Source organism: Nicotiana tabacum, chromosome 17 (genome assembly GCF_000715075.1).
Source record: "Nicotiana tabacum cultivar K326 chromosome 17, ASM71507v2, whole genome shotgun sequence".
NCBI lineage: Eukaryota > Viridiplantae > Streptophyta > Magnoliopsida > Solanales > Solanaceae > Nicotiana > Nicotiana tabacum.
The window spans coordinates 22,230,001-22,302,089 of NC_134096.1; the positions used below are offsets into that span (position 1 = coordinate 22,230,001).

General features: G+C 36.9%; 1 protein-coding gene across 5 annotated transcripts; it reads right to left on the reverse strand.

Moving 5' to 3' along the window:
• Positions 1–14,386: 14,386 nt before the first annotated feature.
• LOC107816341 (uncharacterized) lies at positions 14,387–49,581 on the reverse strand. 5 transcript variants are annotated; one of them, XM_016642040.2, is made up of 21 exons: positions 49,477–49,576; positions 49,334–49,363; positions 47,837–48,367; positions 46,782–47,349; positions 41,500–41,584; positions 40,702–40,841; positions 40,216–40,409; positions 39,921–40,051; positions 39,488–39,748; positions 39,009–39,149; positions 33,213–33,464; positions 30,820–30,960; positions 30,427–30,735; positions 29,641–29,811; positions 23,287–24,208; positions 23,003–23,175; positions 19,935–20,039; positions 17,123–19,021; positions 16,092–16,742; positions 15,783–16,008; positions 14,387–15,553 (listed from the first exon to the last, which is right to left on the reverse strand). In XM_016642040.2, the coding sequence occupies exons 3-21, from the start codon at positions 48,357–48,359 to the stop codon at positions 14,661–14,663; spliced, it is 7,785 nt and encodes a 2,594-aa protein (XP_016497526.2). In that variant the 5' UTR covers positions 48,360–48,367; positions 49,334–49,363; positions 49,477–49,576; the 3' UTR covers positions 14,387–14,660. The 5 variants fall into 5 exon arrangements, with proteins under 5 accessions (XP_016497526.2, XP_075090202.1, XP_016497528.2 ...); XM_075234101.1 differs by lacking the exon at positions 49,334–49,363 and having other exon boundaries at positions 40,225–40,409; positions 47,837–48,398; positions 49,477–49,581; XM_016642042.2 differs by having other exon boundaries at positions 14,387–15,540; positions 49,334–49,576.
• Positions 49,582–72,089: the final 22,508 nt, after the last annotated feature.

The following is a 72,089-nucleotide window of genomic DNA, read 5'->3' on the forward strand; positions in this document are numbered from 1 at the left end:
TAATATCCATACAAAAGTATAAGCCCGGAAAGGGCACAAGTTAAGCATCAATATACAAATAAAGTATTCTCCCTAAAGCATTGTTTCAAGACGTTTTTGTAATTTGTTTTTAGAATAGTTTATTATCTTATTTTTGACTAATCAGCAAAGTTTCAAAATTTTAGGAGTTCATTTGAGTAGGTTGAGGCGTTGAATACAAGCAAAAACAGTGGCTGCCCAATTTTTCCTATTTGAGATCCGGTGAAACCGCATCTGCGGAACATGTCACGCAGATGCAGACACGTAGAATCGAGAAAAGGGGCGCAGATGTGCATTAATTCACAGAAGCGATTCTTAGATAGCAGAAACGCATTAATACGCAGAAGCGGTTCTCAGGCCGCAGAAGCGCTTAAATTCTCGCATAAGTGACCCGTTGGGTATGTTTAAAAAATAGGCCTCTCTTCAATAGGTAACACTCTAACCCCTCGTCCCCCAAACTCTAACTCCTCTATCTCTCACATAACTACTACTCTACATCTCCATTGCTCTCGATTTTTATTGCTCTCACACAAGAAAATCAAGTAATTGTCTCCGTCCCTCTCTCAACTGCTCTCTTTTCGATCTTCTTCTTCTTCTTCTCTTATCCCCCATAGTTATTTTGTCACGATCCAAAATCCACTAAAGGTTGTGATGACGCCTAACAACGCTGTCAGGCAAGCCAATGGTGATTGATCAACTTAATTACTCATTTTAGTATTTTGAAATAAGAATTTTCATTAATTAAATAATATGAAATAGAATTTACAGGTTAAATGATAATATTTACATGAGCTACAATAATGAACAACTTGTAAGTACCTCCAAAACCCGGTGTCACAAGTGCACGAGCATCAACTAGGAAATATAATAAAATACAACATCTGTCTGAAATACAAATTAGACATGAGAATATAAATAACTCTGATACAGACTCTGCAGGCTGCGGATCGTGACATGAAATGCATCTCACTGTAAAGTCCCTGCAATAGCCGCGCTGTTGAGCCCAAAAGACCACCAGACATATATGTACCTGTACAATAAGTGCATCAAGTGTAGCATGAGTACGTAAATCAACACGTACCCAGTATGTATCTAGCCTAACCCCAGAGAAGTAGTGACGAAGGGTCGACATCGACACTCATTAGTGGTCCAATAAGACAGATACAGTAGAAGTAAATAGATGTAAGTCAAAGTAAATAAACGAAACAACAAATACAAATACATAGTAAAATTCTCCTCTCAGCAATAACTCAAGCTGTCAGCTAGTAGTTACCTCCTCAATCGGAGTATATTTATAATGGTCCTCACGATATAGGTCGTCACAGTAGAAATCAGGAAAACTCGCAGATACACTGGCTTCTTGTCAATTATTACGCAGAATTTCATAATAGTACTTTTTTTGAAATGTCGAGGCGTACGGCCTGATCCCATCATAATATGTGAACTACCGAGGGTCGAACGACACGAAACATAGATACATCTATTTTATTTCTGAGTAGAACGGCTCGCTCCCATGAGAGTGTGATATATAATCCTGCCGAGGCGAACGACCCGATCCCATCATAATATATGCACTGCCGAGGGTCGAATGACACGAACCATAGATGTATATATTATACTGTCGAGGAGAACGGCCCGATCCCTTTAGAATAAGAAGCTTTAACGGGTCCTTGACCCCACTCATGAATAGACGTGTGAATTATGAATTTTTAGGAAAACCTTTCGATGAAAATGTATAACGCAGGAGAAATTCGTAAGAGGGGTACAATTATTCCGAGGCTAATCATGAAGCCCGTCGAATCTCTAAAATAGAAAGTCTATCACTCTACACAAGTCTAGTTTCAAGTCGCAACGTAAAATAAAGAAATTTAATAGGCAAGAGACAACTCAAATAGTACAGTTATAGCATGGCAGGAACCTAAGTCTACCCGGACATAACATGAATCTAGCTACATACAGACTCTCATCATCTCGTACGTACGTAGCCCCCGCAACAAGTAACACATATCAAATACATCACCTAGGGGTAGTTCCCCCCTCACAGAGTTAGACAAGAGACTTACCTCGCTCCGAAGTTTCATAGTCGGCTCCAACGCCACTCTAACACCACAAACTGATGTCTGTCTCTCCAAAACTAGGCAAACAAATGTGTAAATCCATAAATATATACTCTATTACCCATAATTAATCAATTTATAATAATTTTCAACTCCGCTCGAAAAGTCAATAAATCGACTCTCGGGCCCACGTGCCTGAATTCTTCGAAGATAAACTTTACCCATAATATTTCGAACATAAATATATGATTTATTTCCAATTCCATGACCAATTTCGTGGTGAAAATCCAAAAATACCAATTTTTAAGTTTTTTATCAAAATCCCAAATTTCTACTAATTTTCATGTTCAACTCCACATATAAATCATGTATTTAACTCACAATATATATTTAGCCTCAGCAACTTCATAAACAAGGTATTATCCAGAGTTATTCATGAGAGGCTAGTTGGTTATCTTTCTAATCTGATAACAGATGAGCAAGCAGGCTTCGTGAAGGACATGAGCATAGTGGAAAATGTTTTGATGACACAAGAGATAATTAATGATATTAGATTGAGAACTAAGGCTGGTCCAAATGTGGTGATCAAATTAGATATGACAAAAGTCTATGATAGGCTATCTTGGATGTTCCTCACTAAGGTTCTGAGGAAAATGGGATTTGAGAAAAGGTTCATTAGCCTGATATTTGGCATTATATCAAATAACTGGTATTATGTCTTGCTTAATGGGCAACCATATGGTTTCTTCAAATCAACAAGAGGTGTGAAGCAAAGTGACCCTTTGTCTCCAACATTATTCATTCTTGCGGCTGAGGCATTGTCAAAGGGTCTAAATGCATTACATATGAACCTTTACTTTTGTGGATTTGGATTGCCTAAGTGGAGCCCGAAGATTAATCATTTAGCTTATGCTGATGATACGATCATATTCTCATCCTATGATGCTACCTCATTACAATTGGTTATGGAAGTCTTGTATGCATATGAATGGGCTTCTGGTCAGCTGATAAACAAAAGTAAATCTGCCATTTATATGCATCACTCCACCAGTGAACAGGTCGTGCACAAGGTGGAAAGGATCACTGGGATATCCAAGAAGGAATTTCCATTCACATACCTTGGTTGCCCAGACTTATACTCTAGAAGAAGGATGGACTATTATCAAGGTCTCCTCAACAAGGTGTTAGACAAATTGCAAGCATGGAAAGGTAAACTTCTTTCTAGAGGAGGTAGGGCTGTATTGATCAAATATGTTCTTCAAAGCATGCCAATTCACCTCCTTTCAGCAGTAAATCCTCCTACTTATGTGATTAAAAACCTGCACAAGATATTTTCCCAGTTCTTCTGGTGTAATTCTGTTGGTGGCTCGAGCAGACATTGGGCATCATGGAAGACATTATGTTTTCCATGTAAGGAAGGGGGAGTAGGATTTAGATCTCTCGATGATATTTCAAAGGCTTTGTTTTGCAAATTGTGGTGGAACTTTAGAACAAAACCTACTCTGTGGAGTTCATTTATGTGTCAAAAATACTTCAAGAAACATAATCCTATGGTGGTACCTTGGAGGGTTGGATCACGTATATGGAAGAAAATAATCAAATGCAGGGATTTAGTTGAACACCAAATTGTGTGGCATACAAAAATGGGATCAGCTCTGTTCTGGTTTGAAAACTGGACAGGTTTGGGGGATTTGTATTTCATGACTCCACTCGATTTCTTTTGTGATGAAACGGTTAATAATGTGTGTGATGTAATGCAATATGGACAGTGGGATGAAGCCAAAATTAGACAAATATTGCCAGAAAAATTTGCCAACCACATACTGAAACACACTAAAGTACCAATGTTATATGATGTACTGGATAAGCCATTTTGGATGCTAGAATCTAGGGGAGATTTTAGTATAAAATCAGTTTGGGAATATGTGAGAAGGAGTCAAGAACCATGCAATGCTTATAAGAATATTTGGGTGAAAGGTTTACCATTTAAAATAGCTTTCTTAATGTGGAAAGTATGGAGAAATAAGCTACCAGTAGATGACTAGAAGAGTGTGGTCGTATTTCCTACCAAGTGTAGGAATTAGGTTAGAGGAGCTTACATTTCACCAATCTATAATCAAGTGTTGGACTGTTGATGCTATACCAAGACTAAAGCCTATAATTCAGGCACTACCAACCATCATTGTATGGGAGTTATGGAAGAGAAAAAATAGCTACAAATATGGATAAGCAGTAATTGTGAGTAGGGTCATTTACTAGGTATCTTCACTTGTCAAATTTAGGAAGCCTAGCCTACATCACGTACCACACAAATGGCCAGATTTAGTTAAAATGATGGAATATCATATTCCTAATTTGAAGATTACTAAGGTGTTGTGGGAGTTCCCCACAGCAAGCAAGATTAAAGTGAACATTGATGGAGCTTCCAGGAGCAACCCAGGGAGAAGTGTTATTGGTTTTGTTCTGAGGAATGAAGAGGGAGATGTGATATATACTTGTGGTAAAGAAATACCTAAGTCCATGGTTCAAGCTCTTAGATTTTGTATTGAACATGATCATATCAGTATTGATCTGCACACAGATTCAATGATATTGAAGAATGCAGTGGAAGGAGAATGGCCTATCCCTTGGTCTATAGCAAGATAAGTGGAGGAGATCAAACAACTAATGTCAAGATGCAATGTTACAATTTCACATACACTCAGAGAAGACACTCTCTTAATTGTTACAAGTTGCACTATGTAACTAGTTATTGGTCTCATTGAGAGCAATTGCTTTGGTCAGATGGATATTCAAGGAATGAGGATTGTGAATGATGATAAATCTCAATGTCCATACTTAAGAATAAGAACTGCACGAGGTTAGTAGATGAGGAAGATAAGAGAAGAATGGGGAGGAGGTCCATTGGGAGATACAGACTCGATCACCTTCATCAAACCCTTAAGGAGGAGGCAATGGAGGACAATATTTATACTAACGTTGTTTTCGTTTTTGCAGGGAAAGCCACTGTAAATATGCATTACTATATGATACATGCTCAATTGGTGGTATTAGCACCCTATGCTCATTCCCTTGAGGGCGCATCAGTAGTAAGCACAAGTATTGAATCGAACTTGGAGACAATTTTTCAAAGGGAAATTCGGCAAATGGATAGTGTCAAATTAGACATCAACTACAGGAAACATTTGCTGAATATACAACCTGATAAAGTGTTGTATATTTGGGTACATGACTGGGTTAGTTTACAATTTACAGAACATTGCAAGGCATCAAGAAGAACCAGTCAGTTATTCATTACTACTGTTCAAAATGCCTATATAATGAAGCTGCAGATGAAGACTACAAATGGAGAGCCCAAGTGTCTCAAAGCTGGAAATCAGAAAGTTCACATCATTTATTATAAAAGGAACATAACATTTGGAGGACACCTATTGCATGCAACAGGAATGTCATGGAAAAGGAAACATGTGCTTTGTACAACATGATACAAGAACAATCACTATGTGTGTGTACTGAATATAAACATAATATAGGGCAGATTGATCGAGATATACTCAACTACTGAGACACATGCAGCAGCAAAAATAGTCATACACAAAGCGAGAAATGGAGAAGTTACTGTGTCAATTCATTGCCTCAAAACAACGAATTCAATGGGTGGTATTAGCACCATGTGCTCATTCCCTTGAAGGAGGAGTTATGATCAACAGACATGATCAACTAGAGGTGCAATCACCAGTTACTAGCGAGCTAACTTTGCAATGGATATCTGATGATATTACACGCAAGGGCAGAACACAACCAAGAAGTACCACAACAATAATCATGCTAGGTATTATACTGAATTGGCTAAATAAAAAGTAAGGACTAGTTGGGTGCGACTGGACGGACAAACGCAACAATTCACACGAAAAAGCGACGAGGCACCAAACATATGACAAGACAGTATCAACTGAAATGCTGAATAATACATCATGTTCGACTGAATTATTGGAGTACACTGGCTGGGAAGATACAATGGAAGACCTGGTAATGACCTTACAGGACACACACTAGAAGGTACTATACTTGAAGTTATTTTTGCAAATTAAGAATGGCCAATTGCGCAAGAAAAGAAGATCTCACATGGGCTACAAGAAGGAGGGCTTATCCAGGCTATTTTTTGAAGTGCGTGTTCTTATATTACTTAGAATACATCATGTACTATCATTATTGAGTATTATGCTCAATTGTGATAATAGGGTCTATGTAAGTGACAAAGTATATTTCTTTCATTTTGTAAGACCTCCTAACATTTGTTTTTTTCTATATTTAGATATATATATATATATATATATATATATATATATATATATATATATATATATATATAAATCCAAAAAGTTTTTCCTAGTGGATTTGCAACAAAACAAAATCACAATATGTGGGAATTACTTACCTTGACATAGATGATGAAAACCTCCACTTGAAGCTCTCCAAAAACTGCCCAAACCAAGAGACAATGAAAGAAAATGGGCCAAATCCCGTTCTTAAAACAACACTAGCCAGCGACCTTTTCGCATCTACGGAACAGTAGTCGCTTCTGCGGAAGCTTCCTTGCAGATGCGGCTTCCCCCAAGGCCAGCTTTTTCCGCTTCTGCGGCCATCCAACCGCATGTGCGCATCCGCCTCTTCGAAAAACCTCTGCACCTGTGGACTCCCCAGCTAGAGCACCACTCCACACCTGCGCGCCCATGACCACACCACTCCGTAGGTGTGCTACAGCACTCGCACCTACGATCAACCAACCCCATGCCAGTTTTGCTTCAGCGCTTCTCCTCCCGCATCTGCGAGCCCACAGGTACGGAAAATTCCTCGCACCTGCGAATCCCATCTAGCCTCACTCCCTACCACTTATGCGACCCCTAGATCGCTTCTGCAGTCTCACACCTGCGGCCATAACCTCGCAGGTGCGATCGCACCAGAAGCCTTAAGCTTCAGCAGTTCTTCCAAGTCCATACTCGATCCGTTTTCAATTCGATTCATACCCAGGCCCCCGGGACCCTATCCAAATATACCAACACATCCCACAACACGACACGGACTTAGCCAAAATCTCAAATCACGTCAAACAACATCAAAATTACAAATCGACGGAAAAAACCTTTCTTTCAACTTTCCAACCTTCAAACTTCAACAAACGCGCCCGAACCATACCAAAATATTCTCGAATGACTCCAAACTTTGCGTACAAGTCATGAATCACAATATGAACCTATTCCAAGCCTCGAAATCCAAAACGTAAATCGATACTCAACCCGAACATATGCCCCTGGTGATCTGATACTCAACCCGAACATACGGCCAACTCATTCTTATGTGTGGAATATATGTGATGTTTGTGGTGGTCAAGATGGTCACTTTTATGATTGTTTTTATATTTCTTATCCCCCAACCCCTTATTATGATGGTTCTACATTTTCATGTGAAATTAATAGAAATAAAGAACATGGGAAAGCTGACCTGAAGGAGATCAAAGATAAGTTGAAGTGCATTGTGGAACAATATGATAAGAACAACTAGAATTTGGTGATGTTGATATTGAAAAAGTAGTACTAGAGTCAACTGAGGACCTTACCGACACAATTTTAATTGATTCTAGTTTGTGGCAAGATAAGGAGGTCAATAACAAGTTGAATTTTCAATTTGAGCGCATTGGTCCTCACTCAAATCATTTCTCGACATTGTATTCGGAAGTAGGTATGGAAATTGATCTGTGTGAGTCAATGCAAGAGTCAAAGTAAGAGGTGGATGAGCCCTATATTTTGAAATTTTCAAGGTCGTCTAGGCAAGGTGACACTCCTCGGTTAAAAGCCAAAAGTGCATAAAGAATCACTTAATTTTTGGCTCGCAACAATTTGTATCGCCCCAAGAGCATGATCGTAGAGCAGAATCAAAACTTGGGGTCCAATTCATAATTTCGAAGTGGAGGCAAAAAGTGATTCGCGTCATGTCGCAACGTTAAATCAAGCGCTTGTTGGGAGGCAACCCAGCTTTACTTCTTTTTTATTTTTATTTTTTATTATTGTATTATTCTTGTAGTGTTAGTTTTTATTTCTCTAGCAGCATAGGAAGCAAGGCCATTGGAAAAAATCAAAAGCGAGTGAGATGGTTAGAACTAAGTGTGGGGTGCCCGCACAAAGACCAAGTATGGGAGAAGTCTGAGTACCCCATGAGATGTTAATGTTTCGGCCTTTGGTCTACCAGGGAGTTTCTTTTACCCTCTTATATTTATGGGTGTGCATTAGGGACAATGCACAATTTTAAGTGTGCGATGAGGAAGTTGTCTGGGTGACTTTCTATGCTATTTTAGTTGTGTTAGTTTAATTGAATATTTTTTGTTTTTTAGAAAAACAGAAAAGATTGGACTTTTTCCGACGATGGATCTATTAGACAGTTTTCTTGAGGGTTTAAAGTCTAACCAAAACCACACAAAAAATTTAAAAAATAGAAAAATCCAAAAATATTTCTTTTAATAGATGTGCCTCAGTTCTTTTTCATGAGGTATAGTTTGAACCGGGCCATAGTTTTTTTTTATTTTTAGAGTAGATTAGGATTTAGGGAATTAAAAAAAGGAAGATGAGATTTCTAGGCGCCTTTTGACTTGTTTGATAATAGCATATTTAGGCTCTAGCATGTGTAGTACCTTCCCTATGATTTGAAAATGCTTATGATGACTTGTTGAGTAGATAACATGTTATTGACGCTTATATCTCATTTTCTTAACTTGTGTCATTTTGTGTTTGATGCTTAATATTTTGTGTCTCAGTGAATACTTGCAATTATTTGAGAATCAGAATGGAACCATCTGTAGTGAGTCATGTGCCATGTGTGTTAAGAAATTGTATAGTCCGTGTCATTGCATTAGAGTCTAGAACTTTCCCGGCATGTGAGTTGAAGCAAAATTTTAGGTTTTTCTCGGTTTAAAAAATAATTTTAGGCTTTATTTGATCCTTTTAAACTTAATGCTTACCACAAAAAATAAATTATCCCTAGTCAACCCATTTGAGCTTATAGACTTTTATTTGGCAATCACATTACAAGCCTATACCCCATTGTTCTTAATTATTATTATTTTGATCCTTTTAACTCTTAAAGCACTTTAATTGTGAAATGAGCGCTAGAAGAAGTATGGACTAAGGGTGGAGTGTCTTTCGAGTGGAACCAATGAAAGAAAGAAGGGTGCACTTATTTTGTAAAGTAATACACCACTAGCGGAAACTGAAAAGGGAAAAACAATAGTAGAAAAAAAAAGGAAAAATATAGATGAATAAATTATTGTCTTGTTCTTGCTAGTGGGGTATAAAGTAAAGTAGTGCTTAAAGAAAGCGGAAATATTTTTGGCGTGTGATCTTGTTTGTGAAATTGAAGTGGATTGAAGAATTTACGCTTAATGTTTACTATGTAATGTGTTAAAGTGCTTGGGAGGATGAACCACTAATCCAAAATATATATTACCCTTCCCTTAGCTCATGTTACAACCATGAAAAAGTCCTAATTGATTTTAGATTGAGCAAGCCTATATTAGTGAAGGTTTACATAATGGGCAAGCCTATGGTATTTTGTGTATGCATGTGATTTCTTTGTGAGAGTTAGAGTCCTTAAAATACATTTGAACATTTGATTCGAATGTGTGGATTCAACTTACTCTTTTGTTCTTGTTGTGAGGGCACATGATTTCACAGGGGATAGGTGACGTTATTAGATTTCTCTATGACGTTAAGTGTTCAAGCCATGAATGCATTGTGATATTGAGTCGGTTTGTGAGGTTAGGATTGTTATTATCATGTTGTTTTGTTGTTGAATAAATTTTTGAAGTATGTCATAAAGTAAAAGAAGTGCATGTTGAAGGCATATGCTAAAGTATAATTGTTGCTATCAACCATAGTCATAGGTATAGTGTGCTTCGGATGTTTTAAAAGAAAATAAAGTGCTCAAGGTTAGTGTGAATTGGTGGTTGACTCGAGGACGAGCAACGTTTAAGTGTGAGTAGTGATGTTTGGCCAAAATGCTATATTTCTAGTACATTACTCGCCTTACATGTTGTTAGTTTAGAGATTAATTGTGCAACGTTTAAGCTAAATTATGTTATTTTATGTGTAGGAGTATCGAAAGACAAATACGAGTGAAAGTTGCACAAAAAGAGAACAAAAATACGAGAAAAGAGCACAAAAGCACGAAGTACCCAAACCGTGCTACAGACCAGGCTTCGCGAGGTCTATAGCCAGCTTGACCGCGCTACAGACCAGGCTTCGCGAGGTCTATAGCCAGGTTGACCGCGCTATAAGTCTGGCTTCGCGAGGTCTATAGCCCGGTAATTAAAAGTCGCGGGTTAAAAGTCTCCAGCCCATATTTGGACTCAAGTACTTCAACTCTAGCCTATAAATACTTCCTAAACATGTCCAAGAGGGAAGGACGTTTTTAGAGCAGATTCGACCTAAAGGGCAGACATTATTGGAGAGACAAGAAGGCTACGAGAACACTTGGAAGCAACGAATCACAAGAGTTTTCTCTTCCGTTCTTCCTTAATCTGTATGTTAATGCTTTCAATTATTATCATGATTGTTAGTATGGTTATGAGTAGGTAAACTTTCCATCTAGGGGTTGATGGAACCTTTTGATGGATGATTTTTCTGTTGCGTTTAATATAATTTTGTCGTTGGATTTTCTCTTCTTGTTCAACTACGGGATTATTTTAGTTGATTGAAGGGCCCGCAATTGACTGTGCCTATTTAGTGTGTATTGCTTGGAAAAGTGTACATATTTAGGTAGTTGTTGAACAACATCACTCCTAATGTATGTGAGGAATCAATACGGAGGGTTTAAAGGTGGGATTAGGAATAACGAAACCTTGGTGCGAGTTTAGTGAGCGGTGAACTAGTGCCAGCTAGCGTAGTTCGGAAGAATATGTCTTGTAAATTGTGGTAGTTGCTCGGAAGAAAATTATGACACCCGAAGTACTCACGATCGGTAGAGAATACTTAGGCGAAATTATAGAAGATGTAGCGGGAAGGATTCCGACACTTGGGGAAATCATAACTCTAGACCTGCTTAATCTTATCTCCGGCCCTTAGTATCCCTAGTTGTTAATCTACTAATTTATTTTTTTAGTTAATTAGATACAAGAATCTTAATATCTATAACTTAGGAACTGTTCGAGCTTGTCTTCTTAGTGATAGTAAACAGTTGTAGCTAAACTTTAGTTCTCTGTAAGATTCGACTCCGAACTCTTATACCGGATTATATTTACAACGACCGCTTATCTTTTTTAGGACTAGAGTTGGCGTGATCACTGCTATAGGGACAAGTAAAAAATTTAAGCCTTCACTGCCTTGGCGCGTCATTGGAGCCACAGAATTCCTTGCTCCAGCTATAGGTAAAAAAACCGAAGCACTTGTCGCATTGACTCATGGCTGAAGCCACATAGCCTATTGCTTCAGCTGTGAACATTCTATCCAAAGCCCCCCTTTTGCTTTACAAAAAATCCATTGCTTCACATACTTATATCCACTCATACACTTACATACCATAGTACGAATACTTTTATACGCTTCTACAGTATAACTTTATTTGTTTCCATAATTGGGCACACATAACGAGGATATTAATATCTGTTAAGCCTCTAAATGGACTTTAAATATTACGAAATTTTCTAGAATGCTACACTCTGTCCCTACTCCTTCCATTGAGGTTTGTCTATCATTTCATTCGGGTAATTCCATAGAAGTTGATATTTCTGTAGTTTTGGCTTTACCTGAATTGATATCACTACAAGAAATCTGACTTTACAAAAGTAATTACCAGATTAATAGAAAAACAAAATTGTGCTCCTAAGCACATAAATACACATGCAGGGGAGCTAACCTTTGGTATACTTGGTCGCAGCTCTTAAGCAATCTCATAATTGCTTCACCATCAATAATGGTGGCCTTATAATGAAGCAACTACAAAATGGCAATGCTATGTCGATCTTTTTAAACATATTTAAGAAAATAATATTATTCTTTGTTTATTCCATAAATGACAATTTTTTTTACACTAATAGCAGATAGAGATTATGCACATAATTAATGAGCAGCCAAAATGCACAAATTATGGGATATTTATTTTTTCACTCTCTTTACTATTTTAAATTAGGGATTCAGTTATATTCTCATATTTTTCATTACATTTCTCTCTCTTCTTTAACTGTTACACTCAATTTATTCACTTAATCATTATGAAACTAATACTACATATTCAATTATTCATTATATATATTTAGTAAAACTTTTTAGAGGAATTTTGTGTATAATATAGGGGAAAAGGTAACATACATGGTATAACTCAATTCAATTATATTTTTATTGAAGTATAATATCATATATTCCTGGTATAATTCATTTTTAGAGGTATACTAATGTATTAATATACATAGTATAATTCAATATATGTTATAATGGTATTAGGGTATTATATTACATATATATGGTATAATGGTTTTTCTAGAAACGCCATGTATATAAATATTAATGTAAGAATATACCTTTTGTGACCTTTTTAAGAATACACCATTTAATGAGAAATACTGTGTATACTAAGGTAATAATATACATTTGATCTTCTTAATAAGAAAGTACTCCTTAGTATAATCATGATATAAATTTACATGGTTTATAATATATATATCTCAAATATACAGTACATTTTTCTTGAAACATATTTATTTATTTTTTCGAATAATATAAAGATGTATACTTTCGCTAGATAATGTTGTATAAAAAAGTACATATACTTTTTCCAGTAAAAAGATCCATGTATGGAATGTAGAAAATCTGTTATGGAATAAATTAGTTTCCAACAAAAAAAATAGGAAAACATTATCATTTAAATACGTTAGGGGTTGGTTTCAAGAGAAAATATAAGAAAAAATGTTAAAAAGTACTAGGAGCGTTTTCATTAAGGAAATAAATGCATTGGGTGCGTGATTATAAGTATATGGTTTAAAGGTGTCTGCTAGAAATATAATTATTTAGTTATCATGTGTGTAAAATAGCTATTGCTGCTACGTTTCTGAAAAGTTTCCTTAAATTATGCATATTTATGTTTTTTGCCCCAATAAAAGATTATCGCTTTCATAAGGCCAATATATATCTGAACAACATGCACTTGCTGACTTTTGAGCAAGCTGAATAACTTTCTCAAGAATATAGAGAGCGGGGACTCTTTAACCTGGCAAAATATAGATAAAGAAATGAAAAAATGGGGGATCGTGGTCTATGCTGAATTTGTTTTTTAGATAGAATGAATGGAAAAGGGGTGCTTGTGTTGTAGTTTTTGTAGTTGCAAGAATATATATTTTTTTCAAGAAAAGATCCCCTCCTTCAATATCATGATTGGGTCGACCAAGCCAGATTATGACTGAATAGGGGGAAAAATGTACATAGTTATTCCAGCTGAAATACTTGGAATAATTCGTACATTTTTCCCACTTCACTGGAACGTGTTATGTACCTACTTATCCCTAGGCCATAGCATCTGTTCTTTAGCCGCATTCTTCCCAAGCAATAAGCAATTTTCGCAGGAAGAAAAGTAATTTAGAGATGCTGCTTGGAATATGATAAAGTGTTCACTGGGAACTTAACGATTGGATAGCATCTATTCATACTTGAAACCTAATTCCGTTGCTGGGAATTTATTCTTGTTCAGCAACTAAACTTTCATTACCTCGGTCTCACTGCTGTAGTTAGTCGCGAAGCAAGGTGCATAATCCTCAATTTTTGAGGATCCTTTACAAATCACAGGGGGATGTAAATGATTGATTTTTTCAGTTACACAACTCGTGAATTATTTTTTGAAGGATCCTTCTTAAGTGGTTGTAAAATGATTTGATTATTCAGTTACATGACAACTCATGAAATTCACGATCTATTATGCAGCAGATGATTCTCATATCAATCTATTATGTGCCTCTACAGTTCCAATTCAGCTCCGGAAAGTGACAACGTATTTTTTCACATTAACTAGTGTTTAGATTACATATGCAGGAAAACTAACATCTTGAATCACTGGCCTGGAAACCATGCTCTGTTTACGGGTTATGGGCAAAAATATAAGAGACATCACAACGCACCACTATCGAGGAACTTACAAAATTAGCCATACATATACTTAGCATAGTGCAGTATTTACTTCTATAAACCTTCCTTTTAACTTCAAATTCAAATACTCGTTATTTTTCCAATCCAACTCAAACATCGACCAAATGCCTCTAAGTATGTGCAAACCAAACATTGATTAAGAAAAACACAACAATAAAAGAAACACATGAACAGATGATACCGTCCCTAGTATAATACAGAAAGATGAACGGACCATTTACAGCTGCATTCATGGAACCCCAGAGGAAGGGAGGGGGAGGAGGAGGAAGGACATGCAAGCCCATGTAATCTTGTCAAGCTTCCTCCTTTTACCTTTCTCTATAAATTATTATTCTTTTGATTCATTTTTACAAACACGTGATAAAGATGACTCACAGACAACAAAATAAACTTCATCGTCAACAAGTCACTCATCATCAGACACACAAACAACATCAGTTACATTAGTAGCTATGGCTGAAGTAGAACCTCCCTGTACACTATCCAGGCTTTGAAAGTCGGATAGGTCCAATGAATCGAAGTCAGAGCTCATATCTGGTAGAGGTGGCATAATGTTCCGCCTGTTTGCATGAGGTCGATTCTCCATATTCAAAAGCAGTTCCTGCGCAGACATAGGCGGATTTTGTGGAGAAAGCAACCCGCCAATGTCATGCTGCGAACTCATACTCCGCGAACTAGAGAGATGTACCACAGTAGAAAGATCTGCAGCTAACTGTGACGGGGAGGATGTTGTTTGTAGAGAAGCATGTTGGGGAAGTGAGGGTGATGATGCAGCCATGTTAGTGGATAGCGGTTGATTTTGCAAACCATGTGCAAGGGTTGAGGGGCTGCTCGTAGACATGGATGTAGGAGTTCTGAAAGGCTGAAGATGGGGGGCTGGAGCACGGATCTCACCAGCTACCCTGAGATTGCCAGTGGAAGGGGTAATTGCACTGATGAGAGGCGGCCTGCCAGGAATTCCAGCAGAAAGTGCTGGCGAACGACTAACAGCAGCGGTCTGCTGAATGGGTGCATGTTGGCCAGCTAAAGACAACCCGGTAACAGGTGTAGATCTAAATGCAGGCTGAGGAATCCCACCAGAATTTACTGAACGATTAATAACTGGCAAGGAGGGGACAGAAGTCTCCTGTCCAACCTGTGCTTGGCCAGCTGAGGACAAACTGGTGGCATGAGAAGCTCTCAAAATAGCTGGGGCTAAATTTTGCTGGCTAGCTGCAGACGAACCAGTCATAGGAGAAGACCTCAAACTAGGCTGCTGTGACACCTGATGTAGATGCTGCATATAACTAGAAGGCACAACTTGCAAAAAAAAAAAAAAAAAATTCAGTACCCAATTAAAGAAAAATTTTACTTGAGAAATCACAAATCTGACTTGTATAACCTAGTAGAAATTGACAACTAGCACTACTTTTTATCACCCTGATAATAATGTATTCTAGATAATATCTGGACACAAGTGTCAGTTCAAAATTCTGACAGGAAAAGTAAACTACTCCGAAAAAATGCATAACCAACAATGATTACATACCTTGACGGATGCCAGGAAGCCCCGAAGGTTTGAGATTCATGCACTTGCATCTGAAAGCGTCTGCCAAAAGCTTATTCATGAGAACTTTGTTCAGACTCGTATCAAGTTCATTCTTCTTCCGAAGAAATGCTGCCTCAGTTTCCTGAAGATTGAGATCATACTTTTTACGGATTTGTGCAACCAATTCCTCTATCGCCTTCTCGCAATCAGATCTCAGACGCAATTTCTGCTCAAAAAGAGGAAAAGAGCTTGAAGAAAATACAGAAGGACTAGGAGCAAATAATCACAACGAAGGAAATTGGAACTAACCGTGTCCTCAAGAATCTTAGTGGCTTGTTCTCTTTCTTTATGTATCCTTTCCCATTCTTTATGCAGAGGATCAGCATTGAAAGGAAGAAGAATTGGATTCGAAGTGGCCATCTGATGGGCAGGATGAACTGGTATATTCCTAGGTCCTTGGACGAAGGCAACATTAGTGTTATGTTGCAAGACTGCTTGACTAGGAAGCTCAGCGGAACCTGGCACTTGAACAGAAGCTTCAGATCTCTTCGAAGATGCACCCTGTTCTGAAATGGGTCGAGGAACCACTCTACTGACTTCTGATAAATTAGGCTGATCACAGATCAGAGGCGACATCTCAACATCAACAGATGGACACTCTCCCGAATTACCACCAGCCTGCAAAGTTTCCATCATCTCTCCATCCAAATGACGAGAAGACCCAATGTTTGGGATAAAATTCCTTTCATCATCATGGGTTTGACGTGCAGTGTCGCTTGGTGGCTCGTGAGCAGCAAGAGAAAAACCATCAGAAGCTGGCTGTTGTTGCTCGGAACTATTAATTAACACGGCTTCAGAACTGTTGGGTCCACATTGCCCAGCATCAACATCAGCTTGTGTTCCACTCTGATTTTCTAGGAGTGGCATCTCATGAGTGAGTGTTTCATTATATCCTGAAGACTGGTAACATACGTACTGATTTAGCTGATCCAGTTTAAGTGCAAAACCATCCATAACAGAACAGCCAAAAATTTTCTACAAAGTATAGGGAAAAAATGCATTGGGTTGGCAAATCACGCATATTATTTTTTGAATGGTAGAACTGCAATTCACCAGGAAAAAAATGATCCAATTACCTGTTTTACGGCTTGGAATAAAACTATAAAGTCACTTGCCAATTACTCACTCAAAACATCTAAAAAGAGCATGTCTTTGCAATTTGAGACATTTTAAACTTTCCTAGAGAGAGCTTATATACCTGTGTCCAGATTCTGAATCCAGATGTTCTACAGAATAACACAACACAAGCACCTCATAAATTGGCAAGACAGAGCACTTACTTGATTTTGAGGTATAGAACCACCACCATCAGAAGTAGGAACTGCTGCTGCCAAACGCAAGTCCACTACCACTTCCTCAAGAGAAATTTGTTTTCTATCAATGGAGCTAACTGCATCTCTCGAGTTTTCTTCATCATTTGGTAAATAAGAATTATTTGCCAGACTACCATGTTCTGTATTCAATTCTTCAATAACATTATTTACTTCTGAATGATCATTCTCCACAACTACATTAACACCCGTTCCAGATACTTCCAACAAATGCTCTCTAGGTGGATGCTCTAGTGGAACTTCAGTATGTTCTTCGGAAGGAAGAGGAAACAAAGAAGCAATTTCCTCCGGACCACCACCTGAATCACCTACTTCATTAGGCTTCTCGTATCTAGCAACCAACGCTCCAGCCGTGGACGCAATCTCAACTTGCTCCTCTGCTGCTGATGCTGCTATAGCATTTGTAGTTCCAATAGGACGAATATTTGACTCATTAGAGGTAGATGCAGGTACGTCTGGATCACCTACTTCATTAGGCTGTTTGGATGCAGCAACCAAAGCTCCAATTTCCTCTGAACTACCACCTAAATCACCTACTTCATTAGGCTCCTTGGATGTAGTAACCAATGCTCCAATTTCCTCTGAAATACCACCTAAATCACCTACTTCATTAGGCTGTTTGGATCTAGCAACCAATGCTTCAGCCGTGGAAGCGATCTCAACTTGCTCCTCCATTGCTGCCGTTGTTAAAACATTTGAAGTTTCAACAGGAAGAATAATTGACTCATTGGAAGTAGATGCAGGCACATCTGGGTCACCTACTTCATGAGGTTGATTAGATGTAGCACCAAATGCTCCAATTTCCTCTGAACCACCACCTAAATAACCTACTTCATTAGGCTGCTCCGATCTAGCAACCAACACTCCAGCCATGGATGCAATCTCAACTTGCTCTTCTGTTGCTGGTGTTGCTAAAACATCTGTAGTTTCAATAGGAAGAATATTTGACTCATCAGAAGTAGATGTAGGTAGTTCAGATGCTACCATGTCACACTGCATGCTATCCACAATATTACCATTCAGTTCCTCAACATGTTGTCCAGATACAGGGTGAACAGTCTTGGGACGATTGTGAGAGGCATTTACATTTTCCTGAGAGCACCCTATGTCATCTATAGGATTAGATCCAACACCCCTAAAGGAATTTGCTTCCGCCAACCAATAAGCAGCCTTTAGCATTTCCTTGTTCCTCATAGCAGTGTGTTCTACCTCAAGCTCTTTAAGCTGCTGGTCCTTGCGGCATTTGAGCTCTTGCATTTTGCTTGAAAATTCAGTTTCTAATATTTTTTGTTTATCCTTTATTGCAGCATTCTGACCAAAGATAGACCGAAGAACAGAAAAATTCACTCTGTAATCCAGCTCAAGCTCTTCCTTCTTCTTCTCCCATATTTTCTGGAACTCTTTGATTTCCTCCTTTTGCTTCTGTACCAGCTTTGACATTCGCCTGTCACATCTATACTGGACCTCCTTAATGAATTTTTCCCTTTCAATATCCACAAGTTCTTCTTTAGGTATGACAATGAATTCCATGGATAAGTTTTTAACTTTAAATCTTTCATCCATTTCATTTTCCACATTCAGCTGGGAAGATTCTACAGCTTGTGACATGCTTCCCTTCGATGGCTCTTCTGGAACAGATCGCGCAGCTAATAAAGAAGACTTAGAAGAACTTGAAGCATTATCATTTTGATCCAACCGCTGCAAGAACATCTTTTTCAAGGAACGGATCTTCAGATAAACACCGTTTACCTCTTCCTCGGTGCATCCGAACTGTAAGTGCTGCTTTGCTAGCAAGAATGTCTCCTCTTTGTCAATTTTTTGCTTTAAGATTGAAGCTGCAACCCAACACTGATAATTCACAGTAAATGTCAAATAAGAAGAATCACATCGACATGTTTTTCTTGAAGCAAGAAGCACACTAAATATATATGATAAAGTTGAATGCTAATTTGATGATAATCTAATAAGACTTGACCTTGACATCAAACTAAATTGGCTGTAGCACTACCATCAATCTATAAGACGTGATTGAATTCGAGAACATGCATACTGCCAGCTTAATCGGATCTGACAAACCACGGTGATGACTAAGCGATGATTTGGCAGTGACATTGGCAATAGGAAAAAGTAGACCTGATATGTCAAATAATATATATCATTAACTCGACAGGTTAGTTGATGTAGAGTGATAACTAGACAAATATGGAATGCCGATTTGAAACCTAAACTGGACTGATACGTCAAAGTGAGGCAGTAGAAACACGAGCCGCAAGTGCGGAGTTTGGAGACGAGAATTCACTGTTGTATTCATCTTGACAAGATGAACCAGAAGTGAGTGGAACAAAGAACACCAAAGACAGACACAACAAGAGATGTGGTCTCCCTGAAAGAATCATTGAAAATAAACAAAGATAGTAAACTAAAAAAGTAAAGAAAAACTTTGGTCGAGCGGCCTCCAAAGAAGCTACTAAGATTTCTACCAAGATTGTAGAAACTCTGATACCAAGTTTAACTAGAAGAAATAAGACACAAAACCATTTACTGACTTTACAATTAATAACAGGCTCCTTATATCGGAACTTTGAGCTGCATGAAACAAAAAAGTACCTCATCTTTTAGGATTCCTAGTTATTATGATGTGATTATATTTCACCTGAACTTTTAATTGTCCATGAAGAGAAGGATAAATTCCACTGACAAAATAAAATAATTAAAAGGATGCAAGCAGATGATATGGGCAGTGAGGCAAAAAGCTACTAACCAGAGATAACTGGAAAGCCTGTAAAATTGTTGCAGATTCCCTACTAACATGATGATTCTCCATGACATATTCCAGAAACTTTTCTACAGTATGTTTGACATCGTCCTGCATTTAAACTTTGGTCATCTGGCCAGCAAGCAAAAGACTAGAAGGTAAAACCTTGGCTTACCTATTCCTTTGGTATATTATACAAGGGAGTGCTTGCAAGCAGGAAAAGCCACAACTATGGCAATCATTCCGCAAAATATCCTTTTTTATTCATTTACATAGAGAGTACCAAGTTGTTCTAGCTTGAAGCATGGTTGATATAACCAACTAGCAGTACGAAATTTGGTAGTGGCACAGAACCTGGTTCGTATTATAATTAAGATTTGTAGATACTAACAATAAACCACTGTCATGAGGATTGAATTACATGAAGAGATGGTAGATAAAAACAAACAAGATAGCACATTATTTATGAAAAAAAGCCATTTAAGGAAACAATTAGAAATCAAAAGCCTACACTAAGCAAAGAACCAGGTGGAAGGCCTTCAATAGAGCCATAAGAAATCAATGACAGCTTTGTAGAATTAGCAGCAGAACTCTTCAGATATAATAAAAGAAATATAAGAAAATAAAACCTCAAAGTAGCTAAACTATTGGAGTTCTGTAAAATCCACAAATTTGAGGAATAAAACACAAACATAAAGTTGCTTCCCTTTATCACAAAGACAGCAATGAAAGAAGTTCCAAATAGCAAAGTTAGTCTATTGGAAACAGCCTCTCTATCCTCACAAGGTAGGGGTAAGGTCTGCGTACACATTACCCTCCCCGGACCCCACGGTGTGGGATAATAATGGGTATGTTGTTGTTGTTGTAGTGCCCTTGATTAGTTTTGTAGAAACAATTTTTACCCATTTTATGGGAAGATGAACTAGTTTACTGGCTAATTTTGAAGTGGTCTCAAAAAAGCAGATGCTGCAAGTGTTAGAAGAAAGAGCTATAGCAGCACACTGTCCTGTCATGTGTAGAGTTCCCAAGATGAAAAATGCAAGATGCATATCGCTCATGTATTCCTGATTCTTTGTTGCTTAACTTAAAGCTACTAAAACAAAGATACAAAAACCCATTTAACAACTAGGACATACACCTTTACGGCAGATGGCACAAGCAAATGAAGAACACCCTTTCACATGCTACACATGTCCTATACCATTTGACATAATAAATGTAGCGCTCTCTGCGTTTTGGCAAATTAACTAGGGCAGTTAACTCTCCCTGAGCACAGAGCGATGGAGGTCTTAACGACCATACTAGGTGGTTTCCAAGATTTAAACAGGTTTGGATGTACGAGTACCGCAAATGCAGAAAGAATGTAATGGTGCTTACCATTGTGCCAAAAACTGCAGTATTATTTATCTACTTGAAGAGAGTTTAATCAAAGAAAAATTGCTAATTCAGAGGCAATCACAAGACCAGGACTCATACACAAAAAGATTAAACCTTTTTTTTTAATTGTTCACTAAAAGATTAAACCTTTGACAGGTTAATATCACCTTATCAAAAAATAAATATCATACTTATTCAGAGCTTTATCTTTTATACATAACAAATGTTTCACAAATTCAGAATATGACCTTCGAACCCACTCATTATGATTAGGGAAAAAGGTCAGATTTATCCCTCTACTTAAGTAAATTGTCCACATTTATCCCTAGTTCTACTATCCGTCCAAATATATCCCTACCGTTAAGAAAGTAGTCAAAAATGTCCCCAACCCTAACGGTTGTCATTGTGGCAAAGGACCCTCTCAATAAAAAATGCCACATCATTAAATAGAAATGGTGGGCTCAATGTGTGTCCCAAAAATAATTAGAAATGAAATAGAAAAAAGAGTAACAAAAACTAAAAGGAAAAAATAAATAAACATAGAAAAAAAGTAAAAGATCTATGCTCGTATCCTTCCCTCCCCCTCTTCACCTCATCAGAATATTCCAGCCAAAAAAGTATCCTTCTTTTTCATCCAATTTTTATTTCTCAAGCTTTCACTTTCCTCCTTCTTTCTCTTCTTTGTTCATAAACTATCTCTTCCACTATCTCTCTCAATATTCAAGTGGCTCTCAATCCTTAAAATTCCATTAAGAGCATTGTTCTAGATAGCAAATTTTCCTCGGCGAAGTCTTTTATTTCAGGCCAAAGATTCTTTTTTTTAATTAATAATTACTATATTCTTTGTTTGCGAAAAAGATTGTTCCGTCGAGATTTTACTGGTTTTGATATGTTCAAGCAGTGAAGAAATTTTTGAGCGACAAAAAGATTTTCCCGTCGGGTGAAATTTTAAAGAGAAATAGGTCACTGGTAAATGGGTTTTTATGGAGGATTTCTTTCTTCTGGATCTAGCTCTTCTTCTTTTTGTGGAAAAGGAGTGTTACTGGCCAGTTATGACCAGTAAAGAGGAGCGAGAGATGGGAGAAAAGAGGTGATTTTCTGATGAGTGACTGGAAATATTTATAGAGATGATTTCTAGTGAAGCTTTTTGGTGGGTATTCCCGATGAGTGATTGCTGATGATTTCTGAGGTGGAGAGAAGGTGGGGTATTTTCTTGGTGGAATACCTGGAGTGGTGGTTCGAACAGTGATGGCTAATGATGAAAATTTATGAAATAATTTTGTGGAGCTGGACAAGAACCTTGAATTTGCAGCAATGGTGGTATGTTAGCCGAGAAGGAGAAGACTAATTTTAGTGGGTTTAGTTATTTATTTTTACAGATGGAAAATAAATAGTGACATGGAGTCCACCGTGTCATTTTAGTTGCTGGGTCATGGACATCCGTTAGAGTTGAGGACGATTTTGTCTACTTTCTTAACGGTAGGGATATATTTGGACGGATAGTAGAACTAGGGATAAACGTGGACAATTTTCCAAAGTAGAGGGATAAATCTGACCTTTTTGCCTTATGATTAATCTGGACAAGCAAAGATTTCTAATTTTTTCATTGTTCATCAAAGAGCCTGTATATGCTCCAAAGACAACATATAACTCAAAAAATTATAACTTCTAAGAAAGGGCAGGCAGGAAATGAATACCGGAAGTTTTAGCGCTTCAAACAGTTTTGCAAACTCAGCTTTCAGATGGATATGAAGGCTTTTCTGCTGTATGACTCCTCCTTCAGGCCGCCCAACAAGGTTTACCTCATGCAAGACATGAGACGGAGACCTAGAAACATGCTTCGCACCAATACCATCATTTTCATGAACACCTGGACCGAACCAAGAATTAGCAGCTGATATTTCTTGTCATATTTAAACTTATGGAATAACAAACAAACACTAACAGGAAATATATTGAAAATAGGTTAATGAAGTGATACCTCCTTTGAAAGCTGCAACTTCACCTCCTTCAGCTGTGGGGTGAGTGGGATTTGCATCCACACTATGGTTCATTACCGCCTTCCTGCGCTTCTTTCCTATATCATCATTTCCATTAGGTGGATCTGGGGATTTATCAAAGTATTGAACTCTCTTTCTGTTCCTTGGGGTTGCAATGCTTAAATTTCTCCACTGTGGATTTCTTCCCTCCAACAGCTTTCTCCAAAAAACATGAGGTTCTTCTCCAACTTTCAACTCCATTTTTTTCTCACCAAGCAGCGGGTTATTAGCACTGTAAGTTCCCATGCTCATTTGAACTTTTGAAATAATGGAATGGCATGTGTCCTTGTAGTCAGAGCTTTTACAAATTATTGCAGAGAACTCGCTAATAACATCATCTAAACGCAACTGTCCTGATGAGTTATTTGAAATTGAGGTCGGACTGCCTCCAGAGTGGTACTCATCCAATCTACTGAACAAATTTGAGGCTCCCCACATAAGGGTGTCATTGGGGCTCCGACTTAAGATATGCAAGTTACTATCAAGATTCAGGTCCTGTTTAGCAAGAAATAGGGCTTTTTCTTCTACAGTAAAACTTGAATACAGCCGGAAAACATATGTGTGCTTAGACTGCGAATCTATTGACAGTTTCTGGAGTTGTCTCAAATCATTCGTGGGATTTGTGTCACTATCATATATAATAACACTATCAACTGACAACAGTTTAATGGTTTGATGGCAAACACGATTCTCTAATAAAAGAACAAAGCGCCCACTTTTCTTGTCGTTAAACCTGTTAAGAGAAGCTTGTTTCTTGGAATGAATAACACACGTCTCAACTCTTTCATAAGAGTTTTCACCAAATCTTTGACGCAGAAAATCATCCAGAATATCACCAATTGATGCCCCGGAGCCAGCAATAGACTGCATTAATTAAAGGCAGGAACGAAGATTTTAACAATCAGGCGAAGAAATTAAAGGCAAAAGTGACAAAACACTTCCACAGAACATCAATCAGGATGCAGGTCCACTTATCGTGTATGTTTATCTGTGTACGTGCGCATGTAAACATATACACGTGCGCGCGCACACACATATTATCATATAGAAAGAGGCGAAGCGTAGCAATTTGTACTACCGGAAAAGTTTCGCTAACCGGTAGGCAATAGAATCAGCATCAGCAGATAGGCGCAGGCAAGCGTAGCGAATCACATTGATAAGCCCCTACCTGCCCGCGCAAAGATGGATAGGGCGGGCGAAGCACAAAGAGGATGGATGTCTGAGCGGTTGAAAGAGTCGGTCTTGAAAACCGAAGTATTTATAGAAATACTGGGGGTTCGAATCTCTCTCCATCCGCGAGGTCATAAGTTCTCTCTTGCGTTATCTATAGAAAGAATCAATGTGTGTATATATATATATATATATATATATATATATATATATATATATATATATATATATATATATATATACACACACACACACACGCGCGCTTTGCGCGTGTCCCCATATCAATGTGTAAATAATTATTAAATAATATATAAACTTTTGAAAATAATGTGTTTGAGTTATAAAATAAAAATTAAATTAGAAAGTGTAGGTTCCTATATATAATGAATGTTAATTGCATTTAGCTAGCTCTATAATAAAAAAAATAGTGAGTTGTCATTTGTTGGAGTGAATGCAAGAATATAATGATAATAATAATTAATGATAATTTAATTAGAATACATTTTGGTCTACAAATTTATTCCTATTACTTCAAACTTGCATTCAAATCAAATTTACTCTTAACACTATACTATAACTGATTTCCCCTTTTACAGACTTTTTCTCACCACCAATTCTCTTGATCTTATGGAAACAAACTTGCGTATCTAAGAGTTTTGTCAACTTAAAAAATAATTTTACTTAGAAGATGCATTTAAAAAAATAATTGAATTGTATTTTTTTTTGGCTAATAATTAATTCAAAAACTTATTATTGGTTCTTATCATTATAGTAACTCGTTAAATTTTGCTGATTCATATAAGGTAATTTAAATTTAAATAAATTTAAATTACAACATAAATTAGCCCAATAGTTTCTATGATGCTCAGCGAGATTTTCTTACCACCATGGGACATGCAAGTGTTGAGTATAATTTTGATTAGGTGAGTTTATTGAAGCAAGCAAGGATTTAATTAATAAAATTTTAGTTGATATCAAAATCTTAAACAATAAAAAACTAAATATGAAATGTATTTTAGTTATATTAAATGATTCAAATAAGGAAAGAATTTATGTAAGGTAAAATCTTAATTTACTTTGAACTCCTAAATATTACTCCCTCCGTTCCAATTTATGTGAACCTGTTTGACTGGGCACGGAGTTTAAGAATAATATGAAGACTTTTGGAATTTATGGTCCTAAACAAATCAAAAAGAGGCCCAGAGTATTTATGTGGTTATAAAAGCTTCTCATTAAGGGTAGACTTGTAAATTTAAGCTAAATTGTTTCCAAATTTAGAAAGGGGTCATTCTTTTTGGAACGGACCAAAAAGGAAATAGGTTCACATAAACTGGAACGGAGAGAGTAGGACTTTAAACAAAATTCAAATAAGGAACTAAGTCCTAAATATTAGGAAAATAACTTAATTTACAATGTTGAACAATGTGAAATTTATTTTTAAATGGTAAAGAAGGCGCACGACATTTCGCTAAGAGCTTTTGTCCTTTTAATATAATATAGAATAGATGTGTCTCCCTATGTGTGTAAAAAGTACTGGTCCACTTCTTTCCATCTGCCTGCCAAACCCTTGGCGAACAATGTTACCCGATACTTGAGTTGGTCCGAGGTAGCAGGTGCATGGTAGATATTGGAACAATTGACGTGCAGCAAACTGGCCCAGACACAATCGCTATAAAAAATGTTAATGCATTTGGATCCATGAAGAACAACGCCCAACCCCACCTTGCACAAAAAAAAAAAGGATCCACTAGTACAATAAAGCAAACACTATGCTTGATGTATAAATGGGATGGCTGCCCACTAACATACACACTTAAGTACGATAAGAAAATGAATTTTGGGTCTAATCAACCCCTAAATATTAGCTAATGAAATGAGAATTGTCTAAGACCATATAAAGAGACAACAATCCATTCTCTCAACTAATGTTGGGACACTCTAACACCATGAAACAACAATCCATTCCCTCAACCAATGTGTGACACTCTAACCAAGTGGACTTGTTCTTATATAGGCAAGAGAGACCTTCGGAAGGAACGTCTAAGCTTATAGGCAAGTAAAAAGGTCACAAAAAGATAGAAAAGGTCATAAAAAGAAGCAAAAGATGCCATCAGAAAAATATATAGGAGAACCAATATTATGATTCATGAAACTTCACAAAAGGAGGGCAGACTATGTAATTTTTTTGCATAGGTGATGTAACTACCAAATAGTTTTTTTTTTGTGAGAAGGTAACATAATGTAACTTAAGAATAGTCTTTTATCTTTGATTGCTTGAGGAGATTGAGTCTCCTTTTTCACAACTTAAGAATAGTCTTTTATCTTTGATTGCTTTTTGGTGCACTCACTTAGCCCCTACTTGTATAGAAGATTGGGCGTCTTTTGTAGAGAATCATGTTCTGATGTAAATTCTCTACGTCTTTGGTATACTTTGTGTACACGGGAGTTCCCTCCCTTTTGATTAATACAATTTACCTTATCAAAAAAAAAAAAATAGCTTCGCATCCAGAAACAATCCTTGAAGGGTAGCCTTGGCGTAACTGGTAAAGATGCTATCATGTGACCAGGAGGTCACAGGTTCGAGCCGTGGAAACAGCCTCTTGCAAAAATGTAGGGAACTGCGTACAATAGACCCTTGTGGTCCGGCCCTTCCTCGGACCCCGCGCATAGCGAGAGCTTAGTGCACCGGGCTGCCCTTTTTATCTAGAAACAATCCGAGGCAGCATCCCTACAACTTCTTAAGGTAGTTGGGTGATAGTTCATTTCAGTTTTTCTTTTTTTTTGGTAAGTTAAATAGTGCCTCGAATAATAGCATTCAAGGGGGGTGCAAACCATATACAAAAAGAAAAGCCCAAAACCCAGAGAACAGCCCCTTCACAGTGGTCATATTTAAGATGTTTGCTTGACCTACATGGCATCGATACAGGTGCCGATCCAAAGTGTCAGATTTGCTGCGACTTAAATATTAGGTCCAGGGCTATGGATAAGCTACAAGTGTAGTTACTGGGATTTGAAAATGTATAAATATAATATATATGATGATTAGTTACTTAGAATATTCAAAAAATATCTCATTTCCTAGTAAAAAATGTGTGATTGTTATCATATTTGTATTTCACAGATCGTTATAAAGTAATTGTGATTTAATATTAAATAAACCTGGTTTTTAATTAATTGAATGTTCTCAAAATATGATTAAACTTCAACAGCTACATTGAAACATTATTGAACTTAGATATCTAATGAGTGAGCCATAAGCAAATGGAAAAGAGGAGAGACCCAATAACCGATATAGGCCTTTATTAGAGAAAGGGTCAGACAAGTCCACTACATTCTTAAAAAATCTGGGTTACTTTCCAAGCATTTAAATAAATAAATTTTTAGTTAATTTTAAAATCTTAAATATTAAAAAAATTAACTTGGATGTATTACAGTTGACATGTTGATCCATCTTCACCTTTAAAAATAAATTTTACGATTGAATAAAATTATATTTTATTATTTTTATAGTATTTAGAACTTTAAAATCAACTAATATTTTAGTTATAAAATGTTAAAAAGGTGATTTAACCAATTGAATAACAAATCAAGTGAAACACATTTATGTTATCTTTCTCACCATATAATATGCATATATAAAATATACTTAAAATATTAAAAAATATTTATTTTTGGCTTACACGTCTTAATTAACTATTTATGTATCAAAATATGATACTAACAGTACGGACTCACGTTAGTTTGGTGTTGAATCTTCTCGATCTTTTAGAAATTTTAATAATTTGCCTATGAGTTGATTTTAAAATTCAAAAATTAACATGTACAATATTATATTTATATTACATAATTCAAATAGAGAAATAATTTGTGACTTTAAAGTCCTTAATATTAGGACCTTTCTACCTAATTCACTAAGGAAAGATTTTAATAACCAAATTATAGTTGACTTTAAAGTCCTAAATGTTAGGAAAATAACTTATTAATTACATATTAGTCCAATGTGAAATCTTTTTTAGAAGGGTAAAAAAGCCGAACGACATTTCGCTAAGGGTCTTCGTGCTTTTAATATAGTATAGATTAGATATATCAAAGTATTTTACATGAATTATTTCATCATCTTAAATATAGAGTTTCATAAACTTCTAATATTGGATATGCCAAAAATAATTTAGAATTTTTTTTAGTTGTTACTTGTCATTAGATTGATCATAATTGGATAATACAAAAAGAATTTTAGCTTTTCATGCAATTGATGAAATGAAAACTGGATTTGTTATTTCAAGAAGGGGAAAGGTACCGATGCCCTTTACTATCCAAAATTATTCAATTTTTCTATCCACTAAACTTTTAGTCCAATTCATATGCATGCTTTTTTCATAAAGAAAGAATATGTATTGGTTGGGCTCAAACCCCAAACCCAAATTCATATTTGGTCCATTCATACGCTTGCTGTTAACAAATTCTCACATTTGCTCTTACCATTGACGAAGCTCCATGGTGAAATTGGTGGACTCCATGTGTCCAAATTCTTCGAGAAAAAAAAGGCTCAAATTCACCCCTCAACTTTTGAAGTTGGTTTAAAGTTGGAATTCAGTTAGGGGTACAAGACGTTTTATGGGATAAGATTAGACCAAAAGTCTAGTTTGGGGTTGGGGGGGAGGCAAAATTAGCAATTTCAGATAGTGCAAGAACAAATTTGACCCTTTTCTCTTTCAAGAATGATTAGCAACAAGTTGCTTTTTATGGATTTGATCTTAAAATGCTCTAATTTGCTTTTGACAATGCTAGCAACAAGGATTATTTTTTGATACGGAAATGCATATATTAAGCTTATGTTTCAAAAGTCTTGATTAATTTCTTAAACTCTATATCCCATCAAACACCTTCCTGTAAAATGGGATGGAGGGAGTATATTGCTTTATTTAGTTGAAAGTTCACTATTTCATAAATTTTTGAGCCACGAGTTAATTGGACCTGCTATTCCTTTGATGAAAGAAAAACTAACAAAATATTTTCATCCTATTCCTGACATTTGTCTATCTTACTTGATCCATTCTATAAAGGAACTCAAATATGATTCTAAGAATAACCAGTCAGTCCTCAGACAAGATACAGGAAATACATACCTGAAAAAGGACAACCACTCTGTGCTGTCGGGGCCTCATCTCTGAGAGCATCTTGTCAAGGAGATGTAGTTTTCCACTTGCTTTTATTCCTACTTCAAGAATTTCAGCAGGAGAAAGCCCCTTATTGAAGGGTTGCAGGAATGGATCCAGAATATATGGATGATCACAACACTACAAACAAAAGCAAGAACATATAATTCAGATAACTATCACTATAGGAGTGGCTTTCACTGACTTTTGACCAGGAGGATGAACATTGAAAGTTAATATTGTCTACGGAAATGGAACACCAACAGTTCTACGTGAATCCTAATTTGAAAAAAGTGCTTTTCACTTCCGTTGTGCCATTAAGCGAACTTTTTTTGTTTCCTATTTTCTTGAAAGTGGTCTCAGAGCCGGCTCCGGTGCACCTCGACTGTTCCACCGGATACCGGTTATCTCTCACCAACACAGGTACCAAGTGACTCTACCTATGAAGGCTGGGACAAATGGAAAGAAATTACCTAGTTTTTTTTTTTTTTGCCTCAGCTAGGATTTGAACCTGAGACCACATGGTTCTCCTCCGACTTCATTAGCTACTAGACCACTAGGCCAGACTCTTGGGTGAGTTATTTAACTATCCTCGAGATTAATGTTTCTATTTAGAAACTCCCTTTTTCTCAACATTCACTGCTGCTAGAACCAATCACCTTTGCCCACTCCAAAGGAAAACAGAACAAAGAAAATGGTAACAACACAACCATCATCCAAAAATGTAGTAATGTCAAATGAAATGACACACCTAACCTTTCGCACAGAGAGAAGAGTATCGCGGAGAGCCCCAACAGGATCACTTTTATAGAAAGTGCGAAGAGCATTAGAATTTGTGAGTAATGTAGCACAATATTGCTCAAGCTGCAAGTCAGACATCTGAACAGGAACCCAGTACTCCACAAACTTGGAAGATTCAGGCTTGCTGCAAGGTGCAGTGACCTTTGAGAGTCCTTTCAGTTTTCCAAGATGGTCATTGATGTCAGATGCCAAGCCACCAGTCTTGTCCAAACCAAATTTACATTGGAGCAAAGAGAGTAGATTAATGTACTCAGATGAGGTGATCTGTTAAAATTAGAGGGTCTAGTAAGGACGATGTATTAAATGAAAGCAGTTCTATAAAGGAAAAAGGCAAGATGCGGAAGATACCTTCATTGGACCATTAAAGAGAAGCACCCTTATACCAGTAGAAAGCATTTTAATTTGCTCCACACCAGTAGAAATTCCTAAGTTTTGGCAGTCATCAATAACAGTCACTTCCCAATTCAAACCGCTCAACATTTCTACATCCTGCAGAAATAAGAGACGGAATAAAAACGACATGGCTACAGAACTTTGAAGCAGTAAGAACTTTCAAATATTTGGGGAAACACAAGAATCAAAAACTTCCCACTTTTGGGGGAAACAAATGAAAAATCCATTCAACAAAAAGAACTACAATCTATCTAAATCACAAAAGAGAAACTTTAGGGCAGAATTTGAAACGTCATGTGTGAGTGACTTTTGCAAGTTTCATCTTCTTACCCAAACCTAGGAAGTTCATCAGCCATCAGGAAATATAGTTTCCTTTTTTTTATAAGGCCATCAGGACTATAGTTACAGTCAGATACTAAGACAAAACTCAAAACACAATACTCTAACCAACTCATCAACCTCTGTCTCTATGATGTATGTCAATGTCAGAATCTCCAATTCCTAACTTACAGGTTGTGTGTACACCACCCAATCTATCGACATACTTTAGGGAAAACCAGAGGCCCACCACCTCCCAGAAGGACTTTAGCCACATGCTGCATCTACTTCAAGTATAGACAGCTCAGCAACCACATAATAGTGTTGGAATTTTATGCAAAGCCTCCTAGACTCACCAGCCCTCCCCCCCCCCCCGCGCCGCCGATAACCAGGAAGAAAAGCCCCAATTTAGGATGCATAAGAATGGGAACTTCTCTTGCTATACCAATGAAATTTAGAATGGATGAGAATGACAACTTCTCTTGTTAAACGAATGAAAATCCAAAACCAAAAGGGTCTACAAAGATCTATCAAGGCTTTATTATCAAAAAGTTCACAGCATGAAGCATAGAACATCACTTGAATTAGGATCAAGGAATATATTAAAGATAAGAACGAAGCCAAAATACAGAAGAAAGAACGACTACACTAGGTGCAGAGAGGAAAAGGGACTGTTACCCAAGGGTGCTTGTGCTCGAACTTTTTCCTTATCACAAAATCATGAGTATCAGAGAGTAATGGTTGGCCTCTCTATTAAGTCAGCAACGCACTGAAAACCCGTTAATAATGGCATCAAAGGCTTTCTCGCCACAAACACAACATTACAAGAAAAGAAGCAACAGACAACTTGTAGAAACTATTCATGAACTCTAAAGCCCCACACCTAAGGACACAATGACGACACCCAAATTTTTTTTATTACACAATCACATAAAGAAGAAAATTTGCACCGTTTGGCACCAAGGAATTCAATGCAATATAAGGGTAGTATGGCCAGAAAACCTTTTCAAACTGAAGCATCACGTTGCTATTACAAAAAGACGAAAACTTCCCAACACAGATTCCAAAACTGAATTGGAAGTAGCTAGTTCGTTGACGAATTCCTACATAACTTTAACCTAGCTATGAACCCAAAAAATTACGAAGTCTAAATTAATTTTTAAAGTAAAAAGTTGCTTGACCTGAAAGGGGGCTAGGATACTAAAGAGGAGCCTTGAGTCCAAAGGCAGCAAATTTTCATTAAAATCTTCAATGCTGAAAATACATGAAAACTTGCACGAGGAAGAAACTGAGAGAGACATCAAATACAAAGCTCTATTAGCATTAACAGAGCGCTAATATACATATTCATTTTACTATATCTTTATAAAATTGAAATTTTAATCTTAATCCAAAAGCAGCTCTCTACAAGCACCACACTTAGATAGGATGGAAGGAATTGGTATGAACGCCAAAATAAGGAATAGGTAAGAAAGAAATGCATTTCTTAGTCAAAATATACTTGGTCATTGTTTTCCTTTCATTTACATCATCACACACTGACCCCAAAAAATTAGGTGAAATCATATTCTATGAAAATAAATAGTCATGTATTATCCACAAAGCATCCTATATAGATAATAAATAAATTTTATCACTTTGTTGGGATTTAAAATTAGCCAAAGGAGGAAACTTTTATTCGGAGCTGCACGAATCATGCAAATGCATAAGCTGCTTGAATGAGTTTATACTTCTTGCTAAGAAGCACATCTGCATAAATACAAGTCAATTTCCAATGGACTCCCGCTTTCATTCTCTAAGAAACATGAATTCCCAAAAAAGTTGGAACTAAAATAACAATCAACTAAATATGATATGATTGAAAAGTAAAACAGAGAACATTTCACCAAAATGATACACCTTTAGCGGAACGTTCAATATTCCCGATGAAAACATCATCGCAGGTTACTTAATTAGGAATCTTGGCCCTGATTATCTGTCGAAGTCCCAATATCTAAATTAATTCTAAAATAATCTATTTTTAGACATACCTCAATGACGGCTTCCAGAGATGATAAAAGCACTTGCAGCATCATGAAACCCCCTTCGTCATAGAACTCCAATGACTTGATTCTCCTTCTAGAATCTCTGCTTCCACTGTACACTACAACATCAATACTTGGTGCCCATCGTCTAAATTCAGCTTCCCATTGGGAAAGCAAACTTGAAGTTGTGACAATAAGGAAAGGACAGCAGACATCAGACATAGATAGAATAAATAAAACCATCTTCATTATACGATCCTGCAGAAACAATTATCATATTAGTCAAACCTTTCTTAGTCACCCATAGATGATCACATTTCAGGTTATTGTCTTAAACTCAAGAACTTATGGTCAAAAAATGCAAGCTACCATTACTATGAGAAAGAATTTAGACTCACAACTATAGAGAATTGATATGTGAAGTCCGACTACAATTATAGGTTTACAAACATAATCTTACTGCTATTTGACTTTGATGTTGATGGTAGGACGAATAATCAAAAGAGGAACATTAGAAGCAGCGGAGAAGGAGGAGAGTGGCTAGCAACTCATCCAAAAAAAGGGAAGAATGTGCTAGCTCTAGTTTTCTCGTGTTTAACCGAAGGTAAAGGATTCAAGGAAGCAGAAGTCTTAAACGGGGAGATTAAATCTTGTCAATTCACTTTGATATAGATGTCTTAAGCAAAATGAATTGTTGGAGAGGACTTCAACTTGGTGAAGAATTCTTAAGCCGAGGAAGAGAGCTTACGTAATGTCGTCACAGGCTCGGTCAAGGTGTACTCAAGTTCCGGATCTAGGTGCATAACACGTTGAGCGATTTGCCTCGACTAAACAGCTTATTAGTTTAGGCGCTAAGGCTTGAGTCTTATCACCTATGGTTCTTGTAAAATGCAACAATAATCAACAACTATTTCACTTAACAGTGTTTTAAAAAGCGACGAAGCGATCGCTTTAAGCGAGAAGCGATGGCTGCTTGCTTTTCCATGCCTGAGGCGACTCGACCACATGAAGCGCTCGCTTCAGTCGAAAAAGCGCAAAGCGGCCTTGAAGCGAGAAGCGCAGAATTGTACTGTTCAGAGGGTCAGTTATTTTTTATTTTTTAAAGTTTGGGTCTGTTTTTTTATTATACAAAACAGACCCCTAACATCAAAGTGAAGACCATTTCTCTCTTCTTCCCAAAATCAATTGCTGCTAAGTGCTGCTAGGATTCAAGTCGCCAAAGACCTCTCCAATCCTCCGGGTAATTTTTCTTCTTTTTTTCTTCTTTCTTCTTTCTTCTTCTTCTCCTTTTTTTCTTTCTTCTTTCTTTTTCTTGTTCCCGTCCAGGCGTCTGCTCTAGGGCAGGCGCGATTTTTTTTTCCTTTTATTCTTCTTATTTAGTATTTTAGCCTTTATTTATTAATTTGTATGTGTATTTCAATTTATAAAGTTAATTTTATATATATATATATATATATATATATATATATATATTATATTTTCAGTTTATTTGATTATGTTTTTTTCTTATATATAAATTGAACTTTTTGATTATTTATATTGTGTCTATGCAAGGTTTACATTATGTTTTTTAAGAATTGCGCACGCTTCATTAATGAAGCGTGCGCTTCGCTTTTGAAGCGAGGCGAGCCCCTGTCGCTTTTTTGAGCTCTCGCTTTCAAAAACACTGTCACTTAATAATGATATTTTTCACTTCTTTAGTCCTAATAATTGTTGTTTGGGTTTATAGTTTTTTTTTTTGATGAAGGGTGATTTTCCTTCTTGTCTATATTTTTATTAATGTGGTGCTTATGCTTCCTTGTGCCGAGGGTCTGTTGGAAACAGTCTCTCTATCCTCACAAGGTCTGCGTACACACTACCCTCCTCAGACCCCACATTGTGGGATAATACTGGGTATGTTGTTGTTGTTGATGAAGTAAGGGTGATTCATTAATAGGCATCAAGAAGATGCAAAAGGTACAAAAAGGTAGATAACTAGCTCCAGTACAAAAATCTATGCTAAGAACAGGGAGCTAATGAAATCCACAAGGTGATCTGCACTAGTTACAGGGGAAAGATAAATCCAGCTAAATAGATTAACTAAGCAAATAGTCTTGAGGGAGTAGGTTTGAGTTGAGATGCCATCAAAACACCTCTGATTTCTTTCTGTCCAGATACACCAAAATATTACTGCTAGAACCATTCTCCAGATCCTCTTGATGGCTTTGTCAACTCTCCAAAAACACCAACTTTCATATGCTTGCTTTATTGTCTGAGGCATAACCCATTTCAGACCAAAAATAGAGGAGAAGAGATTCCAAATTTCACTTGCAACTGCGCAATGGAGGAAAAGATGATTAACACTTTCTGAATTTTGTTGACACATGTAGCATCTGTTAACAAGTGTAATGTTCCTCTTGCTAAAGTTGTCTTGAGTGAGACATACCCCCTTTATAGCTATCCAGGTGAAGCAATTCGCCTTGGCAGGCGCCTTAGTTCTCCAGATATGTTTCCAAGGCCAGTTATCTATCATACCATTATGGGAACAAAAGTGTTTGTAACCATCTTGGACTATGTATTTGCCCCCCTTAGAGTGTTCCCATCTGAGTTTGTCTGGCTGCTGATCATCACTGATGTGGCCTTCTAAAGAGTTGAACATAGTAAGTAGGTCACTAATCTCCCAGTCCGTTAGTTCCTTCTACCATTTTCTTTGTTCTGAGCAACAGTGGATTCCTTGTTGAGTGCAATCTGGTATAAATTGGGATATATCTATCAGTGCATTATCTCCATGCCACTTGTCTTTCCAGAATTTAACATGATCTCCTTTCCCAACCTTGAAGGTTATATTTTGAAAGAACTCATCCCAGTGCTTGCTAATATTCTTCCATAGGCCAACGCCATAAGGAGTGTTTATTTTCTTTGTACACTAGTGATTATGTTGCCTATACTTAGCATCAATGATGTTCTTCCATAGTCCAGGTTCCTCTTGCCCATATCTCCACAGCCACTTCAATAACATTGCTTTTTTATGCAAATATAAATCTCCAACACCCAAGCCTCCTTGATATCTTGGCCGAATTATTCTAGACCATTTTACGAGCGGGAACTTATGTGTGGTGCTCAGTGTTGTGAAGAGCGTGAAGCGAGGAAAAGCGACAAGCCCTTTTTCGCTTAAAGAGAGAAGCGAAGCGCTCGCTTTTTAGAAGTGAAACGGAATTTTTTAAAAATAAAATAAAATAAATAATGCATAGACAACACACAAAATGAGCATCCTATTCTTCTACAAGATTAAATGAAATGAAAAAAAATGGCAGTAAGTATACGAAAAAAATTGCAGTAACTGAAACGAAAAAATTTGGGCAGCAATTCGCTGCAATTTATCACTGAAACAGTGAAAGAAAAAGAAGAAGAAGATGAAGAAGAGAATGAGAAAAAGAACTGAAGGGGAAAAAAAATTGCCAACATTTCGTTGCTATTTTGGGACCGAAACAGTGAAAGAAAAAAGAAAAAGGACGAGGAGGAAGAAATCACATACATGGGCTTGAACTTGATAAACTTTTTAAATTTTTAACGTTGTCAACCCTTAATATGTAGAAGCGTGTCACTTTTACGCTTCTCGCTTTTTTTGCAGAACCGCACAGAAGCGCTCACTTTACTCAACCTGCTACGCTTCACATCACAGAAGCGCCCGAGGTCTCGCTTCGCACTTTAAGCGTTGAAGCGAGCGCTACTGGTGGTGCTGCATCCCTCCCATAAGAGTTTTCTCCTAAGTTTATCCATTTGTTTTAGGACTGTGCTTGGTATCGGAAACAATGACATGTGGTAGGTGGAGAGACTATCAAGGACAATGTTGATGAGGGTTAATCTGCCGCCCATGGAGAGGTATTGCATCTGCCATGTTGCAAGCCTTTTCTCAAACTTTTCCGGCACACCACTCCAAATTTCATTAGATTTGAACTTGGCCCCCAATGGTAGTCCTGGATATGTGGTAGGCAAGGTACCTATGTTGCAACATAGAATGTCGGCCAACTCCTCGATGTTAGGAACATTATTCACGGGGTAGATAATGCTTTTTATCATGTTAATGTGCAGTCCAGAGAGTGCCTCGAATATCATCAGCGTTTAGTTAAGGTTCGGAACTTGTGATCTCTCGTTGCCGCAGAAGATAAGAGTATCATCTGCAAAGAGCAGGTGAGATACTATGACTGCGCTACAAGGGTTCCTTCCCACCTGAAAACCTTGTATCCACTGTAGTTGCTTAGCCCTCTCCAACATTTTGGTGAGTCCTTCCATAGCCAAAATAAAGAGGAAAGGGGAGATGGGGTCTCCTTGCCTTAGGCCTTTTTTAGGAGAGAAAAAAACAATAGGGCTCCTATTACCAAGACAGAATATTTAACAGTTGAAATGCAAAATTCATCCATCTTATCCATTTTCCCCCAAATCCCATCTGCCTTAGTATGTTCATAAGGTAAGGCCAGCTTAACTGATCAAAAGCCTTTTCAATGTCCAATTTACATAGAACACCAGGTTCCCCACTTTTCATTCTCCAGTCCAGCACTTCATTAGCAATTAAAGAGGCATCAGTGATCTGTCTGTTCTTGATGAAGGCATTTTGTTCCCCAGAAACCAGCTTATCAGCAACCTTTTTAAGCCTTTCTGCTAGGATTTTTTAGAGCAATTTGTATACACTACCTATTAAACTAATAGGCATGTAGTCCCTAAGCTCCATGGCACCCTTTCTTTTTGGAATTAAAGCAATAAATGTGGCATTGCAAGACTCAACCATGTGACAATTATGGTGGAAATGGTTAAGTGTAGCCATGATGTCTGTTTTAATGATATCCCATGTTGTTTGGAAGAAAGCCATGGTGAACCCATCTGGACCAGGAGCTTTGTCAGGAGCACATGACATCTGTCTATGTTATTCTTGAATTACATATATATTTTTTATTTTTTATTCTTTTGTGATATGCACATAGACAGATGTCATGGCTTTTTCTTCACTCGTCAGCTTTGATAACACAGGTCGCAAGGACCTCCTCTTTTGCAGTAAATACTCCTTTTGGAGAAAGAGACTGCTCTGCCAAATTGCCTATGGCTCAACCTTTGTGAGTTTTGCTTAGGTGAGAAATTGTCTCTCATCTCTTTTATAAGGCTAACATATTCACTTTCAGTTAGCTTCAACTACAGCCTTCCACAACATAGTAATCATTCAGGAAGCAGTTTTTCTAGTAAATTCTATGAGCGACAGAAATCAGTGTAACAACCATTCTGAGGTTTATTAGTTTTTAAGTAAGTTACATAGCTCAACATGAAATTATTTAAGTACAACCGTTCGAAGACAGACGAAATGCAGCATCATCAGTTGGACCAAAAAGAGACGAACTCTCTGGATGTGAACTAGTTAAGTAAATAGTTATGCGCGAACATCAATGAAGGATAACTGGTGGCTCATCTCCTAGTTTTAGCAATCACAAAAGAAAGGATTCACCCGATGAAGTATCCTTTAGAAATGGATGCTAACGAAGTTCCAAACAGTTTGTCAAAAGCCAACAAAAAAAAACAAGCCATCACAAGAGTGGATAAATGAAGAGGAAGATTTTAAAATGAAATTAAGTACACAAGAAAATAGGTTTCTAGATAAGGTGAAGAAAGCATCAAATGACAACTTCAAAACTATCAATCAAACTTGACATTCAAATCCTTTTTTACTGCTTTGATGTGTATATATTATAGTGATCCATTATTTATTCACACTATATAGTATGTTTAGCAATATCTCATTACCCACCTAGAAGAGCATTCCCTGTAGAATGAACTCACCTGGTCATCAAAGACAGCAGTGTTCTGGCACTTCAACCAACACTCCCGCAGCTTGTTAACATTGTTCAGCAGATTAGAATCTGTTATATGTGAACCTCCAGCAGAAAGTTCTGATAGTTTGACAAGTGGCCCCTTATGATTCTGCAGCAGCAGAAGAAGACATACAATTAATATTACAAAGTTGACGAGTACTACCAATATATGACTTCAAGCACACAAACACATAGCAAGTTTCTTCTGGACTGATCACTCAAAATATCCTCAAAAAACGGCCAACCTCTTATGTTTAGTGAAGAGATGTCCTATACCCTTTATGCCGACAGGCAGCAGGAAACTGAGGTTGCATAAACAGTAGAGCAAAATGTTGGGATTATAAGTTACAACACCAACTAGTACAAGGCATAGATACTTATCAATTAGCAGACTAAAGAAGTGAAATCATAGAATAATTTTAGCACTATCACGAAAATCATAAACACCTTGTCAATTCTTCGTTTTGCCTTTTCGCGGCGAATATTGAAATCCTTGATAAGGCTTTCACCATGCTGTGAGTTCAGTAAATTAGCATTCCCTAATTCCCATGTAGCATACTCATAATCAAGGCCCTGCCATTTCACAAGCCACTCAAACAGGCATTTGCTATTATCATCTGCATCTTGACCATGCAGCTTGGAGAACATCAATGATCTTTTCTTCAAGAGACGATGTGGCACTGTCCACTCTGAGTTCCACCTCACATCCTAAAATAATGGAAAAAGTCGCTACTCGTGAAAACAATTAAAAGTACATGATAGATGGATATCATTTTTTGCATGTGTTTGGCAAATAATGATCCATTTACTTAAGTTGGCAGAAAATATGAAGAGAAGAAAAAAAAGAACAAATGAAAATCTTCAAAGAAATAATTCTGACCTGATTCTTATGATTATAGTTTGCAATAAGCAATGGTGCATCAATAAGCAATTGTGTCTCTGCAACCCAATGATTGTGTGCATGAGCAAGACCCTGATATTTAACAAGATACTGCTTCTGCCTATGCATTCCTAACATAAAAGCAAAGAAGAAAAAAACAAAATAATCAAGAACGAGAATTAACAGGAGCAAAGCAATATTAAGAGATATGACAAACGTTAAAAACTATTCATATCACATAGTCATCCAGCTCCCGTACAAATGTCTAATGCATGTAATTACTTGTCCATCAAACCCTTGGTACCTGCAACTTCCACTTCTCTGACATCCCGGATTGATTCTACTCCTTCCGTCACTGAATGTACACCAGATTCAATCTTTTTCTTGACACACCAGGTACAATGCCAAGCTCCTGGTGGGAAATCATCTAATGGAGGATCTAAGCAAGAGAGGTGGTAGCATCTCTTGCAACCTCTTCCATCACAGATCCTAAAAAGTATGTCAAGTACAAATGATAAATATCAAGACATACACATGGCCATTCTAAGTCAGGCTATCGTACTACTGGACAATTATTAATGCATTACCCAAATGGAAAAATCATTATTGGGTGCATCCACAATCCAGTAACTAGAAAAAGTCTAGGGAACAAAATAAAAACAGAAAAAAAAAAGTCAAAAACAAATGCTTTTTAGATAGAGCTGATTTTTTTCTCAGTTATGGCTTGAAAGAGCTTTATTGGCCATCAAATTAATTGTGCATAGTTGCAAATGGTACCCACAGTATCTCTCCACCTTGTTTGCATATGGTGCACATTTTTTCATCAGCACCCCTTTGAGAAACTGAATGTGCCTGATTTAATTGCATATTGCATCTTTCTCCAGAATCCAAAGGAATTGCAGCTTCAGAACCAACTCCATCCTAAAACGGAACGCATTTGAGCACAAGAAAATTATTAAATATTGAGAAGCAAATTAATTACAATAAAATAACTCTGAAATGCTTGGCAAAAAGGATATGCACAGCTGCTAACCACATAACAGAAAATCCCTTAATTCTGACATGTGATTAAAGAATAAACAGTGACAATAACCGAGGAGAACTGATATAACATGTCTCATTGTTTCCTAATTCAAAAAAAAATCCTATTAAAAAGAACATGTCTCATTACCTGTTAGAACAAAGTGGTAAAGACATGATGATGCTCATACTACAAAGAAGAAACGAATAATAGCAGTAACTGACAGCTAGTTGACCATTTTTTCCTTCCCAGCTTTTTGACAACCGAAAAAGTTTCTCGAATTGACTACAGTACAAAATGTGTTGTATTCAGCTGCTTCTATGTTTTCATCATATGTTGTATAGCCTAGGTTACGTGTCCAGTAGGTTTTATAGGCTCCAAATTTTTTTTATGACCAATAATCTCCAAATCTTATAGCCATTAGCTTTCTTTTGCAGTCACAGAAAAAACTGTTGCATATACTGTATATGGATCCTATAGTAATTTTAGATAGTCTATTGGGTCTTTACGACTATGAATATAAGCTGCCTCTACTTCTCCACGTCTTACAGCACAAACCTTGAGCCTAGATAGGTTATAGCAATCCCTGCCTGACATTCCAGCACACGAGCACAGCTCCTCTTCTGGAGAGTCATGATTTACCCTGCAAGTAATGAATGAGAAATAGTAAATAACTGCAGAAGAAAAAAATAGAAAACTTTAAACCATACTTTTGTCCCTGGCAGATGGAAGTACAGACTGTTAACCTGATAAATTATCCAAGGCCCAAAAGTAATAATACATCTAGCATTATGATGAATAAAAGATCAAAGGATGATTTAGAAGAACGTAGAAATCCAAGACCAATGATGCAAAAACAAAATGAGGAGCAAATTCCCTTGCAGGGAGGTATACAGTCTTATCAGACTAAAGAAGGTTAACAAACCTCATCAACTTGAAGTTGAGGCAAACATTAGACAAATTACAGTTGCTCGATGCTTAAATTTCAAATATCTAAGCTAAGATGCATAATACATGAAGATGTAACACAGAGAACAAGAATATGATGACTGAAATTAAAGTGCACAAAGTGTTATGCAAGTGAATATTGGACCTCTACCACCCAACATATCCACAAGTGTGTGGTGGAAAATGTTAAGAAGGATGTGTTGTTATCCAAAATAAGACATGATTAAAAATTGTTGAAGTGTGTGACCATCTCATCTAAAAGCTTAAGATGTATCTAAAAGCTTAAGGTGTTAGAGAGAACACACCATTATTTACTTAATTATGTCTTTAAAACACACCCCACATGCAGCCTGATACTTTTTCATGGCCAAGCACGTGATATACGTTTTAACAATGGGGTGCCGATGTGCTCGCACTCAGGACCTCTGCTTGCCCTGTAAGTTGTTAGAAGAGAACGAAGTTTTTATTTACTTAGTTAAGTCTTACCAGAAATGATAACATCTAACATAAGGCCCAAATGGAACACAAAGGATAAAATAAGATAATGTCGCCTGAATGCTTGTGTCAATTGCAAAGGCCCATAGGTGTGGCACGGTAATGATTGAATGCTTTAAAAGATAAAATCATGTTGAGAGAATGTCTCAAAAGACCTATAATCTCTACGAATTCACAAGAACTTAGTGTAAAATAGGCGAAATAACTAATTGGTATTAAGGCTTAATCGTTGTTGGTACACTTATGCTAGGTTTAGTGTTTGTCAGGAGTCCTTTTTGTTTGTTGGACCATCACTATACTGACATACAACCTCCCACACGTCTACAGAGCTTCAAACCAGAAAGAATTGATGGTCCAACAAATACGCAAGGAGCATGAAGGGAGGATAGTATGGGACCTCTCTTTTAGAAGGAACATGCAAGATTGGGAGATTGCGGAGCTCCAAAACTTATTGGCACTGCTATACGGGCAAGATATGCCCCATCCATCTTATGACTATTGGAGATGGGGGTTGCGTGATGATGGCTTGTTCACCGTAAAGTCCTTCTACCAGAGTATGTTGGTGAGACAGGAGGCTACTTTCCCATACTCATCGATCTGGATTCCTAAGGCGCCCACGAAGGTGTGCTTCTTCGCGTGGCTAGCAGCGAGGGAAGTGATCTTGACATCTGAAAATCTGCGAAAGAGAGGAATTACACATGTTAGTTGGTGCTACATGTGTAAAAGCTCAGGGGAAGAAGTTGATCATCTTATGCTGCATTGCCCTGTGTCCTGGGGTCTATGGAGGGCAATCCTGAATCTTTTTGGTGTTCAATGGGTGATGCCAAACACTGTAAAGGAAATGCTATATAGCTGGGCCGGTTTCCGTAGAAGAAGCAAGCAAAAAGCGTGGAAGTTCGCCCCGTTAGCTCTCATGTGGTTAGTCTGGGGAGAGAGAAATAGGAGAGTTTTTGAGGGGATTGAGTCTTCGTTTTCACATCTTAAGAATAGTCTTTTATCTCTGATCGCTTTTTGGTGCACACATGTAACCCCTACTAGTGTAGAAGATTGGGCGTCATTTGTAGGGAATCATGTTCTAATGTAAATTCTCTACTTTTTGTATACTTCTTGTATGCGGGAGTTTTTTCTCCCTTTTAATTAATACAATTTACCTTATCAAAAAAAAAAGTGATAAGTGTGAGATATAGAAAGTAGTTGGTTTAAGAACCCCTAATTTGTTATCAAAGACGAATTATTGCATATTGGAATAGAAGTAGTCCAAATGGAGTGCAATAGAAATAAAGGATCCATATGACCAACCTCAACTAGCATGGCACACAAAAGTGACCACAAACTCTTATGGTGTGGGCCTTGGAAACACATTAGCAAGTTGTGGCAGCAGTCAAGGGTGAGGTTACAGGTTGGTGATGGTGAGAACACCCTATTCTGGAGGGATAAACGGCTAGGCAACATACCTCTCAAAGATGAGTTTCCAGATTTATTTGGTTTAGCTAATGATACTGAAGCTACAGTGAAACAGCTTAGGGTAAATGGGACATGGAACATCAATTTCAGGAGGCATTGACATGACCGGGAAGTAGAAAATGTGCTGGATTTTTTATCCAGAATCAGACCCAACAGCAACAGAAAGATTATTTTGGGAAACAATGGCAATGGTATGTTCTAAGGAATGTTATGACGAATTAGTAAACAGCAGCAACATTATTGAGGAATGGCCAAAATTAGGAGAACTAAAAAACCCACTAAGATTGCTTGCTTTAGCTTGGTGGCAGTGTTAGGAGCATTCTGCATTCCTAACACAGGAAAATTAAAGGAGAAGAGGAATAACTTTGTGCAATAGATGCTACATCCATACAAAAGATAGTGAGGATACAGAGTACAGACCATTTGTTTCTGCACTGCACAATTACTAAAGATATATTGGACAAGTTTTGTAATCTTTTTTGTACTGATATATAGTCTCTTTTGTCTTTTTCGTTTTCTTAAGCCGGGGGTCTATCGGAAACAGCCTCTCTACTCCATGGGGTAGAGGTAAGGTCTGCGTACACACTACCCTCCTCTACCCTCCCCAAACCCCTTACTTTTGGGATTTTACTGGATTGTTGTTGTTTTATATAAGCTGGGTTATACCGAAGACCTTGAAGGAAACATGTCATCTGTAGCAGTGTAGAGTTGGGAAGTCCATCAAAAACATATGGAAGATGATCCATCAATGCATCATTTGGAGCATTTAGAAGGAAGGACATCAGAGATGTTTTGAAGGAACAGCAACTCCTACACATTTTTTAAAATCTAGATGTCTGTTTAATCTCTTTGCTTGGTGCATCCATTTTTATGTAAGCTACCTTTTGCTTCTCCACTTTGTAAGCTCCTTGAGCAGTAAGGTGCTAGAAATTCTGCACGAGGCTTACTTTACTTTTATTGTACTCATTCTCTGAGCAATTTTACTTTATTTTTTTGAACAGGTAAATGGTGTATTATAGCACAACATTAGAAGCATTGCACTAAGCTAGTGCCAAGCTAATTACAAAGTTTGAAACCCTTCTGTACAAAAACAAACAAAGGTTTCCACCAGAATATGCTCCTATGCCTGCAGTAAATCTATGAACTCTAACATACTATCTTCATTTTTAACATATTGTAAATTACACCAAAAATCCAAAAGCCATAAGCACTTGAATTTGAGCCAAAAGCCAAAAGCTATAGCATTGAGCCATCGTTGATGTTGTTCTTGTTGTATAGGGCACAGTTTTGCCAATAACTTTTTGTTTTATCGCAAAAAGGCAAAAAGGGTCAATGGGGTTACTTCAACTTGGTCTTAGGAAGCATACTGCTTTATATCGTTTCTAAACTGATGCCTAAGAAAAGGAACTAGCAGTCTGGATGATCAAACACAATATCCCTGAGAGACACACAAAGAGAAACTATTTTTTTTCTTCCTTAAACATCCTCACACCAATTGATTTCAGTATTGAGAAAATACTTGGAAGCATTTCCACACAACTAAGGTCAAAATACACTTGCAGGATCTGCACACATTTAAGAGATATTGTGGATTCCCTCTCTATTGGCATATAATGGATATTATGAAATCCTCTAGGGCCATCAGGATCAGAGTCCCTGCTGTGATTTGGTGGACCATATGAAGAGAAAGAAATGCTAGAGTTTTTGAAGACAGAAGGGCAATGTAGTTAATCTTAAGCATATGGTGTATATTTTTGCTTAATATTCAGTGCAACGGGGCCACAGTAAATGTGTTAGAGCTGGACGTCTTGGTTGACTTCCTCAGTTCTTAACACACATTGTGAAGTTACTTTTTGGATGTATTCTTCTCCTAATGCTGGTTTACATCAATAATATTCTTACATAGGTTGTTAAAGCGATCTTTTCAACACAACGGTGGAATCTTTTTCCTAGAAGGGATTTTAATGATTGGGAAGTGGAAAGACTATGTATTCTGCTTCAGAGGTTAAACAACATAACCTTGGATCACAACAAAACAGACTCCATAGGTTGGAATCAACAGGGTCTCTTTTCAGTCAAAAGTTGTTACCACATGCTGGATTCTAGCAGCGACGGGGTATTATGTCCTTGGGAAAAGGTTTGGAGAAGCAAGGCTCCTTTGAAGGTTGCTTGTTTCTCTTGGATTGTTGCTCGGGAGGCTTGTCTTACACAATCGAACCTCCAAAAGAGGGGGTTTCAACTGTGCAGTAGATGTCCATTGTGTGAAGAGCATCCGGAAGAAGTTGGCCATCTCTTCTTGCATTGTAGGGTCACTAGACAGCTGTGGAATATGTTTCTGGTAATTTTGGGTATGAGCTGGACCATGCCAAAAATCAATTGTTGAGCTTTTGCAAGGTTGGAGCAGAAAGGGGATTAGTAAGAAATCTCTAAGAACTTGGAATACCATACCTCAAGCTATTTGGTGGACTGTCTGGCTTGAAAGAAACAATAGAATTTTTGAAGGCACATCGAGCAATATTCACAGCCTCAAACAGAGATGTATTTTTTTGTTAGCTTTTTGGTGCAATCTGGTAACTGAACATGATGTAGATGGAATGCTAGATACAATAGAGGGTTCTGATGCACTGGCTTAGTGCATAAATTTATAATATCTTTAATTACTTATCAAAAAAATATATATATTCTTACATTACCTACAAAAAGACTAAGAAGAGAGAAATTTTGGATATCTCCAGAATATTTTATAAGTGAAGTGCAACATCAATCGGTATGTAATAAGTTTGAGTCTTTAGCATATGTGACACTTAAAATATCTGAAAGGAAACTGTGCTTCTAAGTTTTAAATGTGATGATTCACCGGGCTAAAGTCAAGTTAGTAAAGCAACGCAGTATTGGTAGAAACAAAATGTAAATAGAAAGAGTGGAAAACTCACCATATCCGTCTAGAGCATGAAGCACAAGTCCCACCATAACCAAGCTTTTCATGGTCAGCTAGTGGTGGAGGAGAAACTTCAGCCAAATCACATGCATTTTTATGCGTTTCAGAACATTTACCAATGCCTAGTTCACCACTTTTCAGAATAATATCACCACCTGTAGAAGTGGAACATGAAAAATCAGGGATATGCAAATTATCCTCAGTCACAGAGCAACCCTCTGGTACCCTTTCGGAATCACCAGAAATTTCTCCCACAGTGCAACCATTTTTAGATACTTCAAAACCATTTTCTGCAGGAAGAACAGCAGATTTTCCCCTAGAGCAGCATCTGCGGTTTGAATCTGGCAATTTCTCAACATCATTTACCGAAGCATCTGCATCAGACGCTTCTGAGCTAGAAATGGACCTTGAAGAAGCAACCCCGTCAGGATGTTCTTTCAACTCTTCTACAACTCTTTCATGAGATTCATTATCCCCATTGATTAGCTTGGAGCCAGTCTCATCACTGGCAATGCTATCAACTCTTGATGACTTCTTTGGTCTTTCCAACTTGTCAATAATTTCTAGTCAGGGGAAACAAACATCTACATCAGTATAGAAATTTCAGCAATTCCAAAACACCAAGGTAAGACTACACCAATTCAGTTATCTTATACTTCACTCTTAGCATCGAAATTGTAAAGGCTGAGTACATATATGCCTCGAAGTTATCCACATTTTTCATTTAGACACCTTATCTAAGGGTGTGACCTGTTGAAAACCTATTGTTAGTTGAAGATGTGTCTATTAAACACACTAATGACATGGCACAATAATTGACTTTGAAATATGCTGATACATGGTGGTGGGGATAGTTAGTTAATTAGTTAGTTTTTGCCATGATAAAGCTATAGTCAATTCAGTAAGTCTTTTTACGCTTCCCAGCATTCCAGGAGATAGTGTACTTCATGATGCGTTCTGTTATTACAAGGAGAAACAAGGAAAACATTGACAAGAAACAATAGCGCTTGTTATAGGAGGATGAGAACTACAACAGAGAGATTAGTCTACCTGCTGCAGTAGATCTCTTTCTTTGCATTTTGAACAATGCCTTATAACTCCGGGCATCCATTATCTTCCTTTTCAAGCCTACAGAAGTTGCACCATTTTCCCTCCCAGTGCTAACACTTTCAAAATCCATTATCAGCTCCTTCACACTTTTCTCTTTTGGTTCCTTCTTCTTGACACTAGATGAATCGGGTCCTCTTCCTACATAACTAGATCTTGACAAACTAGATGGGGTATCTTTCTTGCCCCTGTCAGACCTTCTTAAAGGGCTCGGAGTATTCTGTTTCTCAATTACTCCAGATGTCTTCTTAACAGCTGGCATGGATGGTAACTGCTTTTCAAGACGCTCGGATTTCCTTGTACTCGATGGGATTGAATCTGCTTGCTTCGTTTCTCGAACTGACTTTCTTAAGCTATCTGTCTTTCCGGAGCCAGAACTTATTGATCCTTTATCTGATTGTTTGTTCTTTGATTTATTGCACTCAGTATGCTTATTTTTCCTCCCAGACCGAGTCTCGCTAGCCATCCGTTCAGCTGTGAACAATAAACCATAAATTATTTCAGACTATCCTTATAACTTATAAGTACACAGTATCCACACTATAAACAACAGACATGGAAAACTAATGATGTACTGATGACATCTATTAATAAAGATTAAAAAACGAAGAGTGTGATATCAATCACCATCCTTTAATAAGCTATACAAAATAACAAAAGTCTACATAAATATGTAATATTTAACAGTCTACCGAAACAGTTATCCTGTGAAGCATTTCATTCAGTTGCACCAGTTAACCACGCTTTCCCATCCACCCCCAATTCACCTTAGAGGCGGATCTAAGATTTTATGCTTATGAGTTATAGATTCTAAGACAAGAAAGCAACTGGTTCGAGATAGCTTATTTATGCATATTAAGTGGATTTGTTAATACAAATAGAGGTCTGGGCCTAAGCCACTGGGTTCTACCAAACTCAAAACTAATGCACTAGGTCTGCCCCTCGTTGGGGGGGGTTAATCAATCTATTTTTTTTATTTTAGAGGTTGTGTTTAGGCCAGCTTGCACGCGACTACTATTCTACCGGATAACTCTACTTACTAAAGCTTATGCACATGGGAAGAAATCACCACGTGGTTTTTGGTTAATATTAGAAAAGAAAAGTGCTACAATTTCACTATATTTGTTTAAGCACAAGTGTTTAATGTCTGCATGTAAATTCTGAAGGAATATAACAAAAATCAACAACAGTAGAAAGTAGTAACATTTAAACTCCAGATCAGGATGTGAAACTCTATGGTCGCAATGCTGAAAATATAAAAATAATTACCGACATTTCATCTAATTCACACATTACCCAAAAACCAACTTCTGCATGTAACTACTGAAGAGACAAATTGAAACAAAAACCAAAAGCAAAATATGTCATAATTTAACTGAATATTCACTTAAAGAAAAATGCATACAACTTACAGAATGATTGAGGATAAAAAGAAGTTACCTCAAAAAAAACCCTAAAGTCCTTCACTGCCTGAAACAACAACAATAGTTTCAGTCAAATTATTCTGAAGAAAAAACCCTAGTTTCAACCCTTGAACAGAAATTTGTATGCGAATTAACAAGGACATTAACACGTGACATAACAGTCTCCAATTTCTGGTAGAGTCCCTTAATCTGCTCGGCATATACAAGGAGAAGAAAGAACTTTTGGTGTGTGTTATTTAGTTCCTATTTTGCCCCCCCCCCCCCCAAATTAACACGTGGAAGTGAGACGCAAAAATAAAACTAAAACAAAATACTTAACCGAAAATATGGATGTACTAGAAAATACTAGTAGTAGAAATTAGTGCTACTAGTAACCTCGTGTAACTAATGGACTCTTATATTTATTGAATAAAGAAAGTTATTGTGTAAGCTGATACTTTATGCTAATGTGTAAACTGCTTATAAGTTGTTATTGTACTAACTATAGATAATCTTTTATATGGAGTAATATTTATCCATAACGGAGTACTAAAATGATAACCTTATTCTGGAGGCTTATTTCCAATGGAGTACTAAATAGATAAATATATTTACCGCGGATTTCAATATGGATAAACTTCTTCAGGAAGTTTATTTACAGCAGAGTACGAAATGTGCATCCACAATACAATATATATTTATAACACCCCCCCTTGGATATTTATTAAAAGATAATGTGCCTCGTTAAAACCTTACTAGGAAAACCCCCGTAAGAAAAAATTCTAATGAAGGAAAAAGAGTACATATATTTCGCATTGCTAGCTGCCTCATTAAAACCGTTATAAGAAAAACCTTAGTAAGAGAAAAATAGTATATCGCGTATTTTACTCCCCTGATTAAAACCTTGTTTCAAATATTTGAGTCCTTGCATTACAATCTTATATACCATCTTCTCAAAGTTAAAGTTGGCAAAGATTTAGTGAATAAATCTGTTGGATTATCACTTGAACGGATTTGTTGCACATCGATATTGCCATTCTTCTGAGATCATGTGTGAAGAATAACTTTGGTGAAATGTGTTTCATTCGATCTCCTTTTATGAATCCTCCATTTAAATGGGCTAGGCATACAGCATTATTTTCATATAAAACTGTAGGTATTTTGGTATTCACATTTCATATCACATCTCCCTCTAATGAAATGTATCACTGATCTCAACCATACACATTCTCTACTTGCGTCATGAATAGCTATTATCTTAGCATGATTTGAGGAAGTAGCGATAATAGACTGTTTTGTAGATTGTCATGATATTGCAGTACCTCCGCATGTAACCAGATAACCTGTTTGAGATCAAGTTTTATGAGGTTAGACAAAAAATCTTCATTTGCATAACCAACAAGATCTGCAGTACCTTTGTTAGCATAAAACAAACTCATATCAAGAATTCCTTTTAAATATCGCAATATATGATTAATCATGTTCCAATGTCTTCATGTAGGAAAAGAGATATATCTTGCTAGTAAATTCTCCAATCAAAATATGAATTAATTCACAAATACACTAGCGTAATCATATTAAAATACAAAAATTGAGGAAAGATACTGACCCCCGTAAAAAATCAAGAAGAACGCCGCAAACATCCCCTCAAACGGAGCTCTGGAACTCAAGATACGCTCAAAATACCAAAAGAACGCAGTCTGATTTTTTAATACATATAGATCCTGCTTCTATGCCCAAAAAGCCGCGCATGCGGTCTGCCAGCTGTCATTTCCGCACCTGCAGACCATTTTTTGCACATGCGGGGTTGCGGGTGCAGACCCGCTTCGCATCTGCGAAGTACTAGCATAAATTATCTTCTCCGACACTAAAATGGGCATAACTCCCTCATACGATATTTAAATTCGACGATTATTTTTGCTATGGTTCCATAATTACGATACAGATGTAATTCTTCAATCAAAATATAATTTAGAGCTCATTTGCTTAATGTGATACCATTTATGTTTGAATAAACGTCGTCGAAACATCAAATACGAGTACAACACAACCCAAACCTATCTGAAACTCACTCGAGCCCCAAGGGTCCCCGTCCTTAGCATACCAATAAGTCCAAAAACATAAAACGGATATGCTCGAGGCCTTAAATATGACAAAATAAAATCAAAACTATGAATCGTACCTCAGTTCAAGCCTAAATGAACTATTTCAAAATTTTAAATTCCAAACTTACGTCGAAGACATCTAAACAACTCGGAATCACCTCAAATTTTGCACACTAGTTCCAAATGATATAAAGAACCTACTCCAACTCCCGGAACCACAATCCAAATCCGATAACACTAAAGTCAACTATTGGTCAAACCTATGAACTTTCTAAACCTTCAAATTGCTAACTTTCGCCAATTAGATCCAATACCTTCTAGAAACATCCAAATGCAAATCCAGGCATACGCCCAAGTCCAAAATCACCATCCGAACCAAACAGAACCATGAAAACTCTTATCTGAGGTCAAATATATAAAAGTCAAATTTGGTCAACTCCTCAAACTTAAAGCTTTCTAGTTGAAAATCATTCTTCAAAATCAATCTCGAACCACTCAAAAATCAAAACTGATGATACATGCAAGTCATAATGCACCATATGAAGCTACTCATGACCTCAAACCACCGAACTTAATGTAGATGCTCAAAACAACCGATCAGATCGTTAAATTCTACCTACTTAAACATACGTTCGTCCCCGAACGTGCCAAGAGTCATTCCAAAGACATCAGAACACTCTATAAGTTCACCATACACATACCCATGGATGATACCATGTCATCCCAATTCATATAAGCCTGACAACACAACCTAACTTAAGATCCTTATTTCAACCTCAGTCCATAAACCTCAAAACCCAATCTCCAACATCTAAAATTTATTATAAGACCCGATTCTCGCATCTATACATTGTATAATTCTGAACAAACAATATCAAGCCATAACCATATTCCAAATATAAGCACATGATATTCCACATAACACAGACACTCGTAGCAATAACTTCCGACCACAGTAGCTGCTCAATAACAAACCCCGTACCGGTAACTAACTTCATATTAATTAAAACTTTGTTCTAAATCTTCGTACACTACCAATAATGAACGAAACACGCATAAACTCATAACCACCCATCACATCAATAAGTCGTGGGGCTCTCTTGCCCGGCAAAAACCATAACCAAAATCTAAGTTGACTAGTGACACTATTCTTCCAAACATACTTTAATCAAATCTGATGGCACTCACTTCAAGTCCAATAACCTCACCTCATCCAATACAAGCTGCTATACCGACATGACACACCAATACTATTTAGAGACATATACCATGCAATCTGTGCACCACAAGCAATAACTCGGATATACCCAATGATGGAAAGAGAATCAAATAAGAGAATTGTTCTGCAAGCTCAACAGATACAACCACGAAGCGCAATGTTATGAACCCATCACATAAAGGAGAAACAAAACATACTAAATAAGCACAAAATATCATATCCCAACATAACTCTGTTGCGATGCGTGACCCAATCCAAACACCAATCCACATGGATACCTCGAACCATGATGCTGCACAATCAACAACCATATGAATATCAACAACAAACACGCGAAGTGCATGATCATAACTATGGAGAAACGAATAGCACAATATACCACAAACAGGAAGATCATAACCAAGGTGCAATCAACCATTCAACACCTAAGAGCTATCTCGCTCAAATTCCGCCATAAGGCACAAACATAACCGCATCATGTGTGTAAATAGTCAACAGTCTCACAACCCCTCGTAGCATAGGAGAGTAACACATAGAACAAATCAGAACATGAATAAGATCAACTATAACCAATGTCACACCTCTTGACACTCGATGTGCGGAGTAAACAAACCCAATCCAATGTAGAAAACTCATTCCCATCAGGCCTACCAATGGGCCCCAAAATCAACTCCGGCCCTCCACAAATAGGTAAATAACCCTCCAAAAATCCACGATAACCTAACCATAACACATACAATCAACAGTCAAACTCTTAACATACCTTCGCCGTCCACAACCAAGGAACAATCTGCTTCTGAGAACCCTCATAGTCTTCAAATCCCTAGAATACAAGAATTTCCATGTCTGATCCCAAATGCAAATCCAATCATATGCCTAAGTCCCAAATAACCATATGGACAAAACGGAACCATGAAAACTCCGGTCCGAGGTCAAATACATAAAAGTTAAACTTGGTTAACTCTTCCAACTTAAACCTTTCTAGTTGAGAATCATTCTTCCAAATCAATCTCGAACCACTCAAAAATCAAAACCGATGATACACGCAAGTCATAATGCACTATATAAAGCTACTTATAACCTCAAATCATCGAACAGAATATAAATACTCAAAACGACTGGTCGGGTTATTATAGTTCTAATAAGATTTACGCCATCAACATAATAAGCAAGTATAACAAATTCTGATCCCATTTATTATTATAAAAATATATGGAAAAATAATATTCATTTATGTAACCTTCTTTCAGCAAATATTTATTGAGGTGATTATACCACATGCGCCCAGATTGCTTTAAATCGTACAAATATCTTTGTAATCTGATTGAATACATTTTTCGATATTTTGAATATGCTTAAGGTATTTTAAATCCTTCAAGGATTTTCATCTAAATTTCATTACCAAGTGAACCATACATATAAGTTGTAACTACATCCATTAGATGTATTTCAAGCCTTTCATGTAGAGCTAAACTGGTGAGATATTGAAATATTATGGCATCCATAACGGGTGAATAAGTTTCTTCATAATCGACTCCAGTTCGCTATAAGAATTCTTGTACAACAAGGTGAGCCTTGTATATTTCAATTTTATTTTTATCATTCATTTTTCGCACAAAAAATCATATATGACCAACTGATTTTATACCAGCAGGTGTTTGGACTACTAGTCCAAAGACCTCCATTTTAGCAAGTGAGTTCAATTCTAATTGAATTGCCTCTTGCCATTTTGCCCAATCAGATCTTTGTTGACATTCTTCGACATATTGGGGTTCAAGATCCTCACTATCTTGCATAATGTTAAGTGCAATATTATATGCAAAAACATTATCCACCATTATTTGAGATCGATTTAAATTATTCCCATCATCAGTAAAACTTATTAAAAGTTCATCGCTCACTTGAGTCTCGGGTTCATTGATTTCTTCAAGAATCTCAGAACTAATAAGATCTTGGGTCTCTTCAGCAAATTCCTTCATAGTATCATTTTGATCATTTGTCGATTTTCTTTTTTTAGGATTTCGATCCTTAGAATCCAAAGACCTACCACACTTCAGGCGTGCTTTAGGTTCATTAGCTAGGGTATTAGAAGGTGGTCCTGCTGGGACATCAATTTGGATAGGCACATTATCAGTATGAATATGTGACTTAGTTATTCTTTTCAAATTAGTAAACACGTCTGGCATTTGATTTGCTATATTCTATAAATGGATGATCTTCTGGACCTCCTGATTACATATAGGGGTACGCGGATCAAAATGAGATAATGATAAAATTTTCCACACTATTTCTCTTTTGATTTCTTTTTTCTCTCCCCCTAATTGTGAGAAATTTATTTCATCAAATAGACAATCTGCAAATTGAGCAGTAAATAAATCTCCCATCAATGGTTCAAGATAGCGAATATTAAAGGGTGATTCAAACCCAACATATATTCCTAACCTTCTCTAAGGGCCTATCTTACTACGTTTTGGTGGTGCTATTGACACATATACAGTAATAACAATAACAACAACATACTCAGTATTATCCCACACTGTGGGATATGGGGAGGATAGTGTGTACGCAGACCTTACCCCTACCTTGTGAGGATAGAGAGGTTATTTCCAATAGACCCTCGGCTCAGGAAAGCATAAGCACCACATTGATGCAAATATAAACAAGAAGGGACAACAACCAAAAGCCATATAAAAGCAGAAAGAAAACAACAAGATCGTAAGATGACCAATAATGAAAGAAAACAACGGTTAGTCATAAAAACCTACTACAAACAGAATGCGAGAATACGTGTCAATACTACTGGTATGAACAATCTAGACCACCTACCCTACTACCCTAATCCTCGACCTCTACACCTTTCTATCAAGGTTCATATCCTCAGTCAGCTAAAGCTGCGCCATGTCTTGCCTAATCACCTCTCCCCACTTCTTCTTCGGCATATCTCTACCTCTCCATAGGCCCTCTAATGTCAACCTCTCACACCTTCTCATTGGGGCGCCTGTGCTCCTCCTTCTCACATGTCCAAATCACCTGAGCCTCACTTCCCGCATCTTGTCCTCAATAGGGACCACACCCACCTTGTCACGAATAACCTCATTCCTAATCCTATATAACCTGGTGTGCCCGCACATTCATCTCAACATCCTCATCTTTGCTACCTTCATCTTCTGGACATGAGAGATCTTGATAGGCCAACACTCATCCCCATACAACACAGTTAGTCTGACCACCTATGACCAAAAAATCATAGTTAATGACACATATACAACACACCTAAAATATCGTAGATGAGCAATATTTGATTCATGACCAAAAACTAATTGTGACAGATAATATTTATTATAATATGCCGGTCTGAGACAAACAGGTGATGTTGTATGCAAGATAGCCTGGCCCAAACAGTAATTGGCAACTTTGTTTTCATAAGTAGTGGTTTTGTTATCAATTGCATACATTTAATAAATGACTATGGATGGTCATTTTGAGTATGAACATGAGTTACATGATGTTTAACTTTTATCCCAACTAATAGATAATAATCATCAAAAACTTGAGATGAGAATTCTCCGGTATTATCAAGGTGAATAGTATTTATAGGATAAATATGGGTATTGTGCCCTTAATTAAATTATTTGTGCTAATAACTTTGCAAACGCCAGATAGCGAGAAGATAACAGGCACACGTGAGACCACCTTGAAGATGCATCTATTAGAACTATAAAACATCAAAACAACCCACTGAGTGAGTGAATTGGTCCATATATATCTCCATGTATACACTCTAAAAAGGCAGGAGATTCAATGCCAACCTTCATTTGTGATAGTCTAATGATCATTTTGCCTTGATAACAAGCATCACAAGAAAACTCATCAATTGTAAGAATCTTCAAGTTCTTTAATGGATGCCCACTCAAATTTTCAATAATTCTTCTCATCATTATTGATCCAGGATGGCCCGGGCAACCATGCCAAAGCGCAAAAGTATTTGAAGCTGTAAACTTCTGGTTTACGATTGAGTGTGCTTTAACTATACTAATCTTTGTATAGTATAAGCCAGAAGATAAAGTTGGTAACTTTTCTACAATGTACTTCTGGCTAGAAACATTCTTTGTAATACAAAGATATTTCATATTTATATTATCTTTCATCTCAACATGATAATTATTCTGGCGGATATCTATAAAACTCAACAATTTTCTTCGGGGCTTAGAAGAGAACAATACATTATCTATAATAAGTTTTATTCCCTTAGACAGAAATACAGTGGCTCTTCCGGAGCCTTCAATCAAACTTATGTTACCAGAAATTATAGACATGTTTTCATTTTTCCTATGCAAATAAGAAAAGTATTTCTGATCTTTGAATATAGCATGGGTTGTTCTGCTATCAATCGCATAAATGTCTTCATGATTGAACTTTGATCCAAATATAATTTGAGAAATATCCATATTCTTCAAAATAAAATAATATAAAATAAACATTATAGTAAAATCATTATCAAAGTATGACTTTTATTTATGTATAAGAATTACATTAACATGACCATACTATCAAATACAAACAACAACAGTTAAAATATTTAAAGTTTTAGATTCATCGCCGATCATATGACTTGTTTCTCCTTTTAGGAGTGCAAAGAAATCAGCTACATCCAAATGCATGAAGTCAAAATGATCTTCAGAAATAAAATTTGCTTTGACATTTTTCTGTCTTCTTTAGGAAGTCTTGATAAAGCTCAATCAGGTGCTTTGGCGTACGATATGTACGTGACCAGTACCCTTTTCCTCCACATCTATAGCATGCATTTTTTGTATTTGTTGTTTGCACCGCTTCATGCTTGTATTCCTTTCTTTTCCACTATTGGCGGTGAAGAGGGTTCTTTGGTGCATTATAATTATCATGATTAGAGTTTCTTCCCCGACCACGTCCATGACCATGACCTCTTCCACGCTTAGCTTGGTGGAAGTTCATCTCATTTGCCTCAGGGAATGGACAAGAACCAATAGGTCGACTTTCATGGGTTTTCATTAATAACCCATTATGTTGCTCAGTCACAAGAAGATGTGAAATAAGTTTAAAATATTTTTTTAATCCCATCTCTCGATATAGCTGTTGTAGAATCATATTCGAGGCATGAAAAATGGTGAAACTTTTCTCTAGCATATCATGATCAGTAATATTATCACCACATAATTTTAATTGGGAAATAATTCTAAACATAGCAGAATACTCATTGATAAATTTAAAATCTTGTAGCCTTACACGAGTCCAATCATAACGTACTTGTGGAAGAACGACCATCTCCAAGTGGTCATATCTATCTTTTAAATTATTCCACATTACAACTAGATCTTTACAGTGAGATATTCCATTTTCAATCCCTCATCAATGTGATGGCATAGTAATATCATTACTTTGATACAATCTTGATTTGATGCTTGATTTTTATCATGGTGTCTGCCAGACCCATCATATCAAGATGAATTTTAGCTATAGCTTTTGCCTGATATATCCAGGGCTACAAATTCAAGTTTAGAAAGATTTGACATTATTTAGAAAAAGAAAGTTCGTACCTTTAATACTTTCAAAGTATTTGCTTGAGATGACAGAGTCTTGTACTGATAATTTGTTATAAAATAAAGACTATATAGTAAATAAACCAAAGACAAGTACCGGGAGAGACTGATATATTATTGTCACGGCCCAAAATCACCAATTGGGCGTGATGGCGCCTAGCTTACTTGCTAGGCAACCCGAGCATAACAAGATGAAACATAATAACATAATTAACAAAAATGATACAAGTCTAAGCCTTCAATATAATATACTAACATCAATACATGATAAATCCCCATAACTGGTAAATACAGAGTCATGAGCTCTAAAAAAAAAATATAAGTCTGAAAAGCTAAATAACAATACTGTCAGAAATAAAGATAACAATGCAAGATGAAAAGAGACGCCAAGACTACGATCGGAATACAGCTCTACCTCGTATCTTGGAATAACTCAGCAAGCAAAACTCCGCTACTGACGACTCGGTCCAACACTTGGATCTAAGTGTAGAGTGTACTATGAGTACAACTGACCCCATGTACTCAGCAAGTATCATAACTAACCTCGGTGAGGTAATAAAGGCAAGAACAGTAAATGATACTTGCTAATCACCTATACAATTCATGAATCCAACAAGTACGGAACAACAATATGATCAAGTCATCATTCAGAAAAAAGAATCACCTTGGTGCATTGAATTAACTAACGCACTCTGCTTAGTAAAAAATCCAACATATAAAGAAAATATACTAGTAAAGCAGATAGCAATCAAGGAAGTTGCAAATAAAGATGAAATGCAACAATCTAATCAAACACTGGCTAGCTTTTCCTTAGAATTTTTATAATAGTACCAAACCACTTATCAATTTTTCTCAATTCGCGTGTACACCATCAAGAAGTCACATGAGAGGGTGACCCTAGGGGGATGTATCTATATCCACACGCTGCCCGGTGTAGTCACTTCCAATAATCATAATCCGCCTGGTGTGGTAACATGTTTAATATCATAATCCACCCGGTGTGGTAACAAGAATAATATCAAATCTACTTGGGAGATCGAGCGCGATATGTAAAAAAGATATCCTCATCATTTTGGCATTTCAGGTATGATTCTAAACTCATTCAAGAATGAACGTTTGTTAAAAAGGGGAAATGTAATGACCCGACCGGTCATTTTGAGTATTAGAACCTCGTTCCCCTATTTGGTACTTTTTGTAGTTTTTTTTTGATATTTTATGACTTGCGGGGATGGTTGGTTTGGTTCCGAGAAGGTTTGGAAGTGAATGAGAACACTTAGTTCTATTTTTGGAATTTTAAGTTGTAAGAGTTGACCAAAGTTTGACTTTTCAGTAAACGACCTCATATTTAGGATTTGAGAATTCCTATAGGTTTGTATGGTAATTTTATACTTAGGCTTATGTTCGAATTATGTTTTGGATTCTCTTAGAAGATTCAGGAGTGGATTTGCACGGCTCAATCCAAACATAAGAGTTATGGAGATTGGAAGGCCTGTGACATGGCTTTCATGGAGGGTGAAAAGGTACTTTTTAAAGTTTCATCCATGAAGGGCGTAATAAGATTTGGGAATAAAGGCAAGCTGAGTTAGAGGTTTATGGTTCATTTGACATGTTAGAGAGAGTTGGCGAGGTTGTTTATAGGCTTGCTTTGCTTCTTAGTCATTTAGGGGTGCATTCGGTATTTTATATCTCTACGCTTCGGGGGTATAATCAAGAAAAGTTGCATGTTTTGGACTTCAGTGGAGTGCAATCAGATGAGAATTTGGCTTATGAGGAAGTGTCAGTGGCTATTTTGGATAGACAGGTTTGGAAGCTTAGGCCTAAGAAGATCGCAACATTGAAGGTGTTTGGAGAGGGCAATCAAGAGAGAAGGCTACTTGGGAGACCGAGTCAGATATGTAGAGCATATATCCATATCTTTTTAGCAGTTTAGATACATATTTAAACTCGTTCGAGGACGAATATTTATTTAAGAGGTGGAGAATATAACGACTCGGCCAGTCGTTTTGAGTAGTAGAGCCATGTTCCCCTATTTTATGCTTCCTATATATTTTCTTTGTGACTTGCGGGGATGGGTGGTTTGGTTTTCATGAGGTTCCGGAGTGATTTGGAATACTTAGTTTCATTTTGGGAGCTTGAAGTTGAAAGAGTTGACCAAAGTTTCACTTTTGAGTAACCGACCTCAGATTGGTGATTTGAATGTCCCAATGGGATTGTATATGATTTTTGACTTGCGCGTATGTTTGGATTTGATTTTGGATGCTCTTAGAAGATTTTGACTCTATTTACCGAAAGTTGGCAGTATGAAGAATTAGAGAGTTCTTAAGTTTGACCGTTAGTTGAATTTGGGATTATATTATTTCGATTGTTGTTCCGAGACTTAGGTAAGGTTCATTGTATTTAATGAAACATGTATGTAAAGTTTGGTTGTGATCCGAAGTGCGTAGGTATGAATCAAATGCTTGGTTGGAAGTTTAGAAGCTTATGAACTTAAGAGAGTTCAATGTGTGGTTTGGCCTTTAATCCTTAAATGTGATGGTTACATATGTGTTTGGAGTTCTTGTATAGGTACACATAGTATTTATGAATTTGTTTGTATGATTGGATTGGGTCTCGGGAGTCTCTCGTGAGTTCTGGAGTTCATCGTGTTCGCAAGGGGGTGTCTCGCATTTGTGATGAAGGATTGGGGATGAGGACTATTGTGCTTCGCATTCGGGAAGGGGGTGACACGTTCGCAAAAAAGGAGGTGAGGCTGGGAGATTAGCCTTCATGTTCGTGATGGGATGGTCGTGTTCGTAGAGAAGGCTGGCAAAGAGACCTTCGCATAGCAGGGCATGTAGTCACGTTAGCATAAGGTAGGCAGGCGAAGCTTCGTGATCACAAGGGTTAGTCCGAGATTAAGAAGGAGGATTTCTGGGCGGCGACAGTTGGTGCTTCATTAATGCGAGGCCTTTATCCCATTCACGAAGGGTATCACTGGTAGGGTTATTTTGAGTCCTAATTTCGGGACTTAGCTCATTTTTTATCATATTGAGTTTTGGAGAAGGATAGAAGAAGAATTTTAAGAGGGATTTCATTACAATCTTAGAGGTAAATATATTTTACCTCGATTTGATCATATATCTTGATTTCTCATGTATTTTTATACCTAAAGACATGGAATTTGAAAGTGAAATTTAGGATTTTCGTCTACAACTTAAGAGAGTATTGAGGTTTTGAGCATGGATTTGGATTTGAAAATTAAAAACACATATTTGGACTCATGGGGTTATGATCAAACATGATCTACCCCTAGGCTTAGGTTTAAACGGTGTGGCCCTGGGGTAACTTATGTTGATTTTTTGGGAATTGATTAAAGATTGAAGCTTTATTGTTCGAAATTGATCCATATGATTTTATCATACCTTACTGCGTATTATTTGGTTAGATTTGAGCTGTTTGGAGGTGATTTATGAAGGAAAGGCTATTTGGGTGGGTTGATTTGACTTGCTAAGGTAAGTATCTTGTCTAATCTCGATTTGAGGGAATAACCCTTACAACATGACCTTATTTGATTAATTAAAATGTGTGGAAAATGATATATATGCGAGGTGACGAGCGTATATACGAGTGCTATGTATTATTTAAGATTGGGTTAGACTTTAGGGTCTTATTATGCCTTGTTTATTCGTGTGCCTTCTAAGATTTATGTTTTAGTCAATTGCATGACTACGTGAGATTAATATTCCATTAACCATGTCTATGATTACTGTCTTCTAATTGGCCAAGATGTTCTATTCATGAAATTATTGACATACTTATTATTAGTCGTAGTCATGCTTTATATATCGAGCACACATCCACACCTTTATTTGTTATATCCTTGTGCACCTTATTGATTATTTGAGCATATGCATCCTTATAGATGAAATGTTATTTAGTATTTTCTATGACTATGCCATATTTGGACATGTTATGCGGATTGATATGGATATGGCACGAATTTCTACAGTGCGGTTACTGTGATATTATTATTGTCATGGCATGATATCTTTGCTGTGCAGCTTGTGGATATGGATCCATCCCTCTAGGGTCTCCCTCACATGTTTCTCTCTTGATTGCGGACACACATGTTGTGAGAAATTGATAGATTTTTGGTTGATTCTGATATGGAACCCAATATGGTGAGTTTTGAGCATAAGGGTAGAAGCTTTGACCCTTCAACTGAATCCTTTATGACATATCATGTATGTATATATATATATATATATATATATATATATATATATATATATATGCTTTTTATGCTTATTTTTATAACATGTATAATAGATTAATTTGTTATATGCTTTAGATTTGGTAGACGAGATTCCAAGGTAAAGTGGAAGCGAAGAAGGTGGCGTACCTGAAGTTAGTAGGGAGCACAGGTGAGGAGAAGGAGAGGAGAGCGTGCATGGAGAGGTATAAGGTAGCTAGGAAGAAGGATAAGATGGCGGTCATGGAGGCTAAGACTGCGACTTTTGGTCGTATGTACGAGGAACTAAGGGTCAAGGAAGGGGAGAAGAAGCTATTCCGAATCGCCAAGGCGAGAGAGAGGAAGGCTCAGGATTTGAACCAAGTGAGGTGCGTCAAAGACGAGGAAGGTAGAGTACTGATGGGAGAGTCCCAGATTAAGAGGAGATGACAGACTTACTTTCATAAACTCTTGAATAAAGAAGGGGATCGAGATATTGTGCTAGGTGAATTGGAGCATTTCGAGAGTCACCGTGACTTTGGGTACTGTAGGTGCATCAAGGTTGAGGAGGTCATGGGAGAGTTGCGTAATATGGGTAGGGGCAGAGCGACTGGGCCAGACGAAATTCTAGTTGAATTTTGGAGGTATGTGGGAAGAGCAGGCTTGGAGTGGCTGACTAGGCTATTTAATGTTATTGTTAGGACGAAGAGGATGCCGAAAGAATGGAGGTGGAGTACGATGGTTCCGTTGTATAATAACAAAGGTGATATCTAGAGTTGTAACAATTATAGGGGTATCAAATTACAGAGTCATACCATGAAAGTTTGAGAGAGGGTGATTGAGGTGAGGGTGAGGAGGACAGTGTCTATATCCAATAATCAGTTCGGGTTCATGTCGGGTCATTCTACTATGGAAGCTATCCACCTTATTAGGAGGTTGGTGGAACAGTACAAAGAGAGGAAGAAGGATCTGCACCTGGTATTCATTGATCTGGAGAAAGCGTATGACAATGTTCCTAGAGAGGTTCTCTGGAGATGCTTGGAGACAAAAGGTGTGTCAGTTGCCTACATTTGGGTGATTCAATACATGTATGATGGACATAAGACTGGGGTTAGGATAGTAGGAGATGACTATGAGCATTTTCCGGTTGTTATGGGGTTACACCATGGTTCTGTGCTCAGCCCGTTCTTATTTGCCCTGGTGATGGACGCTCTAACGCACCACATTTAAAGGGAGGTGCCTCGGTGTATGTTATTCGCTGGCGACATTGTTCTAATTGATAAGATGCGAGCTGGTGTTAACGATAGGCTGGAGGTTTGGAGACAGGCCCTCGAGTCTAAGGGTTTCAAGCTGAGCAAGACTAAGATGAAATACCTAGAGTGTAAGTTCAGCACCGAGCCGAGGAAAGCGGGCATGGATGTGAGGCTTGAATCACAGGTCATCCTAAGTAGAGGCAGTTTCAAGTACCTTGGGTTAATTATCCAGGGGGTGGAGAGATCGACGAGGATGTCACACACCATATTGGGGTGGGGTGGATGAAGCGGAGGTTAGCTTCTAGAGTCCTGTGTGACAGGAGAGTGCCAACGATACTCCAAGGTAAGATTTATATAGTGGTGGTTAGACATGCCATGATGTATGGGGCTGAGTGTTGGCCTGTTAAAAACTCACATATCTAGAACATGAAAGTAGCAGAAATGAGGATGTTGGGGTGGATCTGCGGGCACATTAGGATGGATAAGATTAGGAATGATGATATTCGGCAGAAGGTGGGTGTGGCTACTATTGATGACAAGATGCGGGAAGCTGATGGTAGGCTATAATCTCGTATTTTAGTCGCTTATTGCATTCTAATTTACTTCACTTTGATTGAGTTGAGGTTTAATCACTAGTGTTTTGCACTAATTGTGTGTTTTATCCCTTGTAGGAGTGATTCCTAGCTATGTAGATGTTTTGGAATGAATTCAAGCTAATCTGGAGCTTTGAAGTCTGAGTAAAAGCCCAAGGATTAAGTTGGGATCGTGTTTGGGGATCAACGGACAATAGTGCACTTAACGAGAGAAATAAAGAATTAAGCAGGACGCCACCAGAAAGGTTAAATTGTATGTATTAAAGTGCTTAGAGAGGTGTAGTCACTCTTATATCTAAATGTATCCTCCCCGTCCTGTAACCTACATTACAACCAATGAAAGTCCTACTGGATCCGTGACTGAATGAGCTCGAATTAGTAGAGTAGTGTACTACGGGCAAGCCTATGGTGCATCTTTTGTGGCATATGAATGTTGTTTCTGAGAGTGAGTGAATTCTTTCTATCTTGAGTTCCTAATTGTTCTTAAATTCTATTGTGTGTGGAACTACTCTCGGTCTTTGTGTGAGGGCACTTAATTCATGAAAGAAAGGTAATGTCGTTGACCTCTATGTTGGAGTAAGTGAGCGAGTTATAAATAATGTGTGGTACTTGTGAGTCAAATCTTGAGGCTAGGACATTACACTATTTTGCTTAGTCTATTTTAAATATTCTTGGTATGATGAGTTAGGAGAGTTGTTTAAAAAGGTCGTGTCTTTATAAAGTATAGTTTGATTGCTCGAGAACGAGCAATGGTTTAAGTGTGGGGTGTTGATGGTAGGCTATAATCTCGTGTTTTAGTTGCTTATTGCACTTTGATTGAGTTGAGCTTTAATCGCTAGTGTTTTACACTAATTGTGTGTTTTATACCTTGTAGGAGTGATTCCTAGCTATATAGATGTTTTGGAATGAATTCAAGCTAATCTGGAGCTTTGAAGTCTGAGTAAAAGCCCAAGGATTAAGTTGGGACCGTGTTCGGGGATAAACAAAAAATAGTGCACTTAATGAGAGAAATGAAGAATTGAGCAGGACGCCACCCAGGTGCACGAGCGCGCACTGGGAACGCAAGTCAGGCAGAACACTATCCAAAGTGTGCGGCCATATGCGCGAGCACACTCTCAGGTGCGCGACCGAGCACGTCCAATGCCGGAAAGTGTCCTATTTCGTGTAGGAAAAGGTGTTTTTGTTTGGGCCCGACCCTACTTGGTATATATACGTGGAAAAATGTTATTTTGTGGACTTTTGACATATCTAAGACCTAAGGAGGCTAAGGAGGAGTTAGAGAAGCAAAAGCATAAGGAGTTTATCATTCAATCCTCACTCAAGACAAGGGTTTGGATTGTTTTATGTTTTTCTTTACTTTGAACATAGTTGTGATAAATTACTCCATATCCATAGAGTAGTTCTCTTTAGGGTTTGATGGATTTGGTGTATTGATATTTGTTTGTATATTATAACTCTAGTGTTTATGTATTGAATCGTTTTGGATGTTTAAATTGTTGCATCTATATTCACTTGTTCATGTAATCGAGAGAGACTTAGCTTGTGATATTTTTGCATTATATGTTGTTGGTTAAATTCATTAATTCTTCTTAGTAATCGATAGAGGCTAGTTGAATTGTTGATTAACCTCATTAGGAGAATAATCGGAAGAGGTTTTCCTAAAGACCAATCTACTACGAATCCGTGCATATCTTCATCGAGCTTAATTTAGTTCATATTGTGAGATTGAAACTTAATCGAGAGAGGAGTTTCTACTGAATGTGTGAACAAATAATTGAGTGAATTTGAGAGACTCACTTGAGCATTAGAAGTGAATTAACTAGAGCTAAATCCAGACATTCATCTTGCACCTATCCAATCAATCCATATTTTCTCCCATTGTTATCTTTCTTGCTTACTTTTATTCGAGTGTCACTCGTCAATTAGCTTTAGATTCTTAGTTAATTTTAGTTTTAAATCACATAAATCTAAATTGTTGGTCATCTTGGATAGCAATCAAGCTATAAACTACAAAAATACTGTTTAACTCCAATCTCTATGGATACGATATTATATTATAATATATTCGGTTAGCAAGCACAATTTAAGTGTATGTTTTGCACTCGTCAGAAGCAAGGCTCTGATGGTTCGGGCACGTTCAGAGGAGAAGCCCCGATGATCTGGTAAGGAGGTGTGAATGGCTGGTTTTGGAAGGCTCGACAAGAGGTAGAGGGTGGCCTAAGAAGTATTGGGGAGATGTGATCAGGCAGGACATGGCGAGACTTCAGATTTTCGAGGACATGTCCCTTGATAGGAAGCTGTAGAGGTCAAGTATTGGGGTTGTAGGTTAGGAGGTAGTTGGGTCTATTTCTATTTCGTACCTATGTGAGGCTAGTCTGATAGGATTTTTGTCTTAGACTGCTAGTGGTTAATGTTGTGTCTCACTACTCTTTCGTTTTTCATAGTGCCAGGTCTTTTTACTGGCTATCGCTTTTGCGTTTCATCTATTTTTTGGTCTTTATGGCGCTGTTATTATTCATTTGGTCTCTGTTGGTGGTACTGATATTGTATCTTTTCATCTTCTTGAGCCGATGGTCTTTCGAAAACAACCTCTCTACTCCCTCGGGGTAGGGATAAAGTTTGCGTACATACTACCCTCTCCAGACCCCACTTATGGGATTTTACTGGGTCGTTGTTGTTGTTGTTGTTGTTATTGTTGTATTTGATAGACGAGATAAAACTATTCATGTTGAGTTGGTATCTCATGATGTATTCTTCTACAATATCGCATCTCCTTTCATAATCTTTCTAGGTATAGATATGAATTTTACATGTTTATTTATTAGTATGTATCACATGACTTGAACCTCGTCATTGCTTTACCGAGATTAATCTTGATAATTACTGAGTACATGTTGTCTCGTAGTCATACTACACTTCTGTACAACACAGATATTCAAACGAGAGTAAGACTCAAAGTATACTTGAGCAAAAATAAGTCATTATTTACAAGAACAGACCAAAATGATAAAAGTACAAAATGGGAAAAGAAAGAAAATGCTAAACTGTAGTGCCTCCGGAACCAGGAGGAAGAGAAGAATTCGCTTCCCCGGGGAAAGCAGGTGTTTCCATCGATGGCTCAGCGTTTTCCCAGTTTGGTCTTCGGCATCATCGCCTTCCGATCCCTTTCAGTTTTCGAAAACTCAGAACCGGAATCAAAGGAACCTGGAGCATCAGACTACGTCGGGAATCAAGAAAAAGAAAAAGGTTAATACCTTAGAACTTGATGAAAACATTAAAGAAAAGCTATTTGCTATTCTTGAACAAAATGAAAACAGCACATCATCGTCGTCATCAGATGAAAGCTATTCTGACAGCGACAATGAAATGATAAACATGGCATATAGCTCAAACAGTAGCAGTAGTTCTCAAGAAGACAACTGTAACTGCACTGGTGCAATATGTGTGTGCGGACAGAATTCTATTAAAGTCCTTACTAATGACTCTAAAGAAGTATTATTTGATATTATCAATCACATAGATGATGAAGATATTAAAATAAAATACTTAAAAGAATTAAAAAACATTATTATTAATCAGAAAGGAAATCATCATAAAATAGAACCCTTTAATATGAAAGAGGTTATGAATAGATTTTCAGCCAAAAACGATAAACCAACTATTCAACATCTCCAGACAGAATTAAAATCTGTAAAAGATGAAATAAAAATGGTTAAGCTTAGACTTGACAAAATAGAAATGAAAAATCTTACTAATGAAGTATTACAAGCAGCTAATAAAAAGGAAACTATTGGTGAATACTTCACAGATGATGATAATTCAAAAATTGATAAAGAATCAATTAGCGGTACAGCTGTGGCAAAAATTACTAAAGTTAGAGCCCACAGTTATCATATTCCTATTACCTTAAAGGTAAAAAATATTACGATTAATAAATTAGCATTATTAGACTCAGGTGCAGATAGAAACTGCATTATGGAAGGAATAATACCAACCAAATACTTTGAAAAAAGTACTACAAAGTTATATTCTGCCACAGGAGAAAAATTAAAGATAGATTATAAACTATCAAAAGCCCACATCTGTAATGATGGAATCTGTTTTATAAATGATTTTGCGGTAACTAGAGATATTAATGAATAAATTATCCTAGGTATACCTTTTATAACTCATATTAAACCATTTCATGATAATTTAGAAGCTATCTGTACTACAATATTAGGAAAGGAAATAAAATTCCCTTCTCTTAATTCTATCTCCAAAGAGGAAAGTGACTTCCTCAAATCAAAAACTATTTTTAAAATAAACCTGCTTTCTAATCAGGTAAATTATTTAAAAAATGATATAAAAGTTCACAAAATTGAACAAACTTTAAAAACCTCGGGAATGGAGGAAAGGATAAAAACTTTCCAAGAAAAACTCGAATTAGAAGTTTGTTCAAAATTACATAATGCCTACTGGGAAAGGAAAAAGGCATGTAGTCGAACTTCCTTATATGAATAAATTTACTGAACAAGCCATACCCACAAAGGCTAGGCCTATTCAAATGAATCATGAACTCATGGAAGTTTGTAAAATTGAAATAAACGATCTCCTTAATAAGAAGATTATCAGACCCTCTAAATCACATTGGAGTTGTGCAGCTTTTTATGTCAATAAAAGTGCAGAAAAGGAAAGAGGAGCTCCCAGATTAGTTATTAATTATAAACCATTAAACAAGGTTTTACAATGGATCAGGTACCCGATACCTAATAAAAGAGATTTATTAAAAAGAACTTATAAAGCAAATATTTATAGCAAATTTGATATGAAGTCAGGATTTTGGCAAATTCAAATTAGCGAGAAAGATAAATATAAAACTGCCTTTAATGTCCCCTTTGGACAATATGAATGGAACGTAATGCCTTTCGGGTTAAAATATGCCCCATCAGAATTCCAAAATATTATGAATAACATATTTAATCCATACAGTAATATGTCAATTGTTTACATTGATGATGTTTTAATATTTTCTGAAGATATAGAATCTCATTTTAAACATTTAAATACGTTCTTTAAAGTCATTAAACATAATGGACTAGTAGTAAGTGCTAAGAAGATTAGGTTGTTTCAAACAACTATCAGATTCTTAGGACATGATCTATACCAAGGCACTTACAAACCAATCTGTAGAGCCATTGAGTTCTCCTCAAAATTTCCTGATGAAATCTTAGACAAAATACAATTACAAATGTTCTTAGGAAGCCTTAATTATGTAGCAGACTTCATTCCTGATATTAGGAAAATCTGTGAACCACTATACAAATGTCTCAGAAAGAATCCAATTCCATGGAGTCAAGAACAAACTGACACTGTCAAAAGAGTCAAATCTATTGTTCAAAAACTTCCTTGTCTAGGCATTCCCAATCCTGAGGCATTCATGATAGTTGAAACTGACGCTTCTGATGAAGGGTATGGTGGTATTCTAAAACAACGAGTCTCTTTGAACTCTTCAGAACAATTAGTCCGTTTCACTTCCGAAATTTGGAATTCGGTTAAAAAAAACTATAGTACAGTCAAAAAAGAGATTTTGTCTATAGTACTATGTATTGCAAAGTTTCAAGGCGACTTAATAAATAAAGAATTTTTATTAAGAGTTGATTGCAAGTCAGCTAAAGAGATTTTACAAAAGGATGTTAAAAACCTCATTTCAAAGCAGATTTTTGCCAGATGGCAAGCACTATTATCTAGTTTTGATTTTCAAATTGAGTTTATTAAAGGTGAGGAAAATTCTTTACCCGACTTTCTAACCAGAGAATTCCTACAGGGAAAAAATGAGACCGAACCAGAAGGGTCCCTTCAGGGCCTCACCAAAGAGAGAAAATAGATATTCTGCACTAGCAGATTTTTATCCCCCCTTACCCGTGAGACCACCTCTAAATATAGTGGTAACCCCTCCGAGAGTTCCCACTATAAATAAACCAGCTACAATGAAAGTCCTTGGTACTATTCCAAAAATAGAAGGACCATTCCAACAAGCTTCTTCAAAAGCTTCAACAAGCCAGACTGGTAAGACACTCACCAGTTCAGATTATGAAATGAAGACCCAGAGTCTTTTGCACAGGCAGTCAAGCCAGAGACACCATCCAAAAAGGAAGGTAAAAAATCAGTTTGATTGGTTCTTTGGTTCAATATCACATTTGATTATTTTTAAGTCTTTAATCCATTTATCTTTAAAAGATAATCTTTGTTCTAAAGAATAAGTATCTACATACCATTTTCGATTGATAATATTGTTGGGGTGTAATCACTGAGCATCTAGACTTTTCCAATATATTTCAAAGTCATCGGCTCGGATTACTGTTAATTGATCAACCGTTTCAGCCGTTGGACTTTTTGGAGTAGTAATAAAGGGTCTGTTTTGATAAATAACTTTTGGAACAGTTTTATTAAAATCTACTCCTTTAAGTTTTGTATCGATTTCTTCGATAAGTTCTTCATCACTCTTGCTATCCTTAGAAGCAGGTTTAGTAAAGGTCATTCTTCTACTGGAAGAAGCTTCACTAGTCGAATTTGGACTTAAGAATTTTAAGTCTATTGCTCTAGAAGGATGTTGAATGACTTGTTCAATGTATGAACTCTCAGGTTCATAAATTGGTTGGGTAATGGAGTTAAAACTCCATTTATCTTTCGAAAGAATCTCATCCCATTGAATCATTCTAGGGACGAAGGTATTACTTTGTTCTTGGTTTGCTTCCAGGAGCATAGTAACTCCTTTATTACTTTCGATCTTAGCTTTTGGGGCTAATGTTGTTTTCATTAGTCTGTAATAAACTCTATATATTACAACTATCTCTCTTGTATTAACTTTGCTGTTCATATTTTTTATTTTTATATTAAGAGTTAATGTATCCAGAACATTCTGATCATTTATGTCAACAGAAAAGTTTGGATAACAATTAAAGTATACTGGGCCTTGGGCTAAGTTACTTTGTAAGACTCCTAACAAAGAATCATCAAAGTTAAGAAGTCTGTCATCTCTTAGTAAGAGACAGAGAGGGGTGTCTAAACCTAATCTGTATAAAGGTTTGACCGCCATTTGTACTAATCCGATATGAAGGAAATTGAATTTCTTTCTGCAATATTGAATGTCTTGTGCAGCTAATAACTTGATTGTTTCTATCGAGTTATTGATGGCAATAGTAGATTCACAAGTTTTGATGTTATAATTTTTTATAAAATCAAACTTACCAATATGATAAATAGTACTGTAGGATTCTCTAGGAATACTTCAATTTTGTAAATCATTTTCTATTTTGGCAATGTTTGTAACAACCATGGATTGGTTTATATCATTCAAGATTTTGTTTTTATCCGAATTATTCATAATAATATAGTTCTACTAATACAAGTATTTATTGCTTTTTAATTCAGAAGAATATAAAATCTTCTATTTTTATAAACATACTATTTTTGTACTAAAGTTTTTAAAACTTCAGAAATTTCTTCTAAACTTTGTTTTTACACTAATAATTTATTACATGTAGTCTCCAATTAGTTAAAGGATACTAATAAATTAGGAATCCCTACAAGGTCTATAACAACCTCTAAAATTGAAACGTATCCATTAATAAAGCTTCCTGATTATTCCAGAGAGAAGTTTCCAAAATTACAAGAAAAATTTGATTTTTCAGATAAACTTCTAGAACAAATTGAAGAGAGACTTAGAACAAAATTAGTAATCTCTAAACCAGAAACTACTTCAAATCAAGCTACTACTAACATTAATAATAAATCCATAGAACTTCAAAATTTAATTAAAAGATTAAGTTCTATCGAAAAGGATTATATTGATTTA

Coding starts and splice junctions, on each gene's coding strand:
- LOC107816341 (XM_016642040.2), bottom strand. CDS start 48,359: ATGGCTAGCGAGACTCGGTCTGGGAGGAAAAATAAGCATACTGAGTGC. Junction 40,052..40,215: donor GGAAGTTGCAGGTACCAAGG/GTTTGATGGACA, acceptor CTTTTATGTTAG/GAATGCATAGGCAGAAGCAG. Junction 24,209..29,640: donor GAGTGGTTGTCCTTTTTCAG/GTATGTATTTCC, acceptor TAATTAATGCAG/TCTATTGCTGGCTCCGGGGC.